Source organism: Lutra lutra, chromosome 16 (genome assembly GCF_902655055.1).
Source record: "Lutra lutra chromosome 16, mLutLut1.2, whole genome shotgun sequence".
Classification (NCBI taxonomy): domain Eukaryota; kingdom Metazoa; phylum Chordata; class Mammalia; order Carnivora; family Mustelidae; genus Lutra; species Lutra lutra.
Genome location: NC_062293.1, coordinates 29,245,601 through 29,317,689, shown reverse-complemented (window position 1 = coordinate 29,317,689; position 72,089 = coordinate 29,245,601). Strand labels below are relative to the sequence as shown.

At 38.0% G+C, this 72,089-nt stretch overlaps 1 non-coding gene across 1 annotated transcript; it reads right to left on the bottom strand.

The window, feature by feature from the left end:
• Positions 1 to 47,477: 47,477 nt before the first annotated feature.
• On the bottom strand, positions 47,478 to 47,581 carry LOC125088218 (U6 spliceosomal RNA). The gene has a single exon (XR_007123621.1). It is a non-coding gene; the product is annotated as a U6 spliceosomal RNA (small nuclear RNA).
• Between the last annotated feature and the right edge of the window lie 24,508 nt (positions 47,582 to 72,089).

The window sequence follows — 72,089 nt, the reverse complement described above, 5'->3', positions numbered from 1 at the left end:
ATGTCCAGAGCTCTTGGACAAATCACAATGGAACAAAATCTGTTTCTCATAGAACTTTTGTATGACTGTATTTTATTCTGAGTACAAAACTCAGTTTTCTTTTTTTTTTCCTGCGCATCACATTGTTGTTGAAACTTTAGAAATTGGAATTTCATATTGCCTGAAAGTATACAATGTTGATAATGGGTGGGTGGGGTTGCCATTATCTCTTTCATTTTTGTAATTTCCGCCGCGATTTCCTCATTTTTCACACACAGCGGATTGAATCTTGAGTTTGTTGTTGTTATTGCTTTTGTTCTTAATGGGCCAATAAATCTAGTTTGATCTGATGCTAGGTTTGAAAGTTAACATGAAGATGGCATGGAATAGTAGGTACATCTAAATAAGAATCTTCTTAAGGGAAGCAGAAGAATTATAGAGTCACTATTTGATTTTAATCGGAAATTTCTGCAAACAAAATAATATTTTAAATGCGACCTGAGAACATATTATTAAATTGAATACCTTCCTAGGATATAGGGCAAAAATCCCACATGTATTTCATTTAAATTTCTAGGACTTGTGATTTCAAGACAATAAAGAAAGACATTTCCACAGGCTTCTCCCAAAAATCACCCAAATGCAACAAGGAGAGTAATAAAGAGAAACTGTCCGTCTTCAATGAAACTAGGAGACATCTGTAAATCTGAAAGATAGTATTTGAAAATTGAAACTATCTAGAGGACTGTAAATGACTTAAGAGAAAAAAATGGTTAAAAATAATGCTTGTAGTAATAAGAAATTCACATTGTAGTACCCCAGTTAAAAATTAGGAATTGGAATACCAGATACTTCTAAAGACTTGGATGTGGATGGGGCTAGGGCTAAAAACAGGAAGATTGCTTATAAAGCCCTCTCGTGGGACGCAAGCTGCTAAGTGACTTTCTGATCCAAAGCAGAAGGAGACACTGAATTGTTGCAGTAAAACCAAAGAATATTCCAAAAGCTGAGCTATCCCACATAAATTTTAATTTTGGAGATCGGTTGCTCTATTCACCCAATAGTTTAATTGGTTAATATCGTGAGAGGATGATATTAATGTGGGTTTTTCCTTTAGGAAGTTGCTTTTGTGCACTAGAAGAAATACTCAGGATTCTGTGTGTCCAGCTGATATGGTGGTTGTTATGGTAACTACTTTACACTGAATGACAAGGCACTGATCATCCCAAGTCTAGCTTTGGGCAGAGAATCTCGGATTTTGTTTCTTTTTTCCAAATAAATGGTAAACTTTCTTAAGCGAATTAATATTAGTTTTTGACTAGAATAAATGCCAAGTATACAAATGAAGTCCACTTTTAGTCCAAAAATTTTCAGTAGGCTAAGTCCAAAACCCTCTGAGAGGAGGTTATTTGGGGAAACTTGGTTTAAGTAAAAATAAAATGTTCATAACCTATTCACTTTTTACTAATATATGCCAGTGTTCAGAGACTTTTTAATGGTACTGTTTGCCTCATAATATATATTGATAATATATATTCGACATATATTTACTGAGCACGTACTCTGTATTGGTCACAATGTGTACACATTCAGAAAAAAATTGAGGCCAAAGGAAAAAGAATTCCTTTTTGCAGTAGACTGCAGCTACAAATACTAGATAAATCTGCTTAAAAGTGCCTTGTTTTAATCAATTCTTCATTAAAAATTTTAGACTAATATTTTCTATGTTAGGGACTAGAGCTTTTTATGTATCTGAAATGTTTTATCTGTACAACGTTTAATGAGATTTCAGGTGATCATACCAACCAGATGACATTTTTATTTTATTTTATTTTATTTTATTTTATTTTATTTGGTTTGTGGTTACTTTGTCAGAGAAACACTATTTTTGCTGTCTTGTGTATACTTCTAGGTTTCCACAACCTTCAGCATAAGAAAAATGGATTGTGGGCCAGGCATAATTTGACCATAACAGTTCCTCTTTAAAGAATACACAGGCTTCTGCACTGGGGGTATCTTAATGGTGTGCTGAGTCCCTACACACTTACTGCAGCTTTCTCTCTGACCTTTTCAGATTGTGATGAATTCTGATGGTTTATATTTTTTTTTAATAAGCATTTCCATCCTGAGGAAAATAAGCAAGAAGGAAAGGAATTGTTTCAAAAAGCAAATCTTTCATCAAAACCTGGAAATGTGTTGTAGTAAGGATAACTCAGAAAAACTGATATGCCACAGGAAAGAGGTTACATCACAGCATCCAAATACAACAGAAATGCCAAAACTTGCTAAGCCAAAATGTTAAGTTGTCAAAAGAACGGTTTTACTCTCTATATTTTAACCGGGAGGAAAGCACACATGTTAACGTTCACTGGTTGATAACACCATCTTAAGCTATTAATTACAAGCTACAAGAGAGATGAGTTTCAGCAATTGATAGTTAGAAAATTCGTTACAATTTTGTATTGGGCACTGAAGGCTATTGGCTATAGGTAAGTCAGAGTAATTTTGGTAATTTCAGTACTGCATGAAAGTAATCATGCCAAATTCTTACCCTTTCCTCACATATAGAAACAGGTATTATTAACATTAAATTGGAAACTGAACTTGCCTGGATATAAAGCAAACAAACAAACAAACAACTTGAACACTTTCTCTAAGTCAGTGGTTCTCCTAAAATGTGATCCTCAGATCAGCAGCAACAATACCATCAGTGAACTTACTACAAGTTACCAGAGTCACCTTTATACCAGACCTCTTGACTCAGAATATCTGGGGATTTGGTCCAACAACCACCTCTAGGTGATTCTGATGGCATGCTAGTGTTTGAGAATTGCCATCTAGAGGACATGAGATTGAGCAAAAATACAAAGGCAGAACATAATTTAGTATTTCCATCCAAGACTCATCTGCACCAATGATCTGTACAGCTCTCAGAATATTCAGAATATTCATTTCTAAGGTCTAGATAAGCTAAAACTTTTCCATAATTAACAACATTGATTATAGTTGGGCTAATTGGATAATTGACAGCTGTCTTTTTAATATTTTTTCCCAGAGGATTTATAGACTCTTAGATATGAATGATATGAAGGAGTTCGTTTAAATTAACCCCTTCCATTTATACAGGTGCTTTTTTTTTTTTTTTTAAAGATTTTATTTATTTATTTGACAGAGAGAGAGAGATCACAAGTAGGCAGAGAGGCAGGCAGAGAGAGGAGGAAACAGGCTCACTGCTGAGCAGATAGCCCAATGTGGGGCTCGATCCCAGGACCCTGAGATCATGACCTGAGCTGAAGGCAGAGGCTTAACCCACTGAGCCACCCAGGCGCCCCTATACAGGTGCTTTTATTCCCTTGTTTAGTAGCTCCAGATAGCTTTAATACTTGCTTTACACAGCTTTTCACCCAGGCAAGGGAGACTGCCATGTTTTCTATCAATCCCTCTTATTGAATCTTTATAAGAATTTGGTTCTACAGTCACTGTATAAGGTTCTAAAATCGTCCTGTAGAACTGAAAGAGCAGATGTAAAACTTACACCCTCACACCTGAGGGGGTGGACACAGAGGGAGAAGCAGACTCCCCTCTGAGTGGGGAGCGGATGGCGTGGGGCTCCATCCCAGTACCCTGAGATCTGGACCTAAGCCAAAGGCAGCTGCTTAACTGACTGAGCTACCCAAGCACCCCAAGAAAGGATTTCTTTTTTGGAAAAAGAAACAAACATAAAAATTATGACCCCACTGGGGAAAAGGAAAGAATGAGGGAGTGAATGACAGTGTTTTTACAGATGGTCAACAAAACCCAGGCTGGTTACTTGAAAACATGAATTAAATAGTAAAAACTCTAGGAATTTGAATCCAGACAGCATTTCAAAAATTAGAATTAAATACTATACACAATAAAGAAAATTGGTTTTTATAGTTAATAATAGGTCTTGAGAATATCACAGACAACTTCAGTACACTACATATGAGAATTCGGAGATAACAGATCAAAATTGACAAAATCAGTTTTGGAAGTAGAAAGACCAAGTAACTTCATTATCATTGAATTGTTAATCTAAATCCTTCCCAAAAGGACCAGGAAATTTTACCAAACACTTAGGTAATGAAAAGTCCTTCCTATATACAAACTATTTTGGGGAATAAAGAAAGAAAGAATATTACCCAACTTATTTTATGAAACTGATAGAAACTTGATAGCATAATTGATTAAAAGAGTGCAACAAAAAGATAAAGCAGTTATATCTATGAAATGTATAGATGTAAATTCCTAAAGGCAATGTTAGTGAATTAAATTTATGCATGTGTTAACCAAAAAAATCTGACAAGATTTATCCAAGGAATATGATCATTGAATCTTAGAAAATCTATTTTCACATTAATATCACATTAACAATTGAAAGTAAACAAGAAAATTTGTTTGCTTAAATAGATGCATAAAAATATTCAATAAAAATTCTTAAAGTGGGAGTAGAAAATAAGAAGCCTTTTCAGTTTTTAACCTTATAAAGGGTTTCTGTGGAGGGAAAGTGATAGCAGATATGAACTCAATGGTGAAACTGCGCAGTGTCTCTTTTAATTAGGAACAAGCCAAATATATCTGCCATTATTTCTAATATTCAGTGTGGTAGTAAAAGTTTTAACCAATGAATAAGACAAGAAATATATAAAAGAAAGAAAAAAGAAATAATGAAAAGTCATATAGCTCTCCTTTGAAAATAACAAAGTTGTATTATATAAACATTCAAGAGAATTTGTAGGCAAATTATAACAAGCAATGTCAAGGTTTTTAGATGGGAGATCTACATACAAAAACTAAGTGTTCCTAATTCTAGTAATGTGTTATGGTTAAAAAAATTCTCATTAAGCATAATAAGAAAAACTTGAACAAGAAACCTAGAAATGGATCTCAGAATGGTGGAGAAAACTATAAAATATTTCTGAAAAAGACAACTAAATAAATTGGAAGGTACTGTGCTCATGTATGGGAATCCTTAGTATCACAATGATACCAATTATCACCAGAATCATCTATAATTGACTGGTATTCTGATCAAAATCCCAATAGGATTTTTGTGGAACTTGACAGTCATGAAAATTGTGAAAAAGGAAAATGTATAGGAAATTGTCCTGGCTAATACCAAGATTATTATATATCAGTAGTAATTAAGAAAGTGTTATAAGTTGACACAGGAATGGATAATTAGACAAATAGAACAAAGTAGAAAGCCCAGAAAAAGACCCAGACAATATGGAACTTGATATAAGACAGCGGTATTTTACAAAGTGGGAAAATATGTGCCAGTTGAAGACTGGTCTTAGGACAGTTTGTTATCATCTGAAAAAAACATTTCAAAGTTAGATTGATAGTGCATATCACATATAAAATGTATAAAAGAACTTTACAAATTTTTTTTAAAAATAGGAAATACTTTATTAAGACAGATTAAGAAAACATTTCTTAATGCTAAGAGAATATAAATCATATATAAAGAGACTGCAAGTTTTGAAAAAATTAAAATTTCTGTACAGAATACCATAATGTGAAAATATAAGTCAAACTGGAAAAAATGTAATGCATATAATCATCAAAACCTAAGTATGGAGAATATATAAATCCTAAAGCTTATTAAGAAAAACTCAATAGAAAAATGGGCAAAAGAAGAGAAAATGTGATTTCCTAACTTCTCCCTATAAAAAGAAAATCCCAAGGAAGAAGTTTCCTCAGTGATTCCCATCCTATTGACAAAATGAAATGTTTGTACCAATTATCGGTAAGGATATGGCGTAACAAGAACTCTTTATGTGTTGCTAGTCAGGATAAGTCTCCATTACTTTGGAGAACAAGAAAGCACTATTTAATACATCTTAATAATGTGCATGCATTCAAAATCTTACAATGCAATACCATACAGAAGTAAAAATGAATCAATGAGAACTGTATTAACAAGGGTAGCTCTCACAAATATCTAACGAAAACCAAGCCACCTTTTGTTGAGGAATACATAGTCATGTAGGAAAAATACAAGGAGATGTGTGAGAGTAAAAGTGCCTAATGAGGAGATGATGTAAAGTCACCTTGTGAAAACCTCTCTATATCATCATCCTGTTCCTCTGCCTTCAATTTCACTTCTCTCCAAATAATTCCAACCATAGCCAGACTAATCTTCCTGAAGCAGCTCTCTTTTCTCCTTAAAAAACCTTCCACAATTTCCCCCCAAATCAAAATAATGTCCAAACCATTGGACTGTCATCTCACTGTGGGCAGAGATTGTCAGTATCTCTCTAGGTTCCCATCCCCCACAACAGTTTCTTACATATGCAAATGCACCATGATTAAATAGCCCTGAAATGATTGGCTTTTGCTCAAATTATTTAGTTTATGAGTTCTTATAACAATAAATCTCACTTTGAATTTTTTTGCAAGTAATGTCAAATGGCTTAGAGGAAAATTAAAGTTATATCTTAAATTTAGCAAAATTAGATATAGAACATGAAGCATGGTGGTTAAAAGTATGATAAAAAGTTTCATATGCTTGTATGAGTATGTGGTTTAACACACTGTTTCCTACTAATATATGCTAAAAGCATAGTCAGAGAATTGCCATGAGAAAAATAAGTAGAATAAAATGATCTTTAGGGGGCCTGGGTGCCTCAGTTGGTTAAGCATCTGCCTTATGCTCAGGTGGTGATCTCAGGGTCCTGTGATCCAGCCCCACATCAGGCTCCCTGCTGAGTGGGGACTCTCCTTCTCCCTCTCCCTTGGCCTGTCTTCCCCTGCTTGTGCAGTCTCTCTCTCTCTCTCTCTGAAATAAAAAACTAAAATCTTTTAAAAAAATAAATAAAAATAAAATGATCTCTGAATAGCTATAGCAGGCAAACTACATTAATTAACATTATATCAATAAAAAAATACTCTGTCCTGGAAAGAGTATTTGACAAACTTGGGATACAAGTATTTTTGTCTTCTAACAGATAAAATAACTTATACTCTGTTAATGTATTACAAACCTTTGAGTGATTTTTTTTTTCCAGAAAGAGACAGGCTTGTGGAGAAGTAACATCAGTCTTCTGGATATGTGGAGATCCCATGCCCAAAGCTAGGAGCATCTGGGTTCTACTCTCTTCTAATGATCTTGGAATTCAGAATCATATTCCCTGACAGTGATATGCTTGATTATAAGTTGCATTCAAAATCCAGAAGAGATATTTTTTGATTACTAGAATGGCATAGTAGTGTATCTAGTAAAATATTCAGGTATGCAAGACATGTAACTTTAAATTTCTTTTTCATAATTCAAGATTTTGACAAAGACTCTATTCAGCTAGGCTTTTAGAAAGTTCCTCCTGGGGTTGTCAGTTCTTTCTGGTCTTTTCTAATTGTGCCAGAACTCTTAAGTATTTGTCCTGGGAGGATGAGAGAAGTATGCAAACTAGCTATTAACAGCCCAGTAGGATTATGGCTGAGATGTCCTGTCAACTGTATCCATCATCTTTCAGCTCCCTAGAGGTTCTGCTGCTTTGAGCTAAGCTTGAAGCACAGGAATCATTTGCTATGTTGCCTATGGTCTGGTCCAGCTGGGTACATAAGGCAGATTTGCATCTCTTCACTCAGAAAATCCCTCACCTGGAGAACTTCCAGGAAGAGGAAATAGATCCTTTCAACTCCTTAGATCCATAGACTTCCATTTCTTGTCTAAACTTTGCAGATTCACATTGTATTTAACCACGCTCACCATTTGCCTGAATATTGTTACCTCCTCTTGAATATTTCTCAAATTCTCCTAAAAACTTAGGCTTGGGGAAATTAGAATCCTAATGAGACGTGGATGTTTCTACTTTCTTCTTCATCACATCCCTGAGACAATGAACTCAGAACATTCTGTCTCCTTGACTAGAAGGAATAAAATGTGGCAAGTTACAGAGAGAAATATCACAGACTAATATGTTAAAATATTATCCTTTAAAAACAGAGCATAAGACAGACATGAATTTGCCTGCTAGCTCTAGTGATGTGAACAATTTGCCATAAAACACACTAAAAAAAAAAATCATTGCATATTGGAATCATGCAGGGAGTTTTTGGGGGCGGGGGAAGCCATTGCCCGACCTACACTAATGAAGAGTATCTGGGGAGTAGAGCCCAGAAAATAAGGATATCAAAAATACTCTGGGCAATTCTAATGTGCAGGCAGACTTGAGAATTACTACCATTGAGCTGTGCTGTTCAAAATGCGGTCCCCAGAGTAGTAGCTTCCTATCACCTGGGAGCTTGTTAAAAATGCTGAATCTGAGGCTCACCTCAGACCTAGCAAACCAGAATTTCTGTGCTTTAACAAGTTCTCCAGGTGATTCTTCATGCACGTTCAAAATTGAGAACCTTGGCTACTGAGAAAGTCAGTGGAGGTCAGACTCAAGACCATAATTTCCCTTGTGATCGATTTAGAGCCATGCATTAAAGGTGGGATCAAAATGGGAAAAGAATGGGATCTCTCTGATCCCGTTTGTTTAGAGATATTTTGTGGCACAAAAATGTTCCAGAGTTAGGTAGACTTTAAGGGCTTCCTTGGAAGTTACATTCCTCCTCACTGGTGTTTTCGTGTTGTGAATGTAACACTCTTCCATTATTTAGCTCTGAATCCCTAGGAGTAAACAATGTTGACATCTGCAGTGTCTAGCGTTGAGATAAGATGCTTCCAATTTCCCAGCTGTCATTTAGCAATTATGCATTCTGTCTCATAATAATGTTTCCCTACATTTCATGGTACTCTACAGTGTAAATTGCTCTGTATGCATTATCTTATTTAAGCCTCAATAGATCATTTAATAGATGATGGAACAGAGGTTTAAGAATCTGTGACTCAGAGCTACCTGTTGGTAAAATTCAAAGAAGACTTATACTATGATTCGGATTCCAATTACAGGACTTTTTTCTCCCCCAGTATAGCAAGTTATTTTTGAGTTTGGGTAATTTCAGTTGATTCCTCATGTTTTCCTTTTATGAAATGAAAAGATCTTAAAGTCAAGGGGGCTATATTGCTCACATGAAATACAGAATTTAGTGAAGGCTTGTTTGATGAAGCCAATAAAAATAAATCAGCTTTCATAAATTAGGACTTCTGTACAAGGCAGGCTTGCTTTCCTTTGCTTTGTTTTGTTTTTAAAATGGTGGGAGGTTTGAGGGGATAAGGGGTTGTCAGAAAAAGAAAAGGAGGCAGCATTAAATTGGCAAAATGATTTATACCCTGGAATTACCTTAAGATTAAGATGGCTATTTGGATACAAACACATGGAAAGACCTGAGAATATTTCAAACCAAATATTAAACAGCGACAGTTAACACTATAGACCAGTACCACTAGGAGGTCATAGGCATTAGGACAGGAAGACCTGGAGTTTTCAAGCAGTGGAAGTACTCCCATAAAAGCTACTTTTTGCTCTGTACATACTTGAGAACGGGGAAAAAAAAAAAAGAAAAAAAATACATTTCCAGGTTGAGGAGTCATTAGAATATCATTTGCTAAACTACTTCATATAAATTATTAACCCGAGGGCGCAGCTTTGAGCTTTTTCCACATAGAATATTCTGTTGAATGTATTTTTCAGTTAATTCACTTCAATTACATTTTCTTTTTCTTTTTAAATGTACTGCATTTTGACAAGTTTATATATCACTTGGTTATTATACTAGCATAGAGCATGCAATAGAAGGATATTATGTTCTGTATCATTTGTTAATTTCTACTGTGCAGCTTGAGTAAAATTAAATCCTTCTAGCCTGAGGAATCTTCTTTGTTCACAGTGCTACATAGGCACTGTAATAAAAAATATAAAACCTGTTAGGTTTTTGGGAAGCAGGTATGTCAGAAGATAATATCTTGTCCCAAAGTACCTTAAATCACCCATCAGCTTAGCTTTTTAAAATGTGGTATATGTTTACATACCAGGATATTTTATGACCTAAGACAGCAACTTTAATATTTAAAATGTTACTTTTAGTCTGGGAAGTCTAATCTAGTGTGATCTGCTACTTCTTATTGCAGTGTTTCCAATTGTGTGTGCTTGAGGAACTATATTTTCCATTTTGATTTATCATCTTGTGAGTCAAGTACTTTTAATTGCTTTCCTATAAGATAAAGGTTTCCTTGTTTCAGTTTCACAAATAATTCATGAGGGCTCATGAATATGCATATCCCATCTTATGTAGCATAACATTATTAATCAGCTTTTTCCTCAGAGTAGAGTAATAGATTAAATAAAAAGGGATTTAGAATGAATAATGGATTATAAACAAAAGGATTTACAGAAAATAACTTTTATCTTTCTTGGTTGTTTTAGAAAATACATTCTTATTGTCAGAAGAGAAGGTCATTCTCTAACATTTAGCACACTGTGTTATTCTTCAAAATTTCCCCCCAAAATATATGTTGTTTTGTGTCCATTATAGGACTAAAGATATCAAATGAACAAATACGTGAACCTAGAAGAAAATGAACACCTTTATTAAGTGTAACTTTGTTTACATATCTGTTTGTTTTATCTAAAATATCATACTCTCCTCCATGGCAGTTGTCTCCACTATAAAATTAAAATATGTTTGTATTTCTAAAATGCATATTTGGAACTCAAAATTTACTTTTCATAGTTAAGAACTTAAGTCTACCCTACTAACACCTGTAATTAGAGCATACAACTTTTACTTAGGGTTAAAATTTGAGTAACTTTTCATGGAAAAAATGTAATTTGGTGTTCTCTTGTACCCTCATTAACTTTTCAGAGGTAAGCATTAGTAGGAATGGATTTTAGTCGTTTTCTTAGCTTTAGTGTTTGAAACACCAATTTAGATGCACATAATAACCTAAAAACAGGTATGTTTAACCATACTGTCATAATATATTGTACCTTAATAATTGGGAGAATTTAAAAAATGTTTTAGTCTAATTTTCTGAGCTGATAATTATATGAAGTTTGTTTCATTTATGTTGGTCACCTTAACTTATTCTTTAAAGAGTAGTGCATTAATATCTTCTGTTGTATGACAAGATAATGCAGTTTTGTTATTTCAAAGAAAACCCAACACCAGTTTGCTTCTTAAGCAGTTTGCCTGTCTTACTAATTGGTCAGAATACAATTATGCAGCTACGAGGAGCTAGCTCATGCATGTCCGGTCTAGCAGTGAGAGAAATTTTCCACCTAACCTCAGCCATTTGGCTCTTCTACTCATTTTTACCAGGAAAAGGGGATTCTCCTAGTATATAGCCCCTCCCCCTGCATTGGTTAAAAAGAAATTCCAAGCAGAGTTGCTATTTGAGGATTTTACAAGGCTTAAACTCTCAGAATTCTTCAAAGAGTAAGATAAGCAGGAGCATATAAGTTTCGTTTACATAACTAATACAGTAACTCTTTGGAGATAAGTGCACAGGTACACAGCTTTCTTTCACTTTTTCCCATCTTCTCTCCCTTTTTTTCTATCTTTCTTTTATAAAGTTCTCAAAAAACTATCAAAGGATTACACACAGAAAATTATTGCTTAATAAAGGTCTTTAGGATTATGTTTAAGCATGGATTATTATATTTTTATTTTGGAACTTCTCTGGAATCTTCCATGTTCTAGAATGGAAGTTGGGATTTGGCAGGTAGCTACCATTCTTAGAAAACCTTGGATAGTATTAGCCTGTCAGAGAATTTTAAAAATCTCTGGTGATTCTGCATTCAGTATGTACTGTAATCCTGGGTATGTATGTAAGAATGGAAACAAGCTTTGGCAAATCTATCTAAAATACAAAAAGAGGGGTGTCTGGGTTGCTCAATGGGTTAAGCCTCTGCCTTTGGCTCAGGTCATGATCCCAGGGTCCTGGGATTGAGCCCCGCATTGGGAGCCTGCTTCCCCCTCTCTCTCTGCCTGCTCTCTACCTACTTGTGATCTCTCTGTGTATCAAATAAATAAATAAAATCTTTAAAAAAATAAAATACAAAAAGAAAGCACATGGAAATTTAGGATAACAAGTGTTAAGGAGTCAATTTGGGAAAAAAGAAATGCAAAAAAAAAAAAAAAAAAAAAAAGGACCCAATAATGAATTCTTATATTCAAAGAGAATAACCATATCATGATATGGATATCATAATAGAATTTCATTTTATTTTATTTTATTTTTTTTAAGATTTTATTTATTTATTTGACAGAGAGAGATCACAAGCAGGCAGAGAGGCAGGCAGAGAGACAGGAGGAAGCAGGCTCCCTGCTGAGCAGAGAGCCCGATGTGGGACTCGATCCCAGGACTCCGAGATCATGACCTGAGCCGAAGGCAGCGGCTTAACCCACTGAGCCACCCAGGCGCCCCCATAATAGAATTTTAAAACTAAAAGGGAATTGAGGGATTACCTGACTCTTAATTTTGCTCCTTGGAGCACAAGTTCTGTAGATTTGTGTAATGTGAAGACTGTCACATTAGGACATATTCTTGGCTTAAGAAAAAGCTAACCAGTGTTTTTGTTTTGTATTTGTTTAAACTGTGGAACTCCTTAGCATCTATAACTTACTCACAACATTATAAATTAGAGTAAACACCACATTTGTTGAGGGTGGCCAGATCTTTTATGAAACATCTCATAGGTCTTGCTTAGATTTGTCTCCCCCAGAATACTATTTTTTTAATGTTAACTAAGACTAAATTTTCCTTTTTTTTTTTTTTTTTTTTTTTTTTTGGTGGGGGGAATGTAGGGACTTTTGTCACTTTCTAATTTGAATTCACCACCCCCCCCGCCATCTTCCTAAATAATACAGTCAGTGCATGGAGATAATAAATAGCATCTTTAAAAAATATATTTATTTATTTATTTATTTATTTGACAGATATCACAAATAGGCAGAGAGGCAGGCAGAGAGAGTGGGGAAGCAGGCTCCCCACTGAGCAGAGAGCAAGACATGGGGCTTGATCCCAGGACCCCGAGATCATGACCTGAGCCGAGGCAGAGGCTTTAACCCACTGAGCCACCCAGGCGCCCCAATAAATAGCGTCTTGACCATGACAGTCTAATATTCTCTTAAGGCTGACTAAACTTTAGACAAATTTCTTTAGGTTATAGGACCCCAGCCTCCCTCTTCTTAGTGCACTTACTTTAGAAAATTAGAAATTGTAAATTCTTTCTCTAGCCTTTTGAGATGTAAATCTTCTCCCAGAGACTTGCCAGTTTTGCAGCCCACAAATATCCTTCTCCAGGACCTGGGAGCCACCCATTTGAAATGTAATCATGAAGAAAGAAGTGTCCCTACTCTCCCAGTCTGTGAGAGGTTAGAAATCTAACTTTCCCCAGAGCCATAAGTAACACAGATGGCCTAATCACAGAGACCAACCTCTTCCATTACCTTCTCCCACTAGGTCACCGTAGTGGTTAGAGATTCTGCCTTTTGTTTCAGTGGGGTTGGGTTCAGTCTCTCTTCCTACTGAAATAATCATAACCCCCAATGCAGTAGTCTTAAATCAAATTCTTCTTTGCCTGTTTAACTTGCCCAGGGCAATTTCTCTTTGACAGTCTTCACATTACACAAAAATATGCACAGCTAAGACTAGGTAGTGATACTCCTGAAAACCAGCTGTGGGCTCCTCTTATTTAAATGGGTTAATGTGGGGCACCTGGGTGGCTCAGTGGGTTAAGGCCTCTGCCTTCCGGTCGTGATCCCAGAGTCCTGGGATGGAGCCCCTCCTCCGGCTCTCTGCTCAGTGGGGAGCCTGCTTCCCTTCCCCTCTCTCTGCCTCCCTCTCTGCCTACTTGTGATCTGTCTGTCAAATAAATGAATAAATAAATCTTTAAAAAAATAAATAAATGGGTTAATGTATGGCACATCAGTTTGCTAAGAAATAGCATTAAAGATGGCAGTGGTTTGTCATACCTTTGGTTTGAGAACATTTGCCCTATTCATTCATTTCCTGTGATACCTACCTGAGAAAGACACACACACACACACACACACACACCCGCCACATTGTTAAATTACTTAGAATTATTTTAAAACTCAGCTTCTCCCATGACATTATAGTAGAGAAAGGTATCATTTTGCTTCCTAGTATATGATTGTGTTGAGAAACAATTTTAAAGTAATTCTCCCAATTAAAATCAGAAATGAATCCTTAGAGCACACATCCATATATTAGGTATCATAAATGGTTTCCCGAGCTTCTTCAAGTTTTCTGCAGCTTTTTTCTTCTTCTGACCTAATTTGTGTTGAACTGTTGATGTAGATTCATCCCCCTCTAAAGCCCTTTTTGGAGCATTATAAAAACTTCCATACAAAGATCTTAGACTTCCTGACCATATTATTTTGTAACTTCTGAAGACTCAATGAAGACTAAAGATTAGTCATTAGGTGTTTATGATAGATCATAGATCAACTTGGGAATACTTAAAATTAATAAATTTCATGTGTTTTACTTTTATCATTATGTTCTCATGAAACACTCTGCCCTTCATTTTAAAAGCTAAATTTGAGGAATCTTTTAATTGGCCATGTATACAGGAAAAATTAGAAATGCCATTTCTCTCTTAAATTCATTGATTTTTGCTCTTGTTTTTATCATATCTTCCCTTCTGTTTGCTTTAGTTTTATTTCGCTTTTCTTTTTCTAGGTCCTTGAAGAGCTTAGATTATTGATCTGAGAGTTTCTTCTTTACTAATATATGCAGTTAGTGCTCAGCAAAGTTTTAGCTGTGCCTCATAAATTTCAATATGCTTTATTTTCATTTTCATTTAGTTCAAAGTATTTTTTAATTTTCCTAAATACCCTAAGTACCTAATTGCTGAATATGTATTATATGAAATTTGGTTATCTTGTTATTATACTTTGTAATAGAAATTACAGTTTATATGATACTTTACATTTAATGGAATATTGAAGTTTATTCATAATCCCTACGGTGGGACACAACTTTATTTCCATTTTGTAGTTGAAGAAACTAAGTTGTTATATGATTGAATTCCTAGGATTGTTCAATGTGTTGCATCTTTCCAACTCTAAGTCTTTTCCATGTTAAACTACATACATAAGAACCTCGATGGCAACTTAATAGTGCAGTTCCATAACGATCTTAGGGGAAAACTATTGAGCATTCACAACTAAGTGTAATATTAACTGTAGATTTTTTTTTGCGTATGTGCTTTATAAAGTTGAGGAAATTTCCCTTTTCTATTTTTTTTCAGAATTTTAATCATGAATAAGTTTTGAGTTTTGCCAAGTGCTCTTTTGCATTAATTGATACAATCATATGACTTTTCTTGTAGTGTATTATAATGGTGAATTATATTGATTGTTTTTCTTGAGTGTTGAACCAGATTTGCATGCCTGGGATAAATCTTATTTGATCATAGTGTATAATTCTTTGATATTTTGCTGAATTCTTTTCGTTAATATTTTGTTATAAGCATGCATCTATATTCATATAGGACATTCATTGTAAATTTTTTCCTTTGCATAATCTTTGTCTAGTTTTGGAATCAGGGGAACCCTTGCATCATAAAATGAATTAATAAATGTTCCTTCTTTTTCTGAAAAAGATAGTGGAGCATCGTTAATTCTTCTTTCACATTTGGTAAAGTTCTCCACTGAAACAATCTGGGTTCATAGTTTTCCTTTTTTGTGAGTTTTTAAAATAAGTGGTTCAATTTCCATAATAGTCATAGGGCTATTCAAACGTTCTATTCCATGATGGATGAAATGTGGCAGCTGTGATTTTTGAGGAATTGGTCTACTTCATCCAAATTGTCAAATTTAAGTGTGAAGAAGTGTAGAGTTGTTTGTAGTATTCCTTTGTTATCATTTTGACGTATGTAGGGTCTTCAGTGATCGCTCCTGTTCCATTCCTCATACTGGAATTTGTGTCTTCATTTTTTCTTTGTCAGTCCTTCTAAAGGTTTGTCAGTTTTACTGATCTTTTCACAGAATCCGCTGTTTCTCTGTTTTCAATTTCATTGATTTTTGCTCTTGTTTTTGTCATATCCTCCCTTCTGTTTGCTTTCGTTTTATTTTGTTTTTCTTTTTCTAGGTCCTTGAAGAGCTCAGATGATTGATCTGAGAGTTTCTTCTTTACTCATGTACCCATTTAGTGCTCAGCAAAGTTTTAGCTGTGCCCCATAAATTTTAATATGCTTTATTTTCATTTAGTTCAAAGTATTTTTAATTTTCCTTAAGACTTCCTCACACACTTATGAAATCAAAGTATGTTTAAAAAAAAGAAAAAAAATTACATTGTTTAGTTTGTAAGAATTAACATATTTTTTGTTAAGTTTGTGATACTAATTTCTGATTTGATTCTGTTGTGGCTGGAGAACACATTCTATACAATTTTGATTCTTTTAAATCCTTCTAATGTTTGTTTTATGCCCCAGGATATGGTCTGTATTAGTGCATGTTTTCTGGACACTTGGAAAGAATGTGTCTTTTACTTTTGGTAGGTAGAATATTCCAGAAATGTAGACTAGATCTTACTAATGGTGTTGTTGAGTTCTGTAGTCTTGATGATTTTCTGTTGGGTTGTTCAATGTTGACAGACATTTGTTGAAGTGCCCAAATGTAATTGTGGGTTTGTCTATTTCTCTCTTCAGTTCTGTCACTTTTTGCTTCACTCATTTTGCAGCTCTGTTGTTTGGTGTGTGCACATAAAGAATTACTATGCCATGTTGATGATGAACAGATTTAATGTTATAAAATACTCCTCTCTGTCTCTAGTAATTTTCTATGCTTTAAAAAAGTATATTTATTTATTTAAGAGAGAGAGCACAGGAGTGGGGGGAGGAGCAGAGGGAGAGGGAAAGTCTGAGTAGACTTCCCACTGAGTGCAGAGCCTGATGCAGGGTTTGATCCCATGACCCCAAGATCATGACCCAAGTGTTCCATATGAACTTCCCTTACTTTTATATAGCTGCAACTCTCCACTTAAGTGGAGGGTCCCAGAATTTCTAGGTATCTGTAGGAGTATAAATTTCTAGCACATAATTTTTTTAGACTATAGAATAGTCTGCTAAATTTCCAGAAGTCATCCAGCCCTACTTAAATTCCTAGTCTCTTGTCTTCCCATATCATTCTATATGTTCAATCACTGTCCTTATATTTCTTATTTTTGTGTTGTAACTTCTGGGTTGTCTTCTTGCCTATTATCCTGTGAATTAGTGTAAAAAGATGAAATTTGAAATCTATTTCTTTATCACTCAGTCTGATATTTTCAATGAAGATGATGGGACAACTATGTAAACTCCTACTTTTCCAACCAGTCCTAACTAAGTCCTAACTAAGGGATCACCAAGGGATAATTCCATAATCTCTCAAATCATGGAGATGAGTATGGATCCACACTGAACTGTTGGCTTCCCTCTGCCTTCCAACTCCTTTTATTAGGGTGCGTGTCAGTTCCAGAACACTGCTATGTTCGCTAAGATATAGCCCATGGCAGAATATGGATAGGGTAGGGGAAGGTGTGTATTTCTTGGGTTAAGTTCATGTCTGCCTGACATATTTGCCTCTTCTCTTGTACTGGTTCCCCAATCAACTTTGTTCATTTACTCTCTGTAAGCCTGGTGGCAAAAACTGTGAAAAGATATGAAAACCAACCATCTGCATCCAACCAAATAATGAAACAATATCTGCTCTGGTGGGATAACTAGAGTTTGTGAGGGTCTTTAAAACAAGCCATGCCTGGAAATTGTCAGTGAGTATATTAACAGACCTAAGTTAATTATCCCTGAGGAGTGTTGTGTATTCTTTGGTATCTAATAAAACCTCTGAATCTCTATTTTTAAAATTACTTGAAATCTTAGTTTCTGAAAACTAACCTGAATTATTGACCTTTTTCAATCAGGAATTGATTTTCTGGGACTGCCACTAGCAATCAAAAGACATAATTTGATTGAAACGGAAAGAAGAGAGCCTGTTTGGGTACCTGGTATATGCCTATATTTCCCTAAGCATTTTATATACTTTACATTAATATCTTCACAACTCTACTATACACTTGGGAAAGTAAAAAGCTGAGATACTAACTAACTTTCTAGGGCCCCAAACCTTACATTTGAGATTTTTGACTCCCAAGTAAATACTTGGTATCATACCATTATGCAGATTCCTGCGTGGTGGTATATGAAATATCTTTTGCATGAACCAAAACAATACTTTCTGGATTTTCCTAATCCGAGTCATGTATAACCACATGGAAAATCACTGCCAACAAAACTGGTCATCTTCCCCCTTTCTTTCCCCTCCTCTGCCCATTCTTTCCTTCCTCTCACATTATTCCCTCTTCAAGCCTTCCTACCTTCCCCACCACCACCGTTGGAGAACTCATGATAACAACATAATAGTTGTCCTGCCGAATCTTGGTTTATATTCCTATAAAAACATGCAAATGTAAATTATATATATACACATATATAGAGGTTATTCTTTCTTACAATATGAGGTTGTATGCAAATGTTCTGCATTCTACTGAACACTCAAGAATACGTTGTGGAAGGGTGCCTGAGTGGCTCAGTGAGTTAAGCGTCTGACTCTTGAGTTTCAACTCAGGTTCATGGGATTGAACCCCACAGTGGGCTCCGTGCTCAGTAGGGAGTCTGCTTGGATGGTCTCTCCCTCTGCCCATTCCTCTACTCATGCACACTCTCTCTCTAAAATAAATAAATTAAAAAAAAAATCTTACCTCTATTTTACTTTTCTTTTTTTTAATAAATATTTTATTTATTTATTTGACAGACAGAGATCACAAGTATGCAGAGAGGCAGGCAGAGAGAGGAGGAAGCAGGCTCTCTGCTGAGCAGAGAGCCTGATGCAGGGCTCGATCCCAGGACTCTGGGATCATGATGACCTGAGGCAAAGGTAGAGGCTTTAACCCACTGAATCACCTAGGCACCTCTAAATAAATAAATCTTAAAAAAAAAAAAAAAAAAAGAATACCTCGTGGAAATCCCTTCAAGTCAACAGGTATAATTCTGATATATAACCTTCCATTGCTGCATAATATTTCATGGTATGGAAATACCTTTTTTTTTTTTTAACCCATTCCTATGAAGACCAATACTCTCATAGAGTATGTGTGTATTTATATTTGAATACTTGCATTTTTATTTCTATAGCTATAATATTAGAAAGGGAATGGGGGGTACCTGGGTGGCTCAGTCATTAAGTGTCTGCCTTCAGCTCAGGTCATGATCCCAGGGTCCTGGGATCAAGCCCCACATTGGTCTACCTGCTCCGTAGGAAGCCTGCCTCTCCCTCTCCCATTCTGCCTGCTTGTGTTCCCTCTCTTGCTGGGTCTCTCTGTCAAATAAATAAAATCCTAAAAAAAGTGGGGGGGGGATCGATAGTTCAAGTTGTATGTTGATATTTTAATTTTAATAGATGTTTCTGGTTGCTTTCCAGAAAGGCTGAAACAATTCTAGTTTTGTTTCCTCCTGAGGGTATCTTTAATGAGCATCCCCTCTAACAATAAGCATTATTACTCTTTTTAAAAGTGTAGCTATTTAATCGTGGTGAAAGGATATCTCCATTTTATTTAATTTGCATTTGCCTGATTACCAGTGAATTTGAGCACATTATTTCTTGACCTTGGGATTTGTTTTTGAGATACTTGTTTTCTCATATCCCTTGCTCATATTTTATTGGGTTGTTCACTTTTTTTCTTGTCAATACTTGAACTTTGGGGGCGCCTGGGTGGCTCAGTGGGTTAAGCCACTGCTTTCGGCTCAGGTCATGATCTCAGGGTCCTGGGATCGAGCCCCGCATCTGGCTCTCTGCTCAGCAGGGAGCCTGCTTCCTCCTCTCTCTCTGCCTGCCTCTCTGCCTGCTTGTGATCTCTCTCTGTCAAATAAATAAATAAAATCTTTAAAAAAACAAAACAAAACAAAACTTGAACTTTGCATTTTGTTAAAAAATACAAAGTTCAAAAATTTATATATGCTGAAACATGTACACATAGAGGTAACACAATCTACACAACATGCATTTTGGAAAATAATGTTTATGTGAACCAATAAGAGGAAATAAATAACATTAAGGTCTTAACCAGCTCTAGAGTTATAAATGTTATCTTACCTAACTAGTCATGGGTTTTGTGCTCAGACTCTAAACATAGCTTATGGTCACACTATTTTGTGGTTTGTTGTTTGGGACTGGCTAGTTAAGTATAAATTCAGTATGGATTGTGGGTATTTATTTATTTATTTAAGATTTTTAATTTATTTATTTGACAGAGAGATCACAAGTAGGCAGAGAGGCAGGCAGAGGGACATGGGGAAGTAGGCTCCCCACTGAGCAGAGAGCAGACCCTGAGATCCTGACCCTAGCCAAAGGCAAAGGCTTAACCCACTGAGCCACCCAGGTGCCCCATGGGCATTTATTTTTTTTGCAAAATCCTTCCTCAACTTCATAGATAGCATGCCTTTTTTTCCTATTGAATATATTACAGTTTCTTTCCAAATCAGTGTTCGGTCTATTGCCTTTTTTTATTTAGCTCCTTTTGCCATACAAAGATATATATTTTATAGGCAGAAATGACAGATTTATTGGTCGAACTTTTATTTGTAGATTCTGGTTTCATGTCTTGGTTAAGAAGGGTCTCTTCACCCCAGCACCGAAGTATTAAACATGTCTCCCACATTTTCTTTAACATTTAAATCTTTATTTCATGTGTAATTTTATTTTGCATATGGCACAATATTAGGGTACAGCTATACTTTTTTCTACATAAGATCTATCTGATGTAATCTTATGAATAATTTTTTCATTAAATTGAAGTACTGGTATTAGTATATAGGAAATTCTCATATATACACATGCCTGTTTCTTTCTTCCTTCATTCTCTTTCACCCATCTTTGCATCTATTTTTATGTCAGTGACATAGTGATCCAATTACAGGAATTTTTTTTTCTTCTTATTATGATAGCCTCTTTAAAAAAAATTATTGAGAGATTGTTGACATGTAGCATTATATTAGTTTCAGATATGTAACATAATGATATAATATTTGTATATATTGTAAAGTAATCACAATAAGTCTAGTTGACATCCATCACCAAGCATAGTTACATTTTTCTTTTCTTCTGCTAAGAACTTTTAAGATCTACTCTCATAGCAACTTTCAAAATTTTGATATATCCTGACATCTGTTAAGGGAAGTTTCTCATTATTATTTTCACTATTTTCTTCTCTTTCGCTTAGATTTTTTTCTTCCATATTAATGTTAGAATCTATTTATAAACTTTGACTTAAACACCTGTCGAATTGGAATTGCATTAAGTTTTTATTAATTTAGGGACAATAGTGTTGTATGGGATTAAATCTCCTTGTAATGAGCCTGGTATCTGTTTCTGTTTCTGTTTAAATATAAATTTTATCTTCTACAAGGTTTTTGTTGTTTTTCTCATACAGTTCCTGTTTTTTTTTCCTTGTTACATTTACTTCTAACTAATTTATAGTTTTCAGCATATAGTGAATGGAGTGCTTCCTATTTCCATTTTTAGATTTATATTTACTTTAGTTCTGATATACATGTGTTTCTATGATGAGTGTATGCATGTAGTTTTTTTTTTTCTTTTTGAGAAACATGAAATGATGAGAACAGAATCCAAAATGTACTGTTGCTTTTAAAATGATAAGGCATTTTTGAGAATGTATTTTCATTCTCCCACTGCAGGGTTAACCCCACAATTTTGACTTGCCTGTGTTAAATGCGGCAGTCATTATGATGTCTGTCCTACACACTTTTTTCTGTATATTTATGTACATGCATAGAAATACACATAAACACACCTCTACTCTAACTATAGCTCTTTATTAACTTTTTAAAATGGCAGCCAAGCTTGAAGTTTTCAGTAATGCAAAGAAGACTGTGAATAAAAATCTTTGAACATATGACTCTGTACACTTTTCCAAGTACTTTTTAAAAAAAAGATTTTAGGGTGCCTGGGTGGCTCAGTGGGTTAAAACCTCTGCCTTCGGCTCAGGTCATGATCCCAGGGTCCTGGGATCGAGCCCCACATCGGGCTCTCTGCTCAGCAGGGAGCCTGCTTCCTCCTCTCTCTCTGTCTGCCTGCCTCTCTACCTATTTGTGATCTCTGTGTCAAATAAAATAAATAAAATCTTTAAAAAATAAAAATAAAAATTAAAAAAAAGATTTTATTTATTTATTTATCTATCTATTTATCTATTTAGGACAGAGAGAGTGTGTGCAAATGGGAAGAGGGAGAGGGAGAGAGAGAATCCCAGTCTCCATGTTCAGCATAGAGCCCAATGTGGGGCTCAGTCTCACAACCTTTAGATCATGAACTGAGCTGAGATCAATTGTCAGACACATAACTGACTGAGCCATCCAAGCACATCCCAAGTATTTTTTTAGGATTATTTGAAGAAGTATAATTTTGGGTCAAAAGGAATACAGTAATATTAATAGCTATGTTTATTCCATGATTTTGTGTATGAGCAGGGTTCCCCAGACTTCTGCATATCTGCTTCTCCTTTTCATTCTGGGCCCAAAGATGATGATACTTCCCTGACTGCTTACAGGTACATGTAGTTATGTCATGAATTACAGCCAGTGGACTGTGAGCAAATGGTTCATGTCATTTCTGATCAATGAAAATCTTCTTTCTAACCCTCCAGTTTCGTTTTTCCATGTGACAAAGACACTAGAGGAAAAGTATGGAGATGGTGAAGCCATGACATGCTTGAGTCATTATTTGGCAGGAGAGCCAAACCTTGGAGAACTTCTGGGTCACAGCAGATTTTATAGTGAGAGGTGAATGTCACTTGCTTGTTTATATAACTTGAAAGCTGACGTGCCAAGACTCAAACCCCAATGTCTTGCTTCAAAACCCATCCTGTGAATTCCTACATGATTCAGTCTCATATTATGTTTTTTGATTCATGTTTAGAATATGCTCTACAAATACGATCCCAAACTATAGTCCCATCACTATTTCCTGAGAGGATCATTCAAATAGGAATTAGTAAACATCAGTATCCATTTCAGACTGATGGAATAAAGTTAAAGTTGTCATTTAACTGACACTTTAAAAAATTTCAGTTAAAACTAAACACATGATTTATATTTCCTATTTTGATAATAACCAGTGCCTATATTTACCTGTATATCTAATGTATTTGGGTATTTTTTTCATAATTGCTCATTAGATAATAAACAGTAGTAACATATTATTATAGTGTCCTGACTAAATTGTGAAAATTTTTTCTAGTTTGGATTTATTCTGCTTCTCTATCCAAGAAAAGTCATTCAGAAAAATTTACATTTTCATTTGACTTTGTTTTCATGCTTGGAAAGATTTGCCTTACAATAAGATTATAAAATAATCAACTAATAGTTTTTTTTTTCTATTTTGATATAAAACATCAAGATCAAATTTTATTTTTGTCTAAGTGACGAATGATTTTTAAAAGGTGAATAGATTTTTATTCAGTGTTATGCAGTTAGCATAATATTGATAATCAAAACCAGAAAAAGAATTTATAAGGAAACAAAATAATCCTATCTCATGTATGCACCTAAATGCAGAATATTTACATAGCAGAATATTTAAATAATGGAAAAATATGATGATTCTAAGAATTCAATGTTAGATCACATTTTAAAAATCTTAAAATTAAAATTAAAAATCACATTAACAGATGAAAGAAGAAAACAAATATAAACATTTGACTAAATGACAGAAAAGGAGATAAAAGTTAATACCCCTTTCTTTCTTTCTTTTTTTTTTTTTAAATTATTTAAATAGGCTCCATGTGGGGCTTGAACTCAACAACTGTGAGAGAGAGACCTGAGCTGAGGTTGTCAGATGCTTACTCAACTGAGCCACCCAGGTGCCCCTCTTTTCTTTATTTGATTATTTATTTACTTACTTTATTTGAGTATAGTTGAAACACAATGTTACATTAGTTGCAGGTATGCCATTTAGGATTTGACAAGTTTGTCCATGATGCTATAATTCACCACAAGTGTAGAGCTACTCTCTGTCCCATCACTATTACAACATCATTGACTATGTTCCTATGCTGCACTTTTTATTTGCCATGACTTACTCATTCCATCACTGGAAGGCTGTCTCTTCCTCCCCCTACACCCATTTTGCCCAACCCAGCACCCCTTTCCCCTCTGGTAACTGTCAGTTTGTTCTCTGTATTTATAGGTCTGATTTTGTTTTTTGTTTGCTTATTTTTTTTAGTTTCCACTTGTGGGTGGAATCATATGGTATTTGTCTTAGTCTGACTGAGGTCCTCTAGGTCCATCATGTCTTCTCAAATGGCACAGTATCATCTTTTTATAGCTGTGTAATATTCCATTAACTCCATTGATGTTCCACATTTTCCTTAGCCATTCATCTACTGATAAACATGTAGGTTGCTGCAATATCTGGTTATTGTAAATAATGCTGCAGTAAATATAGGGGTGCATATATTCTTTTCAAATTTGTGTTTTCATTGTGTTTAGGTAAAACCCAGCAGTAGAATTATTGAATCACATGGCATTTCTATTTTTAATTTTTTGAGAAAACTGCATACTGTGTTCCACAGTAGCTGTACCATTTTACATACCCACCAACAGTACATGACAACTTCCTTTTCTCTACATCCTCACCAACACTTGTTATTTCTTGTCATTTTAATTTTAGCTCTTCTAACTGGTATAAGGTGATATCTCACTGTAGTTTTGATTTACATTTCCTTGATGATTAGTGATGTTGAACATCTTTTCACATGTCTGTTGGTCACCTGTATATATTCTTTTGGAAAATGTCTATTTCATTTCCCTACCCATTTATTTAATCTGGTATTTTTTGGTGTTGAATTGTATAAGTTCTTTATATATTTTGGATATTAACCCCTTATCAGATATACCATCTGCAAATATCTCCTCCCATTCAGCAGGAGGTTGCCTTTTTGTTTTGCTGATGGTTTGCTTTGTTATGCAAAAGCTTTTTATTTTGGTGTTTTTTTTGTTTTGTTTTGTTTTGTTTTTTTTTTTTAATTTTTTTTATTTTTTCAGCATAACAGTATTCATTATTTTTGCACCACACCCAGTGCTCCATGCAATCTGTGCCCTCCACAATACCCACCACCTGGTGCCCCCAACCTCCCACCCCCCACCCCTTCAAAATTCTCAGATCGTTTTTCAGAGTCCATAGTCTCTCATGGTTCACCTCCCCTTCCAATTTCCCTCAACTCCCTTCTCCTCTCCATCTCCCCTTGTCCTCCATGCTATTTGTTATGCTCCACAAATAAGTGAAACCATATGATAATTGACTCTCTCTGCTTGACTTATTTCACTCAGCATCATCTCTTCCAGTCCCGTCCATGTTGCTACAAAACTTGGGTATTCATCCTTTCTTTCTCTCTTTTTTTTTTTTTTTTTTTTTTTTTTTACAGCTTTATAAACATATTTTTATCCCCAGGGGTACAGGTCTGCGAATCGCCAGGTTTACACACTTCACAACATTCACCATAGCACATACCCTCCCCAATATCCATAACCCCACCCCCTCTCCCAACCCCCTCCCCCCATCAACCCTCAGTTTGTTTTGTGAGATTAAGAGTCACTTATGATGCAACATGGGGGGTTGAGGGGGTAGGAGAAGAGTAAATGAAACAAGATGGGATTGGGAGGGAGACAAACCATAACTATTTTGGTGTTTTTGTTTTTGTTTTTGTTTTCTGACAGATGTTCGGTCATTTTCTTTCCTTGCTAATCTCAATTTTTGGCCTATTTCTCTTTCACTGATTCATTTGTGCTCTGACATTATACTTTAAAAAATTACCTTGAATTCAGATCCTTATATTCTGGTTTGCTCCTCAAACTTGGAACTCAAGAAAGTGCAGGGAGGATGTTAAAAGCTGTTGAAGAAGTTTAAGAGTTTGAAAGATGTGCAAGGGGTTTAGGGGTTTCCTTAATGTTGATCTTGGTATTCCTTCACTGAAGCTGAACCATGATTAAGATTTAGTATAGAAGCAGTTCGAAGAGAATGACCAAGCTGATACCAATCTACTGGCACTATATGCATTTTTTGGTTCTAGCAAGCTCATTTGAATATCACAGATCCCAGTTCTCTGGAAAGTTTCTTATCTTGTCATCTATGTCTCTGAACACACCACTCATGAGTATTTTAACGTCTGTGTTTGAAAACTCTAATTTCTATATTACTGTACATCTGTTTCTCTTGCCTCATTTTCTCTTGGTCCTTTCTTATAATATTTTTGAATTTTTTTGATTGAGTGGACTTTTGTATAGACAAAATCGTAACAGCTCTGGATTAGTTGTTCATTTTTATCAAGAAATTAAAGTAAAGACAAATAACATGAATCCATGTAGAAATTGAGATGTTTGGAGGTGTACTTTTAGTCGTTCTAAGTCAGAGAGAAAGAAAAATGCAGAAAACATTTTAAAATTTTTGTAGACTTTCTACAGTCCCCAAAATCAAGCTAGTCATTTTAATTAGCTTGTATCATGCAGTTGAATCTTAGACTTTCTGCTTCACTTTATCTTCTTAATTTAGGTGGGCTAGAAGTCTGTATGTGGAATTAGCTTGGAGTGGGGCACAGTGCATATTGTGTGTGGGAACAATGAGGTCCTTGATTTGGGGCCAGCCTCCTTGTACTCAAAATGTTCCCTGAGGTTCTTATTAATATGTACCTTCCTATGAAATCTCTCTGGTGTCTATTTAGAAATCTTCACTACTTCAACTGATGTCCCTGTTGGATAGTTTGAAATCTTGCTCCCCATTCTTACATAAAATCATCTATCTAGCGGAGGCAAAGAGTGAAATAAAAAATAATTAAAACAAAGCAAAACAAAACAAAATCTTCTCAAACTCCTAACAAAATGCTTGTAATAATGCTCCTAATGGTTGGCAAGCGATCAGAACTCGTGTACTCTAAATCTGCCTTTTGCCTTGGTGAGCAAACTGGCCACCAGAAATGCTCCAATAACCGTGTCTACCTGACTCAGTAAGCCATGGCAGCAAGAACCATGTGGGACTATGCAGAAACAAAGTAGGTCAGAGCTTCCTTTGAAGACCCGTGCATTTTGCAGTATGCCTAACCATATTTCTCAAATGTTTCTGCAGCTCTGTAGGAGGAAATCTCCTGCTGGGACTTAGTGTATTGCTTAAAAATGCAATTTGGATTTGTTTTCCTTAGAACAGTTTTGGAAGTTTTTTTTTTTTTTTCTCCCTTTTTTCCTCCAAATACAATATATATTTTAAGGTATCAAGTAATTAGATCTCTGTATTAATCATTCAGGGCTTGGGAAGTTAGATATTTTTCTTTGGACTTAAAAAAATCAACTACAAAGGCAGAAGGTATGGAAAGGAGAATGCAAGTGCAACATCAGTCCTTCAGGACTGGTATGGTCATACAGCCTAAGAAAAAAATGTCCTTAAAGCAAAAGGACCAGAATACATAATGATACCGATAGAAAAATCAGTGCTATAGATTATATTATGCTGACCAACTACAGTGGGAGAGCAAAGTAATTTGAGAAAAAATGTGAGTATTTAATTATAACAAAACAAGTGTTCCAGCAATTACATGACACTAACACAGGGGAGCAGATGTTCATGTGGCAGAAACTCCAACAAAGTAACCCAAGAACCCAGATCAGTTGTCTTTTATTTGTAGCTCGGATATCAACATCTTCTCATTTTTGTGAGGTTCCATTCAAAGAACTCTGTGTTTACCCTGTAATGACTTGGATGCTGAATTAAGTACTTGGTTAAATTATGCCAAGGAAATCACTTACATTGAAAACAATAGTGAGCAGTGAAAAATCCATCTCTTCCTTCTTTTTGTCCTTCCATCTACCTTCTTTCTTTCTTTGGGAATATGTGAAGCATAAAAATGCTTAGAAATTCAAGACATGGTGAAGTCATGAAGATGGTGGAGTAGTAAGCTCCAGGAATCAGTCTTTCCACTAAAAATAACTATTAAGTTGGCAAGAACTACCAAATCAATGATTTCAGAACTCTGAAGGCTAGTTGAATATTTGTAGTTTCCAGTGGTGCCTGGTGAAGATAGAGGTTGGCAGATTTGGGTGAATTTTGATATTTGATGTAGTGACTACATTCAGTTCCCTGTCTCAGTAAGGATAGCAGGTAGCTGTGAGAATGGTGACCCATATTTCTGGTGTTGCTTGCTGGTACCAGGGTGGGTGAAAGAGATCTTGTCCTCCAAAAATTAGGATTTTGGTCAGCTGGCCAGATGGCTGAGGATCTAGTATGGAGCGGACTGTTGTTTCATTCTCATACACAGAAGCGGATTCCTGGTAATATCAGTTAAGAAGATGCAAAGAGATTCAATATACTGTTTTTTTCTTATAAATGCATCCAGGCATTTAAGGAAATCTCTGTCAGCTCACTTACTGACTATGTAGATAATGGAACAGAGACTTCAGTGGCCACATAAGACAAGAAGTATAATCTTTGTACAAATAGTTTGGAAAAAAATCAATAAACAAGTTGGAGACTGGGTCTTTATTAAGCAACAATCGCAATTTCAGGAGAGGGAGAAGAATCTGATTTCAAGATTTTTCAGGTTATAATATTCAGAATGCCCAGTTGTCAACAAAAATTTGTGCAAAGAAGCAGTGTGGCCCATTCACAGAAAAACAAAACAAATTGACACAACCAGCACTGAAGGAGCACAGATATTGTATTTCTAGACAAAGACTTTAACTGTCTTAAATATGCTTGAAGAGCTGAAGGAAATCATAAACAAAGAACTAAAGGAAACCAGGAAACTGGTGTATGAGTAAATAAGGAATATCGAGAAAGAGATAAAAAATAACAAAAAGGAACCAAATAGTAATTCTGGAGCTGAAAATATAATACCTGAAGTAAAAATTCATGAAAGCATACAGTAGCAGAATCAAACTGTCTCAAGAAAGAATCAGCAAAATTAAAGATAAAACACTTAAAATTACCCAGTCTGCGGAGCAAAAAGAATGAAGAAAAGGGAACAGAGCTACAGACACTATCAAACAGAACAACATACCCATAATGGGAGTGTCAGAAAGAGACAGAAATAAGTAGGAGGAATATTTGAAGAAATAATTGCTAAAACCTTCCCAAAATTTGGGGACACTAAGGGTGGCTTAGTCAGTGAAGCAACCAACTCTTGTTTTCTCCATTTTGGGATTGAACCCTTTATCAGACTCCACACTCAGTGGGGAGTCTGCTTGAGGATTCCCCCTCACCTCCCCCTCCTCCCACTTGTGCTCTCTTCTCTCTCTCTCTCAAAAAAAAAAAAAGTCTTAAAAAAAAAATCCCCAAGTTTGATGAAAAACATGAATCTAGATCTAAGAGGCAGGATAAACTCAAAGAGAGATGTATACTGAGATATGTTATACTGTCAAAATCCAAAGCTCAAAGCCTTTTTTCTGATAGCCATAAAAGAAAATAAAAATGTGGGGCTTTGGTGCCTTTGAAACTTCAGATGCACTAAAGCCATAAAGGGGATACACTGAAAGACTTTTTGAGAGAGAGAGAGACAGAGACAGTACTTATAAGCGGGGGTTGGTGATGGTTAAAACTATTTGGTAAATAATAACAAAAATATAATGAAAAAAGATAAGAATGAATGATAGTGATAACTTCCATGCCTTGAGCACTCTCTTATACTGACTCTACATATGGTTTATTGGTCCAAGTTTTCAATTTCCATAAAAAGGTAGTTTTCATTAAATAAATATTAATCTCACATAGACTCTGAAATTGTTGTGCATTGGAATCACCTGAGGACCTTTACTGAAAAAGATATGTACCTTGATTTTATAAGCAACTGAGTTAGGCTTTGGTAATAAAATAATGAAATGGTCCTAAATCCTGGCCATCAATAAGCTAACAGCCTAATCTGGGAGAGAAGCTGTATAAAGTAAGCTCTAAGGCAGCATGAAAAATGTTAGCTGCAGGAGCAAAGTGCTAGAAAACAAGTGATTTTGATTAGGAGTATCAGTGAAGGCTTCAATGCAAAGATAGCGTTCAATTTGAACTTAAAAGATACTAAGTACTTTGCCAGGCAAAGATAGATAGGAATAGGAGAATGGATTCTTAGAATAGATAAACTCTGATGAACAGTCTTATTTTCCACTGGTGGGTTAGTATGTACTACCATGCGTAACATAAAAGAATAGCCATTTGGGGTAATATCTTACTTTATAAAGACAGCTTTGTTTACTCAAGGCCTTCAGTATTTCTTCAGATTTTACTTACAGGAGATTCTCAATTATTCTTGTGTAAATTACACTTGCAGTAGATTCTATGAAGCACATTTGAGTTTTCAAATTGCTTTTACTTGTCTGGTACCTGGCCCAGAATACCAAATATTCAACCAACAAACACTCTGAGGCTATTGGTAACCAGCACATAGTCAGTATGTGTTAGGAAAGTAAATCTGGATTGGGAGGTAAAGTCAAAAGGTCATAGGACAGTATCAGGAATAAGAAGGGGTGCATGTGGCTTGAAAGAGAATATTCAATATTGTAACATAATTTTCTGTTTGAAAATGGAAAAGAATTCTCTTGCTTTTTGTAATGCAAATTATGAAGAGCACGTCTCTCCCTAAGTAATCATAGCTGGTAGGCACACTTAGAAGATAGAGTGAGAAAGAATCCAGAGCAAGCAGTGTAAGATGCATGTTGGTTACCTGAAATGTTTTCCATTGTGTTCAGTATAATTTATACTATCATTTCTATTGCATATATAAATATGTTCCTTCTGAAATTATATACTTTATTTAAAAATTAAACTCAAGTATTGGCTATGAGTAAAATTGTGTAAGGACTGTCCTCTCTATCTCTACCAATGAATATAATATAAAACTAAGATAGAAGGCATGGGGCAGCTGTTGTTGACTTTGAAAAGTAAACAGTAGCAGATGGATCGGGGAAGAATACCAGAATTCAAAGTACCGCATGAACTGCAGGTACACTTAACACTTGTCATCCTTCATGGATCTCCCACTGCTTTTTCACAGGCATGGTTGCATTTACACATGTTTATGGCAAGGTAGGGTAACTGAATTCCCTGGAGGACTGAAAAGGTTCCATAGGTGAACAGGAAGTACTCGGGAAATCAGAGAGAGGAGGAGATTTGGGAAAGTGATCCTATAAAATTGCTTATGAACTCTTAGACTCATCTGAAGCTGCCATGCCTAGGTCTATTTCTAACAAGCATACTAAAGTCATTGAGAACTGAAATAACAGACTATTTTCCAGGTCCCAGACTGAACCACTGGGAACTTTCATGGGATAGATCCAAATAACAGTACAAAGACTTTGAAAAGTTTGAAAACTGAACTTAAAAAGATCACAACTCATAGAGAGTGAGTCAGAATTTGAAACCTGAACTTAAATTAATCACAATTACTCTCAAAGTCAAAAATTTCATTGTTTCTCCTAAGATTTATACAAGGGCCAGGTTCTCATAATAAAATGTCCAGGATATGATTCAAATGCTTGATATATGAAGATATGATTTAAATGCTTGATATATGCAAATCTTATTTGCACAGGAAATGACAATAGACTCCAAAGCCAAGAAGATAGAGATGTGAGAATTATCAGAGACTTCACACACTTATTGTAGCAGTGCTCCAACAAGTAAGGCCAAAAACTCTTTAAGATAATGGGAAGAAAGTAAGTTTCAGTAAAGAAATAGAAGAAAAGAACCAAATGAAAATTTCAGAATTGAAAAATGTGATTACAAAAAAAAAATAAAATAAAATCCACTGGATATATTCTAGAGTGGGATAGAGATGAGAGAAGATAGAATCACTGAATTTGAAGATTATCTATAGAAATTCCACTATGTGTATACTGATAAATAATTTTAAAATATGGGCAGATCCTTAGACATTGTGGGATAATATAAAAAAATCCTAAGAGGAGGAGAAAAACTGTGGTGCTGAAAAATATTTGAAGACACATTGCTGAGAACTTTCCAAATTTGGCCAAAGACCTCCAAATTCAAGAAGCGTAGTGAAACTCAACTGGGGGCAGGGGGAGAAAAGATTGAAATTCAAGCTCAGAAAATCAAACTGCTTAAAAACTAAGAAAAAAGAATAAAATCTAGAAAGCAACGATATTACATTTAGGGAACCAATAATGCAGTTCACTTCAGTTTCCAAAGGAGAAACCATGGAGATAAGAAGGAAGTGCCATGACATAATTAATGTGCCTTGGGGAGGTAGGGGAGGCACGTCAATCCAGAATTCTGTGTTCAATAAAAATATCCTTCATGAATGAAAGTGAAATAAAGACATCCTAGAAGGAGGAAAATTTAGAGAAATTGATGCCAGCGGCATTTGCCCTTAATGGGTTCCTGCTCCCAAGAACCTGAATCAGATATGAACAGAAAAAGCCCCCCTGAAATATTTATGCACCTTTTGCATGGCTCCCTTGCTCATGGACCCTAAATGCCTGGGATCTCCTTTGAAATTCTATTTGCACAACCCCAAGCAGATTTGTGGAGAGGCGTTTCCTCCTCTTCCCAGGAAATTGTTCACTATCATTGATAGTGCCGATGGACCCAAGGTCCTATTGTGACAGAGAGAATTGGCTGCAACTTCTGATTGCTGGTAGTTGAAATGTCATTTATTGTGCTCTCTGTGGCACCCAGCAGTTCTAGTGTAGAGAATGGCACAGAAGAGACTAGAGCCAGTGACTGAGAGGGCAGAATGCAGTAGCCACTTTGTGGCTTCTGTTACTCAGTGTTTAATTAGCAACCTCGTTGGACTGAAGATACATGTGCAGAAAAAGTGCTGGTGTAAGCATGCCACCACCCCAGTCACAGAGTCTTGTCTTTTCCTCTTAAGCTTGCTCAGGCTCAATATACAAGCCGCAGGCTGGCTTTGCTCTTGAACCAGTGGGCCAGTGGGGCAGCTCTCAGATCTACCAAGACCATAGACCCCCAGGGTCTAGACAGGTCATTCCACCTGCTCCCCACCTGCCTTGAGGCAAACAGTAGCACTTTGGTAACAGTTTCCAAAGTTACCCCAAAAAAGAGTGGCCTGTAACTATTTAAAGAGGTAGAGGGAGGATTGATTCTTCACTGATTTGTAAAGGAAACTACAGGAAGATGACAAACCTGGGTCTTAAAACATACATAACCACCTGATGGAAGGCTCTGCTTCTTGTCATTATGGGGGCTCAGAGTCTCCTTTAGGCCTAGGACTTCTACTGATCCTATTTTTCTTAATCTCTGAGAAGCTTATTTTACTGTATATGCCTCTTTGCAAACGCCAGCCAGGCTTCAGTGCAGAAAGACCCACCCAACAGAATGGGTCACACTGCTCCTTTTTGTCCATTTTGAAGAACACCACCACTGACTCTGGAGACAAGACCTATGTTAGATAAAATTCAAAATTGGAATAGTTGGCAAGGGCCAGTCACCGTGGGATCCAAGTCCGTACTGGGGCCTCCAAGGAGGCTCTCCATCCGTTAGGATACAGTGGGACCCTGCAAGGTAAATGCCAAAGTGGGCTTGGCTTCCTCAGAACCCTTAACATGCACACCTGAGTCAATGGTCACTGGTCCTTACCTTCAGGCTGATCTTCATATACTTATGGAAAAGAAAGTGAACTAGAATAACCAAAGTAATATTGAAAATAATGAAAAAAGGGGGTTCCTGGGTGGCTCAGTCGTTAAGCATCTGAGCCTTTGGCTCAGGTCATGATCCCAGGGTCCTGGGATTGAGTCCCAGATTGGGCTCCCTGCTCCACGGAAAGCCTGCTTCTCCTTCTCCCACTTCCACTGCTTGTGTTCCCTCTCTCGCTGTGCCTCTCTCTGTCAGATAAATAAATAAAATCTTAAAAAAATAATAATGAAAAAAGTTTGAGGGCTCACATTCCCGGACCCAAGAATTACTGTAAAGCTGCCTTAAGACATTGTGGTATAGGCAAAAAAAAAAAAAGGGCATCGAAGAGTTTACATATAGATCTACACAGGCTTGTCAGTTGATCGTGGACAAAAAGGTAAAGCTAACTCATTCAACAAAAGGATTTCATTCAACAAGTGATCCTGGGACAACTGGTCATCTAGATAGAGGGGGTTAAATGAATCTACAAACAGACTTCAAAACATATGTGGAAATAAAAATAAAATGGATCTTACACCTAAATGTAAAACCTAAAAAGTGCTAGAAGAAAACTTAGGAGAAAATCTTCGTGACCTTGGGTTAGGTAGAAAAGTCTTAGATATGAGATCCAAAGCAAATCTGTAAAATAAACACGGAAAAATTTGTCCTCATCAAAATTAGAAATATAGGCTCTTTGAAAGACTGTACTTTGAGAATAAAGAAACAAGCTACAACTAGGAGAAAATATTTGCAAAACACATGTCTGACAAAGGGATTGTTTCCAGAACATGTAAGTGCCTCTCAAAACTCAATAGTAAGAAAACAAACAGCCTGATCTAAAAATGGGCAAGAAGGGTGCCTGGGTAGCTCAGTGGTTAAGCATCTGCCTTTGGCTCAGGTTGTCATCCCCAGGGTCCTGGGATCGAGCCCCTGCATCAGGCTCCCTGCTCAGTGGAGGGCCTGCTTCTCCCTCTCCCCACTCCCCCTGCTTGTGTTCCCTCTCTCACTGTGTCTCTCTCTCTCTCTGAAATAAATAAAATAAAAACCTTAAAAAAAATAAAAATGGGCAAGAGATTTGAACAGACACTTCAACAATGAAGATAAACGGATATTGAATAAGCACATAGAATGGGGATCAACATCACGAGTCAACAGGAAAGCACACTTTAAACCATGAAGATAAGAACTGGCAATAGTAAGTGCTAGCAAGGATGTAAAGCAGCCAAGATATTTGTACACTGAAGGTGGGAACATAAAATGCTACAACCACTATGGAAAATAGTTTCTCACTTCCTTATAACATTAAAAATGCTCTCATCATATGACTCATTCATAAGTATTTACCACAGAGAAATGAAAACATATGTTCACACCAAAACCTTTACACAAATATTTATAGCATCTTTATTCTTAATTACCAAAGACTGGAAACAACTCAGATGTCCCTCAACAACCGAACAGATAAACAAGGGCGGATACATCCCCACCAAGAATACTTCTCATTAATAAAAGTGAGCCAAGTACTTATCTAAGTAACAATGTGGTTGAATATTAAACACATTATGCTGAATGAAGGAAACCTGAGGAAAAAGACCACTTAACTACATAGGATTATATTATATGACATCCTCAAAGGAGAAGCAGTAGGAACACAAAAGTTTAGTGATTTATGGTTGTACAAAAGGTGGACTGACTGCAAAGGAGACAGAACATGTAGGAGGGGGTGATGAAATTGTTTTACATTTGGTTTTGGTGGTGGTTACACCCCTGTAGGTGTTTGCCAAAGCTCAGTGATGTCTACACTGAAGAGGGTGAATTGTATGTATGTAAATCATGCCTCCGTAAACTTGTCTACACAGTTTTTTAAAAAAAACTGCCACTTCGACTGAAGTTGAATCAAACTTTTTTTTTTTTAAGATTTTTTATTTATTTGAGAGACAGAGTGCCAGAGTGTGGGTAAGAAGGAGAGGGAGAGAGAATCTGAAGCAGACTCCGCACGGAGTACAGGGCCCAACACGGGCCTCGATGCTACAACTGGGAGATCATGAGCTGAGTCGAAACCAAGAGTCAGACGCTTAACCAGCTGAGCCACCCAGGTGCCTCTGAACCAAACTTCTTAAACACTGAGTTGAACTGAGGACACTGTTACTGTAATATGCATTCATAATAATGCAGCAGTATGAGGCTCATGAGCACCATTTTTGGCAAAGAAAAAAAGAAAAGAAAAAAGTTCATTGGGCAGGGAGAAGCAGGAGGTTGTTGTACGTCATTCCTCTCTAAGCACTAGCTTCTAGAACAGCCCAGTAGTCTATAAGACGACATTAACCATGTAATAAGGGAGTCAGTTAGATGGAGAAATGTTCACTACACAGCAGATACTTGCCTTGCTTTGTGAAAGTTTTAATGCTGTCATGAAGTTATTTTGTCTCAGACTGAAGTTCCTTAGTTGTCAACAGGAGGGGGCCTGTTTTAAAATTGGAACACATTTTCTCCCTACTTTCTTAAAGCCAGGTATACGACTAACTACTTTCACTATCAAAAAAGTATAACTTTCAGCAAAGATTGGTAGAGCCGTCTGATGTATTGAAGTTTTAAACACACTAAATCTGAAACACCAGCATTATTTCTCTTTATGATTTACTTTGAACATACACAGCCAGAATCCAGCTCTGGATTCAGCAAATTGTCTCTTAAAATGCCTCATCATTTTCTTGTCTTAATGAAGCTTATAAAGACAAGGCTCTTAAAAATTATTTCAAAGAAAATATCCAAATCCAATCTCTGCAAGATGAATTCAGGCAATACTTTCCTGATGTCGCTCCTGAAAATGCCATTTAGAAGGTTACAACGAAGGCTTTTCTTGCTAATGTTGAGTCATTGCCAGATTTTAAGGGGGGATTTTAGAATTTAAATTTGATGTAGCTGTCAAAAAAAAGAATATATGGAATGTCACTTTGGATATTTTGGGGGCAAAATATCTCTCTGTCACAAGAGAAGAGGATTTGAGTGTCATCTATTTTCATCAGCATACATTTGCAAAGCTATATTTTTTCCTATACGTTTGCCTCTGAAAGAAAAGGAGCACAGTAGGCTCAATGGTATTGTTACTGCCATGGCTAGATATTCTGGTCTCTGTTTTTCATCATAATGATAGGATTAACACTTCCTGTCTCGCTTTTGCTTGCGTGTGGGGGATGTGAATAGTTTTGGCTAGTTATGAGGGGGAAAGAGGCATGACACTTGCAGGCTGAACATTTAGCAATGAAGTGAGATACCCCAGAACTCTCTTTCCAACGGCTTTTGCCCCCAGCTGTATTCATTTCCTAGGGCTGCCATAACACAGTACTATAAATTGGGGAACAACAGGAATTTAATCCCTCAAAGTTTAGGAGGCTAGAAGAACAAAATCAAGGTGTCGGCAGGGTTGGTACTTTCTGGAGGCTCTAAGGGAAAAATCATCCTGTGCCTTTCTCTTAGCTGCTAGCAGTTGTGGGCAATCCTTGACATTCCTGGCCTTGTAGACGTGGTACTCCAATTTCTCCCTCCATCTTCACATCACCTTCTCAGTGTTTGCGTGTCCATTTCTCTTCTTCTTCTTCTTCTTTTTAAGATTTTATTTATTTATTTGAGAGAGAGTGAAAGCGAGAGAGATGATAGAGGCAGAGGGAGAAGCCGACTCCCCACTGACCAGGGAGCCTGATACAGGTCTTGTTCCCAGGACTCTGAGATCCTGACCTGAGCTGGAGGCAGATGCTTAATTGACTGAGCCACTCAAGCATCCCTCCACTTCCCTTCTTATAAGAACAGCAGTCATTGGGTTTATGACCCACTCTAAATCCAGGATGGTTTTATCTTAATATCTCTAACTAATTACATCTGCCAAGGTCCTATATCCAAATATGGTCACATTCTGTGTTTCCAATTGGACTGAATTTTTGGAGGACACTGTTCAACTAACTGCACCAGCAAAGGTCCAGATACTTGAAGCTCCATCAACTGGGGATCCAGGGTGAAGATAGCACAGAGCAGAGCCTAAGCCTAAGTTAAGCTGCATACCTATAGCATAAATGAGAAAAAAACCTGTGCTACATCAAGTCATTGACATTTCAGGGATGTTTATAGCATCCCCAGACACTCACAGGTCTCATGTTGAAGGTGACCCTTTTAATGTTCAACTCTCCATCTTTCCTGGTGTAAAAATGTCTGTTGGAAGCAAACAAACTCAGTGGTCATTTTAACATCAAAGGATTAAGATAAAAATGCTTTTTGTAAAATAAAATATATATTCATTTTTATTTTAAAATCATTGATATTTTTGACACAGCGCTGACTTTATTTTGACATTTAAGCTTAAACCTTACTTTAAAATCAGTTACCTGAAGGGTATTTGGGGTAAAAAAAAAAAAAAATGACCAGTATTAGTTTGTAGAGGATAGTGTTTTCACATTAGGAAAGTTAAAAAGTAATTTGGGTAAATGAATTTGTTATTCAAATGTCAATCTATGATTTTAATAAAATGCCAGTCAAAATCCATGTATTTCTTTTAATTTAAGAAAGTGAGGGGCGCCTGGGTGGCTCAGTGGGTTAAGCCGCTGCCTTCGGCTCAGGTCATGATCTCAGGGTCCTGGGATCGAGTCCCGCATCGGGCTCTCTGCTCAGCAAGAAGCCTGCTTCCCTCTCTCTCTCTGCCTGCCTCTCTGTCTACTTGTGATCTCTCTCTGTCAAATAAATAAATAAAATCTTTAAAAAAAAAAAAAAGAAAGTGATACACAAGTTCATTAGGAAAAAAAGAATAGTCACAGCAGTTCATTCTTTTAATTAATTTGAGTTTAATATACAAATGTCATATTTATTATTTTTGAGCCTGTCCCTCATATTGGTCTGTAGTTTCCTCAGTTCTCTTTTTAGGATTTTGCTTTTGCTTTCCTCACTGAATAAATGACGATATTTGGCTATTTTTCTCCCCATTGCCCTGAAATAGTTTCAATATCATGCGAAATGCATTTTGGTGGTTTTAAGTTTGATGGAAATATTTCATAACTCATCTGAATATGATCATTATCATAGAATGTTATCAACATATCCTGTTAAGAAATTTCTTCATTTGTATGTTATTGATCTACTTGTCTTTCTTTACTTAAGCCAATATTGGTAATATGGTGTTTTGCTTGAAAACAGAGCTTTTTAAGAGTGCCTGGGTGGCTCAGTGAGTTAAAGCCTCTGCCTTTGGCTCAGGTCATGGTCTCAGGGTCCTGGGATTGAGCCCCACGTCGGACTCTCTGCTCAGCGGGGAGCCTGCTTCCTCCTCTCTCTCTGCCTGCCTCTCTGCCTTCTTGTGGTCTCTGTCTGTCAAATAAATAAATAAAATCTTAAAAAAAAAAAAGAAAATAGAGCTTTTTGGGAAGACTGTAACATGACTATAAATGTCTATATAATATGTACGTATTTTAATATGTATATAATGTTATAGTATTATGATTGTAACTATTTCCTTCATATGCTTACATTCCTTCTCTTGCTCCTAATGTTGTAAATTCTTGTTTTTAACGATTTCTTAGTTTTAAATTTTATTATTGCCTTTTTCCCCATGAACCTCATCCACTGTTCTTTGTTTTTTCCTTCAGATATATATGTATATGTATGTGTATATAGAGAGATACAGATATATGATGTCACTCTGACTTTGGTTGTGTTTCTGGCTTTCTCCTGGAGCCTCTTTTTCACACACTCACTAGGTCAGTTCTCTATGTATATCCAAGGCCTTGGAGGTTGGGAAAGCTTCCTTTCTTTTTTTTTTTTTAAGATTTTATTTATTTGACAGAGAGAGATCACAAGTAGACAGAGAGGCAGGCAGAGAGAGAGGGAAGCAGGCTCCCCGCTGAGCAGAGAGCCCAATGCGGAACTCGATCCCAGGACCCTGAGATCATGACCTGAGCCGAAGGCAGCGGCTCAACCCACTGAGCCACCCAGGTGCCCCGGGAAAGCTTCCTTTCAATTTCTGTTTTATTTCCACTAAATTTTCGCAATTTTCTAACATTTTCTCCTTCCTTGTGCTGATAAAATTTACTCACTGGAAGGGGCTGTGGGTGAAGGGGACAAGAGAGGTAAACCCACAGGCTGAATTCACTGCTCTAAATCAGAGCTCCCTCTCCTTGATTTTTGAATGATTACTTCATGTTTCTCGAGGTCCCAGCCAACTGCCTGGTGCGCAGTAAGCCCTTAAGGAAATAAGTATTGATGGATTTTTAGCAGGTTGAAAACAATCTCTTCATACAAGAGAGTGAGTACATTGGAATATTGTGATAAGCCCTGAAATTTAGAGATTAATTTGAAAGTTTAATTTTTTCTCTCATTTAACAAATATTCATGAGACATACATCATTTCAGCCCATATATGGAGCACAGAATAATAAAATATAAATAATATAAACATAAAATAATAAAAACCAATGGAATGGTTCCTGTCATTGAGGATTTTGTTTTTTAAGTAGGCTCCATGCCCAGGGTGGAGCCCAGTGTGGGGCTTGCACTCAAGACCCTGAGATCAACAACCTGAGCTGAGATCAAGAATCAGATGCCCAATGACAGAGTCACCCAGGCACCCCTCACTAAGGTTCTCATAAGCTTTTAAATCTCTGCTTTCATTCAGCTCCTGATGCTATCCTACTTAACAAAATAAATACTACTGTACATCCCTGTACTTCACAATTATAAATCCCTTGATAATTTCCAAGGCACTTTCTCTGATACTGGTATCTCCTTTGGTCACACAGCTAGACGTGATGATAAGGGATCTAAATTCAAGGTAGCCACAAGGACCAAATATGTTATCATCTCTCTCTCTTCAATCAAGATCGAAAGCACCAGAGATGTAATTAATTTGGGAAATTTACTGAGCGTGCAGAGCTTTGAATACAATTTATTTATCAGGCAGCCACATTTATACCCTCAACTCAGATGAAGAGCTCTGAATGCATGCCAACATCAATTATATGTGGTGAGGTGTATATACAGTTTATCAATTGCTTAGATCCTCAGCTAACATAAATCCTTCGGAGAAAGGAGGATGAAACTGGGAGAACAGTAAAGGATGCTATCGTTCTGGAAAAAAGAAAATTCAGTATGCCCAATGGTTGTTATCATAAATAAATCAGACCAGAAATTAGAACAGTGAAAGGGACAAAATGTGGAGAAAATATAAAAACTGGAGAAAAAAAAAAGTGAAAATTCATGCACCTATTCTGCTTGGTGCATTTCTGGGTGATTGGCATTTAGTGATAATCTGGATGGCCCGCTAAGGTGTTCCCCTGTCACCAGGCTCTTGGTGTCCTGTAAAACAGTGGCCTACAAGGCCATTTTGCCACAGTTAAGTTAAAGCTGAACCATTCCTAACTGCCAGCGTAATCAAGTAATATTTGCCACTAGGCATCAAATGGAATCCTTGAGGATTTTTTTTTCAGTCACTGTGGTTTCTTAAAAAATGCAAAATGAATTGCTGAGAAGATGTTAAATTTATTTTTAACTCTAAGAACTTATCACTCTCTACAGAGCGATGATGGAAAGATTAACCACCAGTTACCTGAGAAGTTGGAGCACCTGGGCTTTAGGCAACAAGGAAACTTCCTTTGAATCCAGAGGGAAAACTTAAAATTCATCTGAAGGAGCTCAATGCCTAATTGGGGGAAAAAGAAAAGAAAGGAAAAGAATTAATAATGTGGAATAAAGACTAATATGAAAGACTAAGGAATGTTGTGATCATCGCGCATTCTGCTGTGTGAGAAATAGGAAGTAATGTTGTTTGTGTAGAGCATAGATTTAGAAGAAAACCCACATAAATGAAGTACAAGAGTCATTTATTCCTTTTCACCTCTTTTTTTTGAAGATTTTATTTATTTATTTGACAGAGATCACAAGTAGGCAGAGAGGCAGGCAGAGGCAGGAAGGGAAGCAGGCTCCCTGCTGAGCAGAGTGCAGGGCTTGATCCCAGGACCCTGGGATCATGACCTGAGCCAAAGGCAGAGGCTTTAATCCACTGAGCCACCCAGGCACCCCTCCTTTTCACCTCTTGACAGTTGATTTCTGAACGCCCACTCTAATGCATTGTCCTCAATGAATAGTAGAGATTTAAAGTAAATCTGTGTTAGGTACCTGGGTGGCTCAGTCAGTTTAGTGTTGGGATTCTTGACCTCAGCTCAGGTCTTGATCGCAAGGTCGTGAGTTCAAGCTCTGTGCTGGGCTCCATGCTGGGTATAGTGCCTGCTTAAAAGTAAATGAATAAATAAGGTAAAATAAATCCAGTTCTGTTCTGAATCTACACAGGGGTTAAAAGACATGTCTACATTCCAAATACACATAGTCTTTTCATACTGCCAAAAATTAACATGACACCTAGGGTTATTTTTTTTTAAGATTTTATTTATTTATTTGACAGAGATCACAAGTAGGCAGAGAGGCAGGCAGCGAGAGAGGGGGAAGCAGGCTTCCTGCTGAGCAGAGAGCCCGATGCGGGGCTCGATCTTAGGACCCTGAGATCATGACCTGAGCTGAAGGCAGAGGCTTTAATCCACTGAGCCACCCAGGTACCCCGACACCTAAGGTTATTAACCAAGTCTTGTGTGCCAGGCACTGTTCTCAACAATTCATATGGATCTCATCCAACCACCCCCATAACATCCACGATACACCTCAGGTCCATCAGGATTCGGCATCTTTCAGGGCTGCTGCTTGTGCTCCATCAGTATAAAGAAATGAGTGGTCAGTGTGGCTCTGCTGCTGCTTTTTTCTCAGGTGCTTCCCGTATACTGTTCTGTGTAGTCTTTACAACAAGCCTATGGGGAGTGCACAGTTTTTTCCGATGATGAAACTGGGCTCAGAGAGATGGAGTAGCTTTGTCTGTGGCCTTCCAGCACAAAACTGGTGAACACAGGATGCAAACCCGAGCTGTCTATCTCTAGAACTGGTACTCTTGAGACTGTATACTGAGTTGCTTTCATGCTGCCAGAATTACCCACGAGGAGATCAAAGTGACACAGGCATACTGCTTGGCATAATAACTCCATGGAGCTCAGAATCCGTCACAGAATCATTAAGATGGCAGCCTCTTCTCAGAGCTGCGTAACCGCCCCTGAGGTTCCAAACGTCTCCTGAATAGCAGAAGTGATATTTCACAGGATGGTGTGTATTTAGCTGAGCTTTTAAAGAAACTTCAGCTGCCTTATCCGAGGGGCAAAATAGCACCCCGTTTTTAAACAGAAAATATTAACACATTTCGCCAGCATGAATATAACTGCTATTCTATTGTGTGACGATAATGCTTTCACAAAAAGTGTTATTATTAGTTAGCCATCTCAAAAGTGGCAGAAAGACCTGGCAACAGAGTAAGGAGATAAATTAAAAGAAATTGTTATCCGTAATAAATTATCTGGGCAGATCCTGTTGAGGTAGAAAAGCAACAAACCTGGAGCTTGTTACTTTGATGTGTCTTCCTCATTTCTCCTCCTTGTGTCTTTCGTACAACCCTTCATGATGACCAAAGATCAATTTCATGGGTCAAAAACTTGGAAACAACACCTCTCCAAACCCATATACCTTACACTACATTATGGAAACATTACATTATGTTACGTTGCATTATGGAAAGACCGCATAATACCAAAACTGATTTGGGGTGTGTGTGTGTGTGTGTGTGTAGTGAACATTATTCTCTATAATTAAATACAGATCTTCTAGGTGAATAACCTTTCCATATCCCTTGTCCATGTTTCTAGAGTTGTTCTATTTTGTTACTGGTCTATAGGAAATCTTCATATATTGTGGGTATCTATTCTTTGCATATATCAGGATTTTTGTTATGAAGGTGTTGTGTACCCTCTATATTTTTCAGAGTGTTTTTTCTGTAGAGACTCTAATGTTTATGTATTGAAATTCGTTCTCTTCCTTTAGAGTTTCTCAGAGTTTTGTTTTGTGTAAGGATTCCACTCTCCAAGATTATCTACATATTAGCTTTTTTGTTTGCTTCTCATAAGTTACCTGTGTCAGGCAGGGTGGATCCGTGACACTGTCATAGAAAGCCATCTATAGATTTCAAGAGCATTACACAACAAAATGTTTTGCTCATGTTATGTGTCCAGTATAGGTCAGGAAAGAACCTCTGTTCATCATAGGATGACTAAGATTTGAACTCCACTAATACTATGTCTCTCATCTCCATAAGGCTTATTCTTAAAATAATCAAAGCTGTAATCCATTCCATTCTTTTAAAATAATTTTTATTTTTTCATTAACATATAATATATTATTATCCCCAGGGGTACAGGTCTGTGAATCACCAGGTTGACACACTTCACAGCACTCACCATAGCACATACCCTCCCAATGTCCATAACCCAACCACTCTCTTCCCTACACCTCTGCCCCCGGCAACCTTCAGCGTTCCATTCTCATGAAACATCCACACTCCTCTTCTCCTTACTCTCTGCTTAATGGGTATTTTTTTTAAGTTTTTACAAATAGAATTTGTTATTTTATACATACAAATTTTTATTTGACCTGTTCTTCCTCTTTCACTGTTATCAACATCAAAATGCTTATGTCTCTAAGAGCACAGAATATTTTGTTTGTAGTGTGTGTGTGTGTGTGTGTGTGTATTTTCCATTGGTGCATTGCAGGTCTCTAGAACAGGGCCTGGTACACAGAATGTGCCCCGTAAGTATTTTTGGAATTATTTAATGAAATGTCATAAATCAATAAGTGAAAAAATGTAGACAACCCTAATAGAAAAATTCCTGATGAAAGTTGGAACAGGAAATTCACAAAGGAGGAAGTCCCAATGACTAATAAGCTAAAATAAGATCCTTTGCCTCATTTTTAATCAAATGTTAATTTAAGCCACAAGGACATACTTTTGTATATACAGATTAAAGTTTAAGACTTCAATAATCCCGATGATGGCAAGGATATATAACGAGAGATTCTCATAGGCTTCTGGAAGGAGTATAAATTGGTTGAAGTACTTTGAAAATAGTTTGGCATGGCCTAGGAAAGTTGAATAGAGGAATATGTCACTTTTGGGAATATAATAGAATTTTACACGTGCACATAGATGTTATTACAAAAATGTTAATAGCAGCACTGCTTATAAAACAAATTAAAAAATGGAAGCAATCCAAATGCTTTCCAGTAGTTATTGGCTAAAAACTACTGACAGATTTATAAAGTAGACTGTTATCTCAGTGAAAAGGAACAAGTCACAGCTATACACAGACATCAACAGAATTGAAATCCACAAATACATTGTTGACTGGAAGAAGTTACAGAAGAATTGTATAAAATACGATCCCATATATACCAAATTCAGAGAGACGCAGAGCCAACAATATTTTGCTTAGAGTTGTGATCATAGACAGTAAAGTATTTTCTATAAAATAAGGAAATAAATGATATCTATCAAATTAATTTATTAGTTACTCTTAGTGGAGAGACAATGAGATATTAGCAGGAGAGGAATTCTAAGGTACCAGCAATGATTGTTCTTAATTACTGCTGCTTACCTGAGTATTCACCCATTATTATTCTTAAACTGTTCATGTATATTTCATACATTCTTTTTATATTTAAAAAAATTATTATTAATTTTCCCGTACTTTGTTCACATTGCTCTGTTTTTCTCTTAGCATCCCATATTGTCAGATGCTCAGAAAGCCAAGGTCAAGGAGCTGTTTTTCAGTCCTTTAATTAATTACTTGCTAAATTCTCCACTTCTGGCTCTTACTTCTATTTCCTGCTGCCTCTTATCTTTTGTTATTCCAGGATTTGGTGATTGGAAAACTTGCCTTTTCATCTGTCGCATGTCAGGCATGCATGGGGTCTTAGTTTCTTCATCATATCATTTTATTTTCTGTAAATTCCTTATAAGTTTGGCATGTAGGCAGGAATTTCCTCACTTTCTTAGGACTGCTATGTTAAAAATTTTTTCTTTTGGAATCTTTGGAGTTTGGATGATTTCTTTTGGGTTTGAGGAAGAAGGGAGGTAATGATTATTCAGAGATATCCTGACTCAGAAGCTTCTGACTGTGGATATTTTTAAACATTTTAGAAAATCTTTACTTTCATTCTAAAATAATCTTTAACAAGCAATGATCCTCAATTTTAGATTTAGATTTTTCTAGCAGCCCAGAATAATCCTCTGGGAACTCTGTTTAGCAGTTAATGATATTTTAATGAGCTATGAAAATTTTAACACTGAACACATTATAATTACCTAGGAAAGTTTAAAAAATACTAGTGACCAGGGGCACCTGGGTGGCTATGTTGGTTAATTGTCTGTCTTTGGCTCAGGTCATGATCCCAGGGTCCTGGGATCTAGTCCCACATCAGGCTCCCCGCTCAGTGTGGAGTCTGCTTCCCCTCTTCTCCTGCCCCTCCACCTGCTTCTGCTGTCAGGCTCTCTCTCTGTCACATAAATAAGTAAAATCTTTAAAAAAAATACTGTTGACCAGAGTCCAACCCACACCAATTAAATTGGAATTTCTGTAGGCAGAGCCCTGGAGTATCTACTTAAAAAACAAAAGAAAAATTATTTAATGTACACTAGGATTGACCCTCAGTATTCTAGTGGGTGAGATAAAAGCATAAATAAACTTTATGCAACAAGAAATTATAAGACAAAGTGCCATTAGGTCAATATTTTGAGTTGGTAAGAGTGAATGTTAATATTTATGCCAACCACAGTCATGACAATATTTCAGTCATGAGTCAGTGACCCATTTTCCCATCCTCTATTTCCATCGGAAAACCAGTTTCTTGTGTTTCCACTCTCTTGGACATGTAGCGTTTCTCTGTTCTCCTAGGGCTTTGGTTATTTGAAGGGAATCTCTGCTATGCATATTAATGGTTAGTGTGGATATTTTACCCTATTTTTACTCTAAGATTTATTTTCTGGAGATTAGCTGTTACTCTTATTTGGGCAAAATTTATATGATTATCTTAGCTCTGACTTATGCATGTAAATTTCTCCATTCTAAAATTTACAAACAGCTTATGCCCCTGAAATCGCATTGTGATGGGTCTTTCTTGAAACTCCTAATACAGAAATGAAAACAGACTGAATTATTCTTATAGATTACTGATGGTCATTCCAACTTTTCACCAACATATTCTATTCCTTTTTTTGTCCCCTTTAGCTTCCAGACTCTACTGTAAGCCTTAATGCCCTTCTCAAGGAAGAGCTAGGCTTTGCCTTATTAAATTGTAGTCAGCCTTTAAACCCAGCTTATAACTCTTCTCTTCTGGTCCTTACCTGATGCTTTGAGCAGGGATCCCTAGACCCATGCTTAGTACCATCCCAACCCCTGACTAACATTCACTTTGATTTTTCTGGTTTGACTTTCTGTCCTGAAGAGTAACTATTCCCCAGACTCATCCCTTAAGACTTTTCTACATATTTTAGGCTCTAGCCTTCTTGGTTCCAATGTGTGACCTTGCCTGGCCCTAGCGATGTTCTAACAAGACCTTCTCTGGCCGACTCCGAGGCATGCATCCTTCTGTTGTCTGAAAAAGGAGACTTGTTGCATGGAAGCCTCAGGGATGTCTTCCTTAAGTCTAGAAATGTCCCTTCCACCAGCCATTTCATTATTTTCCGTTTGTTATTTTTTTTTTAAGTTTTTTATTTGAGTACAGTTGACACACAATGTTACAGTAGTTTCAGGTGTACAACATAGTGATTCAACATCTCTATCCACTTACATATTATGCTATGCTTACCACATCTGTAGCTACCATCTGTCGCTATGTAATTATTACAGTACCATTAACTCCATTCCCTGCGCTGTGCTTTTAACTCCTGTGATGTACTCATTCCATAACTGGAGGCCTCTGTCTCCCACAAAAATATGGAACACTCCGTGAATTTGTGTGTCATCTTTGCACAGGGGCCATGCTAATCTTCTCCATATTATGATATTAGTATATGTGCTGCCAAAGAGAACACCAATGCTCCCCATTCTTAAAGAATGAACACCTTTTGGGGCGCCTGGGTGGCTCAGTGGGTTAAAGCCTCTGCCTTCGGCTCAGGTCATGATCCCAGGGTTGTGGGATCGAGCCGCGCATCAGGCTCTCTGCTCAGCGGGGAGCCTGCTTCCCCCTCTCTCTCTGCCTGCCTCTCTGCCTACTTGTGATCTTTGTCTGTCTGTCAAATAAATAAATAAAATCTTAAAAAAAAAAAAAGAATGAACACCTTTCATACACCTCATCTTTACCATATTTGCCTGTTTTATGAGCAGCTCACATGTTAAATGTTCAGTAAATGTGTATCAAATATATGACTGAGTGAGTGACTGAATGAATGATTTGTGGCGTGTGTCAATCCATGTTGCCTCCATCCAAATATGCTTGGAAGCACCGAGATAAAAACAGCATAATTTTTTTCCCCGGAGAAAACTCCCAGTAGAATAGTAAAAATAGAAAAGAAAATATATGAGCCCCAATATCCCAGGCCTCTGTGTACCTGTGGCTACAATATAAGACCATAATTCTTTTTCATAGGTTAATTATGGTAGTATAAGATAACTTTGGCTTTCTCACTCTCTCCTCCTCTTCCTTCCTTTTCTTCTCCTTCTCTTCATGTAGTTGATACTACCCTCCCTCACTGCTACTACATCTACTACTCTCCCTCACTGCTACTACATCTACTACCTTCCCTCACTGCCTCTACATCTACTACTCTCCCTCACTGCTACTACATCTACTACCCTCCCTCACTCTTCTCTACTATTAAGCAGAGGGAGCACTACTCAAGGACCAGGAAACTGTTCTTCTCTGTATCACTTTTCCCACAGATGAGCACAGAACTTCTCTAATTTTCTGTTTCTCTGAGATCAAATTGTAACCACTAATAACATTTTACTGAATAGTCAAAGAGATCCTGGAAGGGAAGTAAACAAAACCACACACAGAAAACTACTAGGCAAGCACAGAGCTCTCCTAGACTACTTTCTAGGCTGGTTTGGTATCTTTCTGATATGTTTCCATAAGACTTAACTGCATTTGATGTGCTCTGAGATTCTCTTTTGCCAAGAGTCTAGGTCATATTAAACTTATATCTAGGGCTTATTTACCTACATCCTCACTTCTTGACCCAAGACGAACTTTTTACAAAAATAATATGTTCACTCATTCAACAAATACACATTTAGTACCTGCTCCTAACAGGTACAAGACACTGAATCAAACAGATGTCAAACTGTTGTCAAGTAAATCCTAACCCAGTAGAACAACAAAAATAAAGCCCTTTTATACTGTTAGCCAGAAGGTTGGGATAAAAGTGAGACTGTTCCTTCATTTTGGTACTTATGGAGGATATAGCCACTTAGGTTAGTTATGAAGTGGGGAAATGGGACAAGAAACAGGAAGGTGAGGTGTGGTAAGACTGATTTTAGTTAATAGTTCTCAGAAGTAGATGACCTCAGTGAGAAAGTCTGGGAAAATACACTCTGTGAGTTCTAGTTTAACAAGGAGAAAAGACCACTCAATATAATCCAGGGAAACATATTTTGAGGTTTTGGGTATATGAGCATAGGCCTACCTACATGTGTGAACACGCACGTGCACGCGCACACACACACACACACACACACACACACACACACACACTATCTTTTATGCTTGGGGTTTGCAACTCCTGGTATGGTATTGCAGAAAAGATATTAACACTTTACACAAACTAACTCTGTGTTCTCTTAAGCTTGTATTATACTGGTTACTAACAGTAGGAATTTACCCAGCAAAAGCCTGGGATCCTGAAAAAAAAATTCTTTTCTTTTTTTTAAAGATTTTATTTATTTATTAGAGAGAAAGAGTGCCTGAGAGAGAGAGAGAGAAGAGAGAGCAGGGGCAGAAGGAGAGGGAGAAGCAGACTCCTCAAGGAACAGGGAGCCCAATGTGGGACTTGATCCCAGGACCCTGGGATCATGACCCAAGTGAAGGCAGATGCTTAACCAACTGAGCCACCCAGGCACCGCCTAAAGAAAAATTCTGAGTACTGCTGTATGATGCATTTCTCAAAGTCTGTATTACTTTGGTCAATTCAATGTACAGAGGAAGTGACAGTGCTCTAACATGTTTGTAGAAGGGATATTGGAATTCAGACAAGAAAGACTAAATCTTCTTGGAGAAGTCAAGAAAGGATATAGAGGAATTGTAACAGTTGATTTTGGTCTTGAAAGATTGAGAAGACATTCACTGGGCAAGAAAGAAGAGAAAGGTAATTTAAGAAGAGAAAAATGACATGATCAGATCTGTGTTTTAGAAAGGAATGATTTGGAAAAGGAAATGACAGGATATGGGATGATAAATGAAACAGCCACGGGATCCTTGCAAGAAAAAAGAAATGGGGGTTGAAGGAAAGCATTAACAATGGAGATAGAAGCAAACATACTGGAGTGACATTTAAGAGACAGACTTGACAGTTTCTTGTTTCAGAGGGGGTCTAGGAAAGAGGAAAGAACCAAAGATGGCTCTGAAATGTATTGGGGGATAAAAATTGAAAAGAAAAGGTGATTTGGATATGTCAAGACAAAGTTCTGTTTTTAATGCCAAGGTACTTACGGGATCCCCGCAAAGAGTCAGTGGGCATGTATAGCTGGGATCATGGAAGAAAAAATCAAGGTTAAAGATAAAGATTTGGGACTCACTACACATAGAGGTAGTTGACGCCACATCAGAATGTGGTATTGCAAAAGAATAACTTACTGACTCAAAGGATTGAAAGGTAAAGTTGGAAATGCATAAATAGCAAACGAGAGAGAGAGAGCCTTTGAACCAAGATTCATCATTTGTTCTTTCATCTCCATTGAGTTAATTCAGAAAACAGTGTTTGTGGATTCCATCAGAATGTATCAGTCACTTCCAACTCTTTTTTCAAATTATTTTTTATCATGTTATGTTAGGTACCAGACAGTACGTCATTAGGTTTTGATGTAGTGTTTCAAGATTCACTGTTTACCTATAACACCCAGTGCTCCATGCAATTCGTGCTCTCTTTAATACCCATCACCAGGCTCACCCATTCTCCCACCCCCATGCCTTCTAAAACCCTCAGTTTGTTTTTCGGAGTCTGCAGTGTCTCATGGTTCATCTCCCCCTCACTTTTCCCTTCCTTCTCATAACGTTGAACTCTTGCAGGAGGTTGGATCAGGCTGATTCTAACACAGGATGTAGATGTGTTAGTCAATTAGCAACCGCCCATCACCATATAATGGCACTTAATAGCCCTGCATTGATGTTATCCATCTGACTCCGAGATGCTGTCTTGTTTTTAAGAGGTAATTTTAATATACAAATGATTGCCAGTTATCAACTGACCTGAATGTCACACCTGCATTTAACACATATTATGGAAAGAAAAAAGAACTTCAAAAGGACATGGAAAGATGCGGTGGGATCTGTTAATATACAATGAATGAAAGTGTGTTATTGAAGTCTGTGACAATTAACACATCCGTATTTCAGGGCGAATTACCAATTCCTATCAGAGAAGATCACTTGTGCCATTCAATTAATACACAATGAAAACAGAGCTATAGGAAATGAATTTATGCATTGGTTATCATGCATTGACCGAGAACTCCAAAGCCCATAGGAAATCTGTACACTAGGACATCTTTATGAAATACTGTAGTACTCTTAAAAACAATTTTCTTTAGTATTTAAATATTTCCAGAGAACTAACATAGTGTAATAAAAAAGAAAAATAGCAAACGAATGAGTAAGCTCTAGTGTTTGGCTTGGAAGATCTGGGATCAAATGAAACTTAGACACTTTGATGTCTGTCTTCTAATCAGAGCACTGCAGATCTCTCACAGGTGTGCTACCACATTTTGATCCATATTAAAATTAATTTTTCCCAATGCTGTACACATGCTGGTGCTGTGTTCTTTCAAATGACGTAGTTAGTGGAGTGGTTTGTGCAATGCTTGTGCAGATAGGGTCTGACTTAACGGAGACAAGAAGTGTAAGAGAATATCTGGCCAACGCCAAAAAGGTTGTGAATGATATCGTTGCAGTCATACTGTAGTTTAGATTTTTATTCCTTCCTGTTGTCTATAGGTTTGTCATACCTCTTTCTGCTTTAGCTGGAGTATGGTAGATAAATGCTGAATATGGAGTCAGACTTGGGAGTTTTTTGTCGTTTCCTTATTGTGTGACTTTGCAAAACAATTTAACTGCTCTTAGCCCGCATTCTCTAATGTAATATAGAGAGTAGTATAGGTTAAATAAACCCCTTTCGCCTTCATGGGGAAAGTCTGCAGTAAGAAAGCACTCTGGAATGAAAAAGTGCTCTGCCGATGTGCTGTTGTCTTTATAGATCCTTATTTCAGAGATCTCTAATATTTCTTTATAGTGATCCACACGATAGTAATAGTAACGATAATTAACACAAACATGCTGGCTATTGTGTGTTGGGTATTATTGAAAACGATCCCCCCATATATTAGCTAATTTAGTTATTATAACAACCTCATGATCTGCATACCATTATTTCCTCCACTTTATAGGCTAATCATGATAGATCAGAATAGGAACACCCAAGAATCTGTTGTCAAAAGTTGCACTGGTGGTCCTATTGCCTGTCATAAATCTACATGTGACTGAGGGTAAGGATTCCCTCTGATAATGTGTGGACTCCATACTTGGTGCACATACCACTTGAACATTAGTTAAGAGCAATAAGTTTTTGGATTTGCTGATTTAAAAAGCAGTGCATTTCAAAGGCATAAATGTCTTTCAAGTATAATTTCAGGTGAAGCAACGTTAATTGTGACCTGGTCTAGAATGCATGCAAGGTCAATGCAAAACAAACAAGTTTACTAAAAAGAAAATGGCAAAAGCAAATATAACTGTAGGCAAATGTTTCATTAAGAAATTATTGAGTTTGGGAGGAGGAGTCAAGATGGCGGAGAAGTAGCAGGCTGAGACTACTTCGGGTAGCGGGAGATCAGCTAAATAGCTTATCTAAAGATTGTAAACACCTACAAATCCAACGGGAAATTGAAGAGAAGAAGAACAGCAATTCCAGAAACAGAAAATCAACCACTTTCTGCAAGGTAGGACTGGCGGAGAAGTGAATCCAAAGCGACGGGAAGATAGACCGCGGGGGGAGGGGCCGGCTCCCGGCGAGCGGCGGAGCAACGGAGCAAAATCAGGACTTTTAAAAGTCTGTTCCGCTGAGGGACATCGCTCCAGAGGCTTAACTGGAAGCCCAGGCCGGGTCAGTGCGGCCTCAGGTCCCGCAGGGTCGCAGAAGGATCGGGGGTGTCTGAGTGTCGCAGAGCTTACCGGTATTAGAACGGGGAAGCCGGCTGCAGAGACAGAGCCGAGGAGTGACTCTCAGCTCGGGGTTGCCTTGAACCGGTCTCAGGCTCGGTCAGCTCGGAGCGTGGCCGGAGGCCAGGGTGGCGGGAGTCTTTGGGCACTGTTCTCTGAGGGCGCACTGAGGAGTGGGGCCCCGGGCTCTCGGCTCCTCCGGGCCGGAGACCGGGAGGCCGCCATCTTCATTCCCGTCCTCCGGACTCTACGGAAAGCGCTCAGGGAACAAAAGCTCCCGAAAGCGAACCCCAGCGGATTACTCAGCACGGCCCCGGGTAAGGGCGGTGCAACTCCGCCTGGGGCAAAGACGCTTGAGAATCACTACAACGGGCCCCTCCCCCAGAATATCAACGGGAAACCCAGCCAGGACCAAGTTCACCTACCAAGGAGAGCGGCGGAATTCCAGAGGAGAAGAAAGCAAAGCACAGAACTCATGGCTTTCTCCCCATGATTTTTTAGCCTTGCAGTTAATTTAATTTTTTTTTCTTTTTCAATTTTTTTTTCTTTTTCTCTTCTTCTGCTGAATTTTTTTTAACTTTTACCGTTTTCTTTTTTTAACGTTTTTTAAATAGTTTATCTAATATATATATATTTTTCCTCTTTTTATATTTTTTCTTTATCGGCTTTCTTTTTTTTAATAGTTTCTTTTTTTTTTTTCTTTCTTTCTGAACCCCTTTTTTCCCCTTTCTCCCCCCTCACAATTCGGGATCTCTTCTGATTTCGCTAAAGCATATTTTCCTGGGGTTGTTGCCACCCTTTTAGTATTTTACTTGCTCCTTCATAAACTCTTATCTGGACAAAATGACAAGGCGGAAAAATTCACAACAAAAAAAAGAACAAGAGGCAGTACCAAAGGCTAGGGACCTAATCAATACAGACATTGGTAATATGTCAGATATAGAGTTCAGAATGATGATTCTCAAGGTTCTAGCCGGGCTTGAAAAAGGCATGGAAGATATTAAAGCAACCCTCTCAGGAGATATAAAAGCCCTTTCTGGAGAAATAAAAGAACTAAAATCTAACCAAGTTGAAATCAAAAAAGCTATTAATGAGGTGCAATCAAAAATGGAGGCTCTCACTGCTAGGATAAATGAGGCAGAAGAAAGAATTAGCGATATAGAAGACCAAATGACAGAGAATAAAGAAGCTGAGCAAAAGAGGGACAAACAGCTACTGGACCACGAGGGGAGAATTCGAGAGATAAGTGACACCATAAGACGAAACAACATTAGAATAATTGGGATTCCAGAAGAAGAGGAAACAGAGAGGGGAGCAGAAGGTATATTGGAGAGAATTATTAGAGAGAATTTCCCCAATATGGCAAAGGGAACAAGCATCCAAATTCAGGAGGTTCAGAGAACCCCCCTCAAAATCAATACGAATAGGTCCACACCCCGTCACCTAATAGTAAAATTGACAAGTCTTAGTGACAAAGAAAAGATCCTGAAAGCAGCCCGGGAAAAGAAGTCTGTAACGTACAATGGTAAAAATATTAGATTGGCAGCAGACTTATCTACAGAGACCTGGCAGGCCAGAAAGAGCTGGCATGATATATTCAGAGTACTAAATGAGAAAAACATGCAGCCAAGAATACTATATCCAGCTAGGCTATCATTGAAAATAGACGGAGAGATTAAAAGCTTCCAGGACAAACAAAAACTGAAAGAATTTGCAAATACCAAACCAGCTCTACAGGAAATATTGAAAGGGGTCCTCTAAGCAAAGAGAGACCCTCAAAGTAGTAGATCAGAAAGAAACAGAGACAATATACAATAACAGTCACCTTACAGGCAATACAATGGCACTAAATTCATATCTCTCAATACTTACCCTGAATGTTAATGGGCTAAATGCCCCAATCAAAAGACACAGGGTATCAGAATGGATAAAAAAACAAAAACCATCTATATGTTGCCTACAAGAAACTCATCTTAAACCCGAAGACACCTCCAGGTTTAAAGTGAGGGGGTGGAAAAGAATTTACCATGCTAATGGACATCAGAAGAAAGCAGGAGTGGCAATCCTTATAGCAGATCAATTAGATTTTAAGCCAAAGACTATAATAAGAGATGAGGAAGGACACTATATCATACTCAAAGGAACTGTCCAACAAGAAGATCTAACAATTTTAAATATCTATGCCCCTAACGTGGGAGCAGCCAACTATATAAACCAATTAATAACAAAATCAAAGAAACACATCGACAAGAATACAATAATAGTAGGGGATTTTAACACTCCCCTCACTGAAATGGACAGATCATCCAAGCAAAAGATCAACAAGGAAATCAAGGCCTTAAATGACACACTGGACCAGATGGACATCACAGATATATTCAGAACATTTCATCCCAAAGCAACAGAATACACATTCTTCTCTAGTGCACATGGAACATTCTCCAGAATAGATCACATTCTTGGTCCTAAATCAAGTCTCAACCGGTATCAAAAGATTGGGATCATTCCCTGCATATTTTCAGACCACAATGCTCTAAAGCTAGAACTCAATCACAAGAGGAAATTTGGAAAGAACCCAAATACATGGAGACTAAACAGCATCCTTCTAAAGAATGAATGGGTCAACCAGGAAATTAAAGAAGAATTGAAAAAATTTATGGAAACAAATGATAATGAAAACACAACGGTTCAAAATCTGTGGGACACAACAAAGGCAGTCCTGAGAGGAAAATATATAGCTGTACAAGCCTTTCTCAAGAAACAAGAAAGATCTCAGGTACACAACCTAACCCTACACCTAAAGGAGTTGGAGAAAGAACAAGAAAGAAACCCTAAACCCAGCAGGAGAAGAGAAATCATAAAGATCAGAGCAGAAATCAATGAAATAGAAACCAAAAAAACAATAGAACAAATCAACGAAACGAGGAGCTGGTTCTTTGAAAGAATTAATAAGATTGATAAACCCCTGGCCAGACTTATCAAAAAGAAAAGAGAAAGGACCCAAATAAATAAAATCATGAATGAAAGAGGAGAGATCACAACGAACACCAAAGAAATACAGACAATAATAAGAACATACTATGAGCAACTCTACGCCAACAAATTTGACAATCTGGAAGAAATGGATGCATTCCTAGAGACATATAAACTACCACAACTGAACCAGGAAGAAATAGAAAGCCTGAACAGACCCATAAGCAGTAAGGAGATTGAAACAGTCATCAAAAATCTCCAAACAAACAAAAGCCCAGGGCCAGACGGCTTCCCGGGCAAATTCTACCAAACATTTAAAGAAGAACTAATTCCTATTCTCCTGAAACTGTTCCACAAAATAGAAATAGAAGGAAAACTTCCAAACTCATTTTATGAGGCCAGCATCACCTTGATCCCAAAACCAGACAAGGATCCCAACAAAAAAGAGAACTACAGACCAATATCCTTGATGAACACAGATGCAAAAATTCTCGCCAAAATACTAGCCAATAGGATTCAACAGTACATTAAAAGGATTATTCACCACGACCAAGTGGGATTTATTCCAGGGCTGCAAGGCTGGTTCAACATCCGCAAATCAATCAATGTGATACAACACATTAATAAAAGAAAGAACAAGAACCATATGATACTCTCCATAGATGCTGAAAAAGCATTTGACAAAGTACAGCATCCCTTCCTGATCAAAACTCTTCAAAGTGTAGGGATAGACGGCACATACCTCAATATTATCAAAGCCATCTATGAAAAACCCACCGCAAATATCATTCTCAATGGAGAAAAACTGAAAGCTTTTCCGCTAAGGTCAGGAACACGGCAGGGATGTCCGTTATCACCACTGCTATTCAACATAGTACTAGAAGTCCTAGCCTCAGCAATCAGACAACAAAAGGAAATTAAAGGCATCCAAATCGGCAAAGAAGAAGTCAAACTATCACTCTTCGCAGATGATATGATACTCTATGTGGAAAACCCAAAAGACTCCACTCCAAAACTGCTAGAACTTGTTCAGGAATTCAGTAAAGTGTCAGGATATAAAATCAATGCACAGAAATCAGTTGCATTTCTCTACACCAACAACAAGACAGAAGAAAGAGAAATTAAGGAGTCCATCCCATTTACAATTGCACCCAAAACTATAAGATACTTAGGAATAAACCTAACCAAAGAGACTAAGAATCTATACTCAGAAAACTATAAAGTACTCATGAAAGAAATTGAGGAAGACACAAAGAAATGGAAAAATGTTCCATGCTCCTGGATTGGAAGAATAAATATTGTGAAAATGTCTATGCTACCTAAAGCAATCTACACATTTAATGCAATTCCTATCAAAGTAACATCCATTTTTTTCAAAGAAATGGAACAAATAATCCTAAAATTTATATGGAACCAGAAAAGACCTCGAATAGCCAAAGGAATATTGAAAAAGAAAGCCAAAGTTGGTGGCATCACAATTCCGGACTTCAAGCTCTATTACAAAGCTGTCATCATCAAGACAGCATGGTACTGGCACAAAAACAGACACATAGATCAATGGAACAGAATAGAGAGCCCAGAAATGGACCCTCAACTCTATGGTCAACTCATCTTCGACAAAGCAGGAAAGAATGTCCAATGGAACAAAGACAGCCTCTTCAATAAATGGTGTTGGGAAAATTGGACAGCCACATGCAGAAAAATGAAATTGGATCATTTCCTTACACCACACACGAAAATAGACTCAAAATGGATGAAGGATCTCAATGTGAGAAAGGAATCCATCAAAATCCTCGAGGAGAACACAGGCAGCAACCTCTTCGACGTCAGCCGCAGCAACATCTTCCTAGGAACATCACCAAAGGCAAGGGAAGCAAGGGCAAAAATGAACTTTTGGGATTTTATCAAGATCAAAAGCTTTTGCACAGCAAAGGAAACAGTGAACAAAACCAAAAGACAACTGACAGAATGGGAGAAGATATTTGCAAATGACATATCAGATAAAGGGCTAGTGTCCAAAATCTATAAAGAACTTAGCAAACTCAACACCCAAAGAACAAATAATCCAATCAAGAAATGGGCCGAGGACATGAACAGACATTTCTGCAAAGAAGACATCCAGATGGCTAACAGAAAAAGTGCTCCATATCACTCGGCATCAGGGAAATACAAATCAAAACCACCATGAGATATCATCTCACACCAGTCAGAATGGCTAAAATTAACAAGTCAGGAAATGACAGATGCTGGCGAGGATGCGGAGAAAGGGGAACCCTCCTACACTGTTGGTGGGAATGCAAGCTGGTGCAACCACTCTGGAAAACAGCATGGAGGTTCCTCAAAATGTTGAAAATAGAACTACCCTATGACCCTGCAATTGCACTGCTGGGTATTTACCCTAAAGATACAAACATAGTGATCCGAAGGGGTACATGCACCCGAATGTTTATAGCAGCAATGTCTACAATAGCCAAACTATGGAAAGAACCTAGATGTCCATCTACAGACGAATGGATAAAGAAGATGTGGTATATATACACAATGGAATACTATGCAGCCATCAAAAGAAATGAAATCTTGCCATTTGCGACGACGTGGATGGAACTAGAGGGTATCATGCTTAGCGAAATAAGTCAATCGGAGAAAGACAACTATCATATGATCTCCCTGATATGAGGGAGAGGAGATGAAACATGGGGGGTTGAGGGGGTAGGAGAAGAGTAAATGAAACAAGATGGGATTGGGAGGGAGACAAACCATAAGTGACTCTTAATCTCACAAAACAAACTGAGGGTTGATGGGGGGAGGGGGTTGGGAGAGGGCGTGGGGTTATGGATATTGGGGAGGGTATGTGCTATGGTTGTGAAGTGTGTAAACCTGGCGATTCGCATACCTGTACCCCTGGGGATAAAAATATATGTTTATAAAGCTGTAAAAAAAAAAAAAAAAAAGAAAGAAAGAAAGAAAGGATGAATACCCAAGTTTTGTAGCAACATGGACGGGACTGGAAGAGATTATGCTGAGTGAAATAAGTCAAGCAGAGAGAGTCAATTATCATATGGTTTCACTTATTTGTGGAGCATAACAAATAGCATGGAGGACTAGGGGAGATGGAGAGGGGAGTTGAGGGAAATTGGAAGGGGAGGTGAACCATGAGAGACTATGGACTCTGAAAAACGATCTGGGAATTTTGAAGGGGTGGGGGGTGGGAGGTTGGGGCACCAGGTGGTGGGTATTGTGGAGGGCACAGATTGCATGGAGCACTGGGTGCTGTTATGCTGAAAAAATAAAAAAATTAAAAAAAAAAAAAAAAAAAAAGAAATTATTGAGTTTGGGACACCTGGGTGGCTCAGTGGGTTAAGCCCCTGCCTTTGGCTTAAGTCATGATCTCAGGGTCCTGGGATTGAGCCCCGCATTGGGCTCTCTGCTCAGCGGGGAGCCTGCTTCCCCCTCTCTCTGCCTGCCTCTCTGCCTACTTGTGCGCTTTCTCTCTCTCTGTCAAATAAATAAATTAATTTAAAAAAAAAGAAATTATTGAGGTTAGTAGCATACTGACCCAAAGGGGAAGAAGAGCTAAAATGCGCTGACTGACTGACAAGCCACCAGACTCTGTGAGAGAGGTCCTTCACACATATCATACAACCTAGACTCCCAACAAGAAGGTGAAGTATTCGCAAATCAAGAAAATGGGAATGTGAGAGATGAAGTATGGTAATTTGTTTACTAGTGAGGAATCAATGAAGACAGAAGTATCTCAAAAGACAAAAGGAGCCCCACTCTAGTTCACATTCACCCATTTATTCTGTATTTAACAAATATTTATCAAACTTTGGACAAGCCTTCCACCAAGCTAGGCACTGTGACCATAACTCTGATGACAGCACAGACTCTTCTCAGGAGCTTAGGGATGAATGGGAGACACAGAGCAGTAGAAAGGCCATGCTGTCCTGCCAGATGGATAGCCAGTCTGCTGAAGAACACCTAGAAGAGAGGATTTATCCCTTTCTGGAAGATAGGGATATTTCTGGAAGATACCATGTCTAATTTAGGGAGAAAGGTACTGGCCAGCATGGGATCAAAACTGTCTGCCTTTTTTTTTTTTTTTTTCTTCCTCTGATGAGAATTTACTTTGAGTTTGCTGAACCCTTGTGAATATTGGCAGGGAAGAGATAGAGGTTCGGAAGGTTTTGAGTAAATCACAACATGGTTTGGGGAAACTGACTTATAGTCATGTTTCTGAGTGATGCTGAAAAATCCCCTTGGGGCCATACCTTTTTATTTTCTGCATCTCTCTCTAGACACACATTGGCTTAGTCCTCCCCACTCTCTTGGATACCCTTTTTTGTTCTCTATTAGCTGATTGGGTTCCTGCTGTTTTTTTCTATTGTAAATGAAGGACTCCCAATAAGATGGTCCCCTGCTGGCAATAATAATGCAGCCCATTCTTTTACATCCACTAAATTCTGCTCAAGATACTGAGTTGCTCATTTTAAAAATTAAAACTCTGGCACTTTTATGTGGTATCTTTCTCCTTGGAATTTATTTAGACAATGAATGCTTCAGATTTTCTCTAGAGACCTTTGACCCACTTTGAAAGTAGCTGAACACATTTGAGCCAAATTTATTTATTCAGTTTCCATATTTTCTTTGGTAATATGTAAAAAGGAAAGCAACTACCTGCTATTGAGTCGTTAATCTGTACCAGGTCACTTTACTTGTGGGTTTTTTTGGATTCTCTGAGGTAGATTTTGGTCAGAGAATAAGCCATTTGTCCAGGGCCAGTCTGCTAAAAGCATAGGAGTTAGGCCTGGGACCCACATCTGTCTCTCCTTTGATCAGTAAATGCATGGGCCAGCCAGTTCACTTGTTTTTGTAAATACAGTTTTACTAACATACAGTCATTCCATTTATTTATGGGTATTTTCAGCCTACAATGGCAAAGTTAACTAACTGGGATGGAGACTTCTGTGACTTGCTAAGCCAAAAATATTGACCACGTGGCCCTTTACATAAAAATTTGTCAGTCTCTGAATATAGAAAGCAAACTTAATCAATGAGAATTGATTAAAGTAATCAATGAGAATGTTCTACTTGCAGAGATCTGGATTTTTTTTTTTTAAGATTTTATTTATTTATTTGACAGAGAGATCACAAGCAGGCAGAGAGGCAGGCAGAGAGACAGGAGGAAGCAGGCTCCCTGCTGAGCAGAGAGCCCGACTCGGGGCTCGATCCCAGGACTCTGAGATCATGACCCGAGCCGAAGGCAGCGGCCCAACCCACTGAGCCACCCAGGTGCCCGAGATCTGGATTTTTGTATCATTCCCAAGCTGTTAGAACTAGGAATTTCATGACTCATTTATGACATTAAGATAGTCTAAAACACACACACACACACGCATGCACACACACACACACACCCTACCACCACCACCACCACCAATAACAGCAGACACACACAGAGCAAAGAATTATTTGATTGCATTAGCGTTAACAGAAATTTTATTAAATTAGATTATTTTCTTAGATTCTGATGGTCGAGTGTTCTCTCACACATAACAACTTTGGGTTTATTTATCATCACTCTCATATGAACATCAGGTCATTTAAGTAGTCCAATTCAGTGTATATTCATTTTGGCTGGTTGTAAAAAAAAAATTAAAATAAAATAAAAGCATGCTGAAAAACTTCCATTTGCCCCTGCAGATGCGCTCTCTATCCCACTTGGTCCTGCGCTTGTCCCTCCCAGGCTGGTCTCCCTGCACTTGCCGGCCATCAATATACCTTCCCTTGCTCTCTGGCTTCCCAGGTGGCATGTAGCTCAGGAAAATTCTGGCAGCAGACTGGAGGGAAATTGAAGATTTTATCACACCAGCTCCCTCCCAGCAGGGCTGCCATGGATTCCTGTGTGTGTTAACCAGAGATTCTCAGGTGTGGAAAGGCAGCTATCTCTCTGCATGAGTAATGTCTGTGCTATTCTGGAAACTACCTCTTCAGGCCTCAGAGTATAAGGCAGCTAAACTGTTCCTAAACTAGGCACTTCACTATCTTTTGTGGTTCCCTTACACCCCTTAAATAGTTGTCTTATTAAAATAAATTTTTAAATTTTTAATTTATTATTATTTTAATTTTTATTATTTAAATACATTTTATTATTTATTATTAAATTCTTCTTGAAGTATTCTGACTTCGATGTGCCAGCTGCTTTCTTATGGGATTCTGCTCACAAACTGCTGATAGCAGTAACCCAAGGCAGAACTGAAAGGAGACATTTGTACTGCTTATTCTCTCTGTTTCCCCGTTAGCATGGTATAACTTGAGAAGGTGAGACACAGATTCAGTGAATATAGAAGAAAGTTTATGGCAACTCGAGACCTAAGGAAGTAACAATTTCTTGGCTTCCTTTTCTTGCCACTGTGATTTATTGGTAAAAATATTCACATTCTCTGGGACAATCATTTCCATGACTGGAAAGATAACTCAAAGTACAAGATGCATTGGAATGATAATGATTCATTCATTCATTCAAGAAGTATTTATTGTGCATTTACTTTAGGCAAGAATTAGAATTTACACTAACAATAAATTTGGTGATTGGATTGTTGTTTTCATGAAAACATTTTTACTATGTCCTACCTATAATATAAACGCCCGCAGAAGGAATCCTTAAAAGGGAAATAATTGAGGCTTTATTGTTATGAAGAAATCAACAGTTGTCTTTCTTCTCATTTCTCTCCTCAAATAGTCATATTCATGAGGATGTCTTAAGAAAATATGTACTTCTATCTTAAAATGAAACCCAGAATCTCTAAGATACAACTTGAAAAGAAATATGTTCTGGTAACACCAGTAATCTAAGTGAGAGAATCACAAGGAAATGTGAAATGCAGGGCAGCAGGGTGGGGAACTTTCCCCTACAAAGAGGTAGTCCTCTCACAGGGAAACTGAACATTCTGGATTTATCTCAGAAGAGTAAGAGTTACCTCATAGATGGCAAAGGACTTTTAACGGAGAGGGGAAATGAGTCTAACAAAAATCTAGCCAGTAAAAGGAATCTCAAATTATTGATACCTACTAATACTTCACAGAGAATCTACCTATAAATCAAATCTATTCCTGTCCCTTTGTTAAAAGTTGTTCAGTGATAGAGCAGTAGCCGTTAGGTGCTGCAGCAGGATGGTGACAAGCATGGACCTTGAAGGCCAGGATAACAGGCTTCAAAACCTGGCTGTACTACCTACTCATAATGTGAATTTAGGCAGGTTACTAACTGTAGTAGATTAGGGCATGTTCTACCTAGGTCCTCTTTAGAGGAGGAACGTAATGCACAGTCACAGATGTGTGGTCTGAAGGTAAGTTCTATCTCTCATCTTTCTTCCAATCAGCTTCAGGCCACAGAGGCCATTTTGCCTGAGGTCGTGCCTTTCCTGGGTCAGCCTACAGTTGGTGACCAAGCATGGCATGATAATAAAGGGCTGGGACTTTCTGCCAATTTGGGACGGGCAGCACTAGCTTTAGAACTTCCTGTTGACCTGGCCAAAGTTTTGCCAAGCCTATATCTTAAGCCAACTTCTCTCTCCATCCAATCCTGTTTCCTCCCTATTACCTTCACTGGTGTTGACTTTAAATAAGTGTCTGGCACCCTAAGCTCTGTCTCAAGCTCTGCTTCTAGAGAACCTTGGCTGTGACAATACAGGAAGTGGTCTAAGAAAGCAAGTGAGATGATAATGAGTGTTTGGAGCTAGATTGCCCAGCAGTTGGCTGTCACTAAGGATCCCACCGCTGGTGGCAGATGGATCACAGAAGGGCTCTGGCTTGAGGCAGTGGTCTGTTAAGAGTTTCAGCTGTGGTGAATAGGGAGGGAATATAGTGGATGGAAATGCACTGGCAGCTAAAACATATTAGGCAGTTGAGATTGTAGAGAAAATAGTGGCTGTAAAGATATGAGGGCCAGAGTTATCGCTAAGCACAGTTGATGCACTACTGCAGTAGTTCTCAAACGCAGCGTGCCTCAGAATCACTGAGGGAGCCTGGTAAAGCACAGACTGCGTCATGCCAACATTAGAGTTTCTGATTCAGTAGGTCTGCAGTGGAGCTCCGAAATCACATTTCCAAGAAGTTCCCAAGGGATGCAAATCCTACTGGTTCACAAACATTCTTTAGGAATCTGTGTTCATAGAAATATGAATAACTAGCTGGGGAAAAGTTATAGGCAAGAGAAAGCCAGAGGGTCTTTTTGGTTATGAAGAGCTTGTCATTTCTGCCAGCCAGAAGGTAGAGAAAGCTGGAACTTAATTGTCAGAGTAGTTGGACTTTAAAGATGGTTAAACACTTAATCAAGGTTGGTCTTATTGCCAAGGTCAGATTCTTTGTCTGAAAAACCTGAAATCCTTGCATTGAGAATGAATAGGGATATCTGATGGGTGCACTAGAAGACTGACCCTGTAGAAGACCCCTCTGAACCTTCTGAGCCTGCAGTGGTGGCCCACTCTTCCTTCTCTCTCTAGACTTCCATAGGAATGCAGCTACCGAAGCCTCTTCCCCAAGCAACATATGGCTCACTCAGCATCTGTCCCCAGGTTGGGTCTTCCAGATTATCAGATTCTAGCCCTGCCCATTGTCTTTGAGCTACTTTGTATCTCTGTAAATTGTGGGTAACTGATGATATACAAACACTGTCTGATAAAGATTTAATAGACTTCCTCTCCCCACTAAACAACTACAACATCAACAACAAAACCCAAAACCCCGTACTTTGGTACCTCTCTGGTAAATCCTGTTATGTTGGTCAACTTGTCAGTCCCTTCTAGATTTCCAGTTCTTTCCATTTGGATACAGTCCTCCAAACTTACTTCTCTAATTACTTACTCTCTTGCCTAATTTACATCACCAAAATATATCACCTAAATTTTTAGAACCCTATCTGAACACTAGGTTGCCTTGCCAGTGATCCCTTTCTCCAGAATCTGAAGAAGCCCTGTAACCTAAAGCCCCATGACTTGATTTAAACTCTAGAGGACGCACCCTCACAGTTGACCACAAATAGGATGGTTTCTTCCTGGACAGTCAACTGTCTAGACCACTAAGGAAGTCACTCAAAATGCTCGGGTCATACCCGTTTATAGGATAGGTAACCAAGATTGGACATTATCTGAAACATCAATATCCTAGCTTGAGAGCTCTAAGAAACTCATGAATGGTACTGCATAATCAGTTTTCCTGGACAGACTTCATGGAATTCACCATCTGGTGATTCTCAGGGCTCACTTCTTGGTACTTTTAATTTTAATTTTTAAAGTAGTTGTTTTTTTTAAGGATTTACTTATATTTTGAGAGTGAGAGCATGCATGAGTGAGAGTGGGGGAGGGGCAGGGGGAGAGAATCCTCAAACAGACTCCCCACCAAGCAAGGAGCCTGACTTGGGGTTCAACCTCAGGACCCATGAGATCATGATCTGAGCTAAAACCAAGAGTTGACAAGCTCAACTGAGCCACCTAGGTGTCCCCCCGGTACTTTAATACAAGCTGTATACTAATATTTTTATTAATTATTTTAGGCATTTCTTTTTAAAAATACTTAATCTCTAGGACTCCAAAAAAATTTAACCTTTGTTACCACCCCTCAGTAGCTGGTCTGCTGGTTTTGCATGAACACCACCACCAACTGTCTTAGAGCTACTATTTCTTAGACCCTGTCTTGCCTCATGTAGAAGTTTGGTACTGCTTCTGAGTTGTTCAGTGATAAATAATATTCACTTACCTTGAAGAAAAGTGGGGGGACAGCAGTGTTGAACTTTATCTGAGTCCCATGCTCTTAGAAAATAGCAGTGGTTAAGATATCTCCCCCATCCTTTAGTTTTCCAAACACTTTCCACCCTTTTGCATTCTAAGCAATGACTAGCCACAAAGGAGCGCCCTGCTCTCCTTTCACATTTTATACTCCAAACTCTGTCTCAACATCTGCTCTTTGGGAAACCAAGCTGTGACACTAATTTCTGTGCTAAGTTCCCTTACCCATACAAAAATAGTAGTAGTATCTGTCCTGACCTCATGGATTTGTGTATGTGTGTGTGTGTGTGTGAGAGAGAGAGAGAGAGAGAGAGGGAGAGAGAGAGAGAGAATGAATTTCTGCTATGGACAGAACTATTCCTCCAGTATTCTTCTGTGGAAGATCTAGTTTCTAATGGGACTGTGTTTGCAAATAGAGCAATTAGAAGGTAATCACAGTTAAATGAGGTCATAAGTGTAGGGCCCTAATCTGATAGGGTTGATGGCCTTATAAGAAGAGTAAGAGAGAGAAATTGCTTTCTTTGTCTCTATACACATACCCACACAAAGAAGAAATTGTGTAAGCACACAGTAAAATGGCCACCACTTATATGCCAAGATAAGAAGCCTCAGAGTCAAACCTGCCTTGTTGGCATCTTGGTCTTAGACTTTCCACCCTCTTTTATTTCTGTGAGAAACAAGAAGTGTGTGGTTTAAAGCCACACATTTATGGTATTTTGTTTTGGCAGCTCAAACACAAACACAGTTTCTTATTTAAATGAATATAAGTGTTTAAGGGGTGCTTGGGTGTCTCTATCAGTTAAGCAGCCAACTCTTAATTTTGGCCTCAGATCATCATCTCAGGGTCCTGGGACCAAGCCCTGCATCAAGCTCGGCACTCAGTAGGAAGTCTGCGAGGATACTCTCTCTCTCTCCCCGCCTACCTCTACCCTTCCCCCACTTGCAAGGGCTCTCTCTCAAACAAATCATCTTTAAAAATAAATAAATAAATGCATATGAAGTGTTTAAACTTGTGTCTAGCACATAGTAAATCCTAAATAAACATTAGCTATTAATGTTATTTATTTTTTAATTTCTTTTCAGCGTAACAGAATTAATTGTTTTTGCACCACACCCAGTGCTCCATGCAATACGTGCTCTCCCTAATACCCACCACCTGGTTCCCCCAATCTCCCACCCCCTGCCCCTTCAAAACCCTCAGATTGTTTTTCAGAGTCCATAGTCTCTCATGGTTCACCTCCCCTTCCAATTTCCCTCAACTCCCTTCTCCTCTCCATCTCCCCATGTCCTTCATGTTATTTGTTATGCTCCACAAATAAGTGAAACCATATGATAATTGACTCTCTCTGTTTGACTTATTTCATTCAGCATAATCTCTTCCTGTCCCATCCTGTTGCTACAAAAGTTGGGTATTCATCCTTTCTGATGGAGGCAGAATACTCCATAGTGTATATGGACCACATCTTCCTTATCCATTCGTCCATTGAAGGGCATCTTGGTTCTTTCCACAGTTTGGCGACCGTGGCCATTGCTGCTATAAACATTGGGGTACAGATGGCCCTTCTTTTCACTACATCTGTATCTGTGGGGTAAATACCCAGTAGTGCAATTGCAGGGTCATAGGGAAGCTCTATTTTTAATTTCTTGAGGAATCTCCACACTGTTTTCCAAAGTGGCTGCACCAACTTGAGTTCCCACCAACAGTGTAAGAGGGTTCCCCTTTCTCCACATCCTCTCCAACACATGTTGTTTCCTGTCTTGCTAATTTTGGCCATTCTAACCGGTGTAAGGTGGTATCTCAATGTGGTTTTAATTTGAATCTCCCTGATGGCTAGTGATGATGAACATTTTTTCATGTGTCTGATAGCCATTTGTATGTCTTCATTGGAGAAGTGTCTGCTCATATCTTCTGCCCATTTTTTGATATGATTATCTGTTTTGTGTGTGTTGAGTTTGAGAAGTTCTTTATAGATCCTGGATATCAACCTTTTGTCTGTACTGTCATTTGCAAATATCTTCTCCCATTCCGTGGGTTGCCTCTTTGTTTTGTTGACTGTTTCCTTTGCTGTGCAGAAGCTTTTGATCTTGATGAAGTCCCAAAAGTTCATTTTCGCTTTTGTTTCCTTTGCCTTTGGAGACATATCTTGAAAGAAGTTGCTGTGGCTGATATCGAAGAGGTTACTGCCTATGTTCTCCTCTAGGATTCTGATGGATTCCTGTCTCACGTTGAGGTGTTTTATCCATTTTGAGTTTTTCTTTGTGTACGGTGTAAGAGAATGGTCGAGTTTCATTCTTCTACATATAGCTGTCCAGTTTTCCCAGCACCATTTATTGAAGAGACTGTCTTTTTTCCACTGTATATTTTTTCCTGTTTTGTCAAAGATTATTTGACTATAGAGTTGAGGGTCCGTATATGGGCTCTGTACTCTGTTCCACTGGTCTATGTGCCTGTTTTTATGCCAGTACCATGCTGTCTTGGTGATCGCAGCTTTGTAGTAAAGCTTGAAACCAGGTAACGTGATGCCGCCAGTTTTATTTTTGTTTTTCAACATTTCCTTAGTGATTCGGGTCTCTTCTGATTCCATACAAATTTTAGGATTATTCGTTCCAGCTCTTTGAAAAATACCAGTGGAATTTTGATCGGAATAGCATTAAAAGTATAGATTGCTCTAGGCAGTATAGCCATTTTAACAATGTTTATTCTTCCAATCCAAGGGCATGGAATGGTCTTCCATCTTTTTGTGTCTTCTTCAATTTCTTTCATGAGTGTTCTATAGTTCCTCGAGTACAGATCCTTTACCTCTTTGGTTAGGTTTATTCCCAGGTGTCTTATGGTTCTTGGTGCTATAGTAAATGGTATCGATTCTCCAATTTCCCTTTCTGTATTTTCATTGTTAGTGTATAAGAAAGCCACTGATTTCTGTACATTGACTTTGTATCCTGCCACGTTACTTAATTGCTGTATGAGTTCTAGTAGTTAGCTATTAATGTTATTGAAGCATATGCAGTGAGATAAGGAGAAGGCCTAGAAAGGTCCCTTTTCTGAAACTACACAGATTCTCTCTACACCCCATCGATTACACACTGCTGCCTAACTGCATGGACCATCATGTTTCTCACCTCAGAGCACAAACATGGGGAGAACCCCTCTGACCAGCTGGAAGCAGCGTGAGCTTACTAACACGGCATGCTGTCCTCTCTTTGATAGAGCTGCTGCCAGCTTATCCAGTTTTTTTTTTTTTTTTAAGATTTTATTTATTTATTTGACAGACAGAGATCACAAGTAGGCAGTGAGGCAGGCAGAGAGAGAGGGGGAAGCAGGCTCCCCGCTGAGCAGAGAGCCTGATGCAGGGCTGGATCCCAGGACCCCGAGATCATGACCTGAGCTGAAGGCAGAGGCTTTAACCCACTGAGCCACCCAGGCACCCCAGGCTTATCCAGGTTTATCCTCCCCTTGTCCCTGCGGCCCTCTGCCATCTCTTTCTTAACAGAATGCACTGAGAATGAATAGGGATATTCATTCACAGGACACAATTTGCGTGCATGTCTTCATGATGCTAGAAATGACTCTACTTACCTTGTTGGGTTCACTAAATCTTACTGTCTTTCTGTTTCAGTTTTATAAAATCGTTTGCTTCCCTCTTCTGCTGAGACAAAAGCACAGACGCTCGTACACACGGACAAAAAAAAACGAAGCACTTCTTTTGTGTGTCTCTACGGCACCCAAGGCATAATTCCAATATTGCACTTGCTGTCTTCTAAGGGATACTGAAATTTCTTGTGCATGTGTTTCTCTTCCTCACTGTACTGTACGTTTCTAGAAGGCAGGAACCATATTGCATTTTGGGTGCTTTGTAGGTGGGTGGTACCCAAGAAATAGATCTTAAATTTTTGCATTAAAGTGTAGGGTGGTCTGAGTGCTTTAAAGAGTTATAAATTTCACAGACCTTGCGGTTCTTTTATTGTTGCAAGACTACTGGTGATGAGATCAAGAATATACCCATGCATGGGTGCATACACGTTCACATGCACACGTGTACGCACACAAACACGCACACAGTGCACACCTCTATCTGAGAACCAGAATCCTTAGCAAGACCACTTAGAGGTGTTATTCACTTTCATATTAATTACTTTCATATTTACTTCTTATTTTTTAATATTATTTATTTTGTTAAAAAATCTGGGCATGGAGAGGTGCCTAGGTAGTACAAGTTGACTGTCTGACTCTTGGTTTTGGCTCAGGTCATGATCTCAGGGTCATGAGATAGAGCCCCTCATTGAGTTCTGAGAGGAATCTGGTTGAGACTCTCTCTCCCTTTCTGCCCCTCCCCCTCCAGTCTCTCTCAAATAAATAAATAAATCTTTAAAAAAAATCTGGGCACGGAGATGCTTTATTAAAACTCCCTGTGTTCTTTTTAGTAATATATAGTCTCTCAAACATTTTAGCACTTGGGAGATTTTAGAATGTTAAAAGCATAATGTGTTGAAGGTTTAATTTTAATAATTGCAACTGATTTACATGAACATGTGTTAATGGTCTGGGAAGGGAGGAGATGTCTTCCTTTACTTTATCAAATGGAATTTCAGGGGCCAAATGCTACTAAAAAACTAACATAAAATGTTGATCTGTGGGGATCCACTATTAAACCATATGCCACAATTTTACCTCTTGACCTTTCTTTCAGTAGATACGATTCTAACAACAAACAGCATCAATTTCCATAGTCAGTGTTTCACAATCAAATTTTTACTTGGTGCCAAGTAACTCATGAAGGGGTGGGTTATAGCTATAGATCGGGTTGGAGCCCAGAGCCCAGCGGAGAAGATAGGCAAGTAAACATTAATTAGACTTCAGGATGGCAAGCACCAAGAGATAAAGTATGGAGTGATAGCAGTGTGTACTAGAAGATTACTTCCCCTATTAATGGGGGCCAGGGAGGGAAAAGGATGGGTGAAGAGAATGACATTTCCACAGTGATCTTCATTTGCCTTACCCATCGCTTGTCTTGGCTGCTAGGCTGCTTTCTCTTAGTTCCTAATTCACTTTCTCTTTTTATGTACATGTATGAAATCTTCATTTAGTCACAGGACACATTCTCTCTTCAATTTCTGGAAACTCGAAAGCCTCTGCAGATACTAGGTGCTCAGTAAATTCCATCAGCTAACATTAGCCAGTAACCGCTGCTTGCCCATGTTTTCCCAGAGCCTGGCCACACAACTAACCAGGTGGCATCCCTCTCCTTTACACTCCAGGCCCACCAGGAGGGCACTAAGGGAGCGATTCCAGAGCCTCACAGCAGATTAGCAGCACAGCTCCCAACACTGTTAGTAAGATTTATGGAGGTAATCCTCCTGGCACGTGGAGAAGGCCTGCCATTAAATAAAAAGGGCAACACCTTCAGAACAGAACAAAGTCAACTGTTTTACCTTCTAAGACATTAACATGATAATGTCAGTGTTCCTCCAAGGTGCCTGGCTTGCTAATAAATACGCAGATGCCATTCGGAAAGACACAAATGGGCAGACCAAGAGTAGAATGTTTATATCCTATTGCTGGAGAGCGAAATAGATTTTCTCCCTTGACTCTTTTTCCAGAGCTCTGTTGTCATTGCTAAGGGACATGTCTCTGGAAAATCAATAAGGTGTGGAGACAAAAAAATCAAAAGTTTAAGGAATGGTACTTTCAGAGACCTGAAATTAGTATACCTAAAAAGGAGTAATGAAGTACTGTTGGAAATGAACTTTATGCCCAGATCAGAGGAACTTACATACCATGACAAAAGATTTTCTTATTTTTCTGAAGGTATGTGTTTTCTGAAGGAATTTTAAGCCAGGAAGAGTCGGGACAGACAGGAATCTTCAGGAAGATTAATCTAGAATGAACGTTTTGGAGTAATTGTGGATCCTCATTAATATAATAATTTCTCAATTTGAACCTTTATCTGAAGTCATCATTTATCCTATGCATAATCACTATAAACTAGATCATGTGACTCTCCTCAAAAATCATCACTGCTGTATCAGAAATGTGTGGTGGCCAGCAAAAGGAAGTGATTCTGGGTAACGTTAGCAGTAATGTGGTATCAAAACAGAAACTGATTAATCAGACCTCAGAGAGAGCAAGAGTAAGGGTCGCTGTGGAGACCCAAGTAGAATGCTGCCTTTGAATTACTCAGCTCCAATCATAGTGCCTCTCAGGCTTTGCTCAGGATGCAAATTTATAGCCCCCCTCCCCTACACCCTCTCTGGCCACCTTGATTTAGCTTGAGTTGCATGACCACTCTTGGTGTTAGCAGGTTAGGTTGCATGATAAAAATCTCGCCAGCAGAGCAGGGCATAAGGAGAGGATGTTGAACAGACAAAATATGAATAACAGATAATGAAAACAGGACTGAACAGATGTCCACTACAAGA